The sequence below is a fragment of the Pieris napi genome, chromosome 14 (assembly GCF_905475465.1).
Source record: "Pieris napi chromosome 14, ilPieNapi1.2, whole genome shotgun sequence".
Classification (NCBI taxonomy): Eukaryota; Metazoa; Arthropoda; class Insecta; order Lepidoptera; family Pieridae; genus Pieris; species Pieris napi.
In genome coordinates this window covers 10,218,335-10,290,423 of record NC_062247.1, presented here as the reverse complement: position 1 = coordinate 10,290,423, position 72,089 = coordinate 10,218,335, and the positions used below count along the sequence as shown (strand labels likewise).

General features: G+C 33.5%; 1 protein-coding gene across 1 annotated transcript; it reads right to left on the bottom strand.

Moving 5' to 3' along the window:
• Window positions 1-12,218: 12,218 nt before the first annotated feature.
• Window positions 12,219-71,555, bottom strand: LOC125056149. The gene is made up of 7 exons (XM_047659114.1): window positions 71,341-71,555; window positions 57,186-57,380; window positions 32,335-32,543; window positions 28,387-28,522; window positions 18,976-19,109; window positions 13,836-14,232; window positions 12,219-12,410 (listed from the first exon to the last, which is right to left on the bottom strand). Exons 2-7 carry the CDS (start codon window positions 57,250-57,252, stop codon window positions 12,349-12,351), a joined length of 1,005 nt encoding a protein of 334 aa, XP_047515070.1. The 5' UTR covers window positions 57,253-57,380; window positions 71,341-71,555; the 3' UTR covers window positions 12,219-12,348.
• Between the last annotated feature and the right edge of the window lie 534 nt (window positions 71,556-72,089).

The window sequence follows — 72,089 nt, the reverse complement described above, 5'->3', positions numbered from 1 at the left end:
CGAGATTATAAGCTGTCGAAAGATTGTGAACCTCAGCTTACTGCTTACAATTTAACGTATTATTATTCGGTAGATTGTACTACACTAACTTAGTTATCATTCAAACGTCTTTGGTCAATTACAGATTAATTTTACTTTCCAACAATTTCATATAACTACCGAATAATAATACGTTAAATTGTAAGCAGTTCGTTGAGGTTCATAATCTTTCGACAGTTTATAATTACGCGAGATAGATTACAATCTAACGGTGTTTACAATTTTACGGTGACATATACATATAATTTTTTCTTATTTATGAAACAAGAACCCCGGTGTGGGTAAAGGCCTCCTCCAAAGATGCCCATTTTTGTCGGTCTTGTGCTATGGAGTACCAGTTTATGCCAGTTGATCTTTTCAGATCTTGTTTTTCAGCCACTTCTGTATTATGAATGTAGTGTACATCGAATGTAGCAAAGTATAAAGGAGTTCTGTTCTTCTATTTTGTTGCCCTGTCGTCTAACTTCCGAAATTTCCCATAATATCATAGTATCATAACAATAATCATGAAGATAATGAGATGCTATGAAGAGTAATAAGCATAATATTTTAATAAAACAAACCGCATATAAAAATATAGTATTCGTTTGTAACAGAAAGTACAACTTTATTTCAAAGTTAAATCATTTGGCTTCGCTTATAAAACTAAATATTTAAAAAGATAAAACCATAAATCGAGCAGTTTAAAGTGAATTTATTTTCACTGTGCTACAAAATAAGGCTTTCATTGTAGGATACAAATGGAAACACGACTGTAGGTTTCTGTATAATCCGCAAAAGCCTTTCTGGTGAGAAGAATTTTAAAAATCCCGGCTGAAGTTTACGAGTTAAAAGGCATGGTTTATGTCGTGGATTATTGTTATTTTCGTTATTATTGCGCTTTAATTAATTTTAATGAAGAAAACTTCGTTCATTAAAAAATAAGTAAATTATTCATTTATTTTTATTCTCATTAATTTTGAGAAAAGTTTTTACATATAAGAACTCAGTAGTTTATCTCCATCAATAATTAATATGTGCAGGTATGTTGGCCTAGTGGCTTCAGCGTACGACTCTCATACCAGAGGTTTTAGGTTCGATCCCTGGCTATGCACACATTCGCTCGAACGGTGAAGGAAAACATCGTGAAGAAATCGCCTTAGACTCAAAAAGTTGACGGTGTCAGGCACATGAGGCAGATCACCAACTTGCCTATTAGATTGACAAATGATTATGAAACAAATACAAAAGTCTGAGACCCAGAACTAAAAAAGGTTGTAGTGCCACAAATTTTTTATTTTATATTAAGAGGGAATGTTTCCGGTTTAAAATTGTTAACTATGAAGATGGTGATTCGTGTTACAACACAATCTGACCACATACATAAAATACAGCTAGGTCACCTATGAGGTTGACCGACCAAATTAAGAATGCATTAAGCAATTCTATGAATACACCAGAGAGGAGATCCGTGGAGATAACAAAGAACAAAATAGTTGCTCGCTTGCAGTTGCTTGATTGTGATTGGTCAAACGGAACGACAGATGCATTTTCTTTGCCTATCTTTTTACCACAATTCAAGGTTTCATTAAAGACAATATAAATCTTATCAGTGCAATAAAGCTAACAAGCTGCTTTTCAGTGAAAATGAGGGCACAGTTGACAATGGCAGGGTTTTACGAGAATGTTGTTTGTATGATGGAATTGCGTTTGCGATACGCGATGATTAACTTCGCGCCGTCACTGCCTGTCGCGGGCGTCCCTCGGGCGCGAATCCAATTTAGCAACTTGTACCTGTTATTGTGTCACCGTTCCCGCAAGTCGCAATATTACAAGCGAAATGTCGATAATTGTGTGCTCTTGTTGTGAACATATTTAATTGGATGCATTAAAAATTGGTATATAGATAGACGATTTTTTATTAATTATTTCTTATATACATGATCTTAAATAGAAAAAAAGGATTGTGTGGTTTTATGAAACCACGGTAAAAGTGAAACATTTTTTCACATTATAGACATTTAACTAAATTTTTTAGGAATAATATTCCATTAAGGGTATAAAAATCGCTTTATTAATCTTAATTTTATACTTGGAAAATTGGAAATAATAAAAGTAGACTAAGTCTCCAACTAATATTTTATTGAACTCTGTGTCTTACAGAGTACGACATACATAATATTTAACAATTATTTAGATTATATACACATATTAAATAATAGTCTATACACTACACGGTCAGCTGCTGCGAACTATAGGCGCCGCCATATTGGCCTTGGCTGATATGATTAAAAGGAGGCTCTTCAGGACATGTCTATTTAATATAAATGTTGGTAAAATACGTATCTATATTAAAATATCAATAAATTTATAGTAGTGATGTACCTAGTGTATAACCGACTGTAAATATAAGTTCTCTAACCAATATTAGTAAAACATTTATGCGTACTTTCAACTAATGGGATTGCTATGTCACTTATCAATAAGCTAGATATAACGTTTTAATTATTTAAATAAATCAGTGGTGCTACAACCTCTTTAGGTCTGTGCTTCAGAATTTTGAATCTGTTTCATGATATTTTTCAATCTAATAGGCAAGTAGCTGATCAGCCTCCTGTGCCTGACACACGCCGTTGACTTTTTGGGTCGGCCATGTCGGTTTCCTCACGATGTTTTCCTTCACCGTTCGAGCGAATGTTAAATGCGCACATAGAAAGAAAGTCCATTGGTGCACAGCCGGGGATCGATCTTACGACCTCAGGGAAGAGAGTCGCACGCTGAAGCCACTAGGACAACGCTCACGTTTTAATTATTTAATCAGTAGAAATATACTTTTAAGACAGATATTATGTATGTGGCGTGTTTTTTTATATGTTAATTCTATGTAAATGAAATACACAAGCATAGTATTTTTGTTTTATCTATTTTCATGTGATGAACCTTTCAATTGCTCGGAAAGGACAAGGGTTGACATCTCATATTTTTGCCAATAACGAAAATATTTTGTTACAGATGTTATCAATTGTATATTAATGAACTCTGGTTTTATGTCACAGATGAAAGACAGGTTTTTAGGAATATGGTGATATGGTATCACGGTTTAATATTACGTTTTGAATAACTGTAACCGAAAAACCGTATACTGTGTTTTCGAACACGTTCTACGCAACTACAAAAAATATGAGCTCCTTCAACTAATCATACAAGGCAAAGTGGCAGGTAGAAGGAGAACTGGCCGCAGACGCACGTCCTGGTTGAAAAACATGAGACAATGGTTTGGTCAAAGCACCAAGTCATTGTTTAGAAGCGCGGCATCCAAAATTATAATAGCCATGATGATCGCCAACCTTCGCAAGTAGATGGCACTATAAGAAGAAGATACTGTGTTAACTCTTTATAACGAAATTCGCTATAACGAAAATCTCTCTATAACATAAACAAGATATAGTTTGGTTGGTTTAACACAAAACGCATATTTCAATTCATTCTTTTCCAAATTTAAATATTTTCATATTTAGACATCGACAACATCTAAAAAGGCACCGTGGTTCTCGCCTTTGTTATTGTAAATTGCATAAACACGTGTGCCAATATTCTTAGATAACATTGCCTGCATTTTACATCACCTATCTATTATATATAGCTTATTGTAAATGGTTAAATTTGGTGTTTTTTCTGTGCTCTCCCTATAGCGCAAACTCTCTATAACGAATAATATGCTGGGTCCCTTGAAATTCGTTATAAAAAGTTTACACTTAAGTAATAATCTAGTTTTGTATCACATATCGGAAAACTTTATTAGGTTAGTGTATATATAAAAAAATTGTAATGAAATTGTTGATTACATTCCAATAATAGCAATTTGTATTATTTTACATTCTGTTGAGTAAGGTTGGTATGGCAATTAATTTTTGTATATAAATAAACTACAGTGTTTATTATTATAAAATTCAATGTTTATTTAATTATAAATATAAATTCAGCATCAAACGCTAAAACCATAATAAGAAAGTATTACCTCTCACCATTGATATTTACGGTGACTGTTATTATTAAATTCGTTTGAAGTTTGCTTTTAGCCAAAACCAATTTTCCATACAAATTATCGTAAATGATTGACAGTTTATATTAAACATCTGCAAGGAAATACTATTTTGGTAGAGTTTTGTACACGATGGAAAACGCGCTCGATAGAGAAAATTTTTTTTTATAGATGAATTTAATTATTTTAAATTCATCTATAAGTACGACTCATTGGTCTAGTGGTTAGTACCCCTGACTGCGAATCCATGGGTCCCGGGTTCGAACCCCGGCTGAGACGGAGCATTTGGTGTTGTGCTTAGGTCTTGGGTGTTTAATTATGTATTTATATGTCTATCTATCTATAATATGTATGTATATCCGTTGCCTAGTACCCATAACACAAGCTTCACGAGCTTAGCATGGGACTAGGTCAATTGGTGTGAATGGTCTTTAAAAAAAAATAAAAATTACTTCATCGATTTCAATTAGATTGTAGACTAGCGCCACCTTTGTTTATAAATTTAATATTACGATCTAGCTAACTTTAGACGCATAAGTAATTTAATACAATTTACTAAAAGGATATTTAACATAAGAAAGTTTCCAATAACACTATTAGCCTTGAATAAGAGGAGCATACCTTGAAGAAGGAATCAGTCGAACGTCTGATGTCAAAACTTGACGGCGTCTGTCAGGAACAGCAGGTCATAATATGGCAATTAAATCCAAGATAATGATTGGTAGCGTCTGAATGATAGTAGAATGCGAGTGACACTCTAAAAAATAATAAAGGTCTCACTCAAAAAGATTTTATTCATAATTCTTTCTCGTGTGCACAAATTAAAGAATGTTTAGTAAGTTTTTATTAACTACTTAAATAAATATACGAGACAAATAGTATTAAAACTATTGAGGCGAACTGTATCAATTTTTCCCGTTTATTATATGTACTATATTAATGTTAAGATAAGAGAAATTATACAACACATAAACAATTTTAAATGAAGTAGTTTCTTAGATTGCGTTCCGCCAAAACCCAAACGTATTAATGTCAAGTGTGATGTGATGTGCGCGAGTTCCATAACAAGTGAATACTATAATACATATGAACACCAACTGTACATGGTTGATGTTGTGTGCTGGGACTTTTGCTTGGGACTACAGCTGTAGATGAGGAATCCGGAAAGATTTAGCGAGAATCAAGGCTTTTCGATAATAAAAATTGGCATTTAAATTTACAATTCGTCATTTGAGATTTCAATAAATTATTATGCATAAAATATAAAATACTAATATTTCATAAATTTTACGAAATTTTAATTTTAAAAATAGAATTTCTATAAGGTTCGCCCTTCTCACTCTCTCTCAATCGCTCTCTCCCTTTTCTTCGACAAACACGCTGCACATCTTCGTGACGCTAATATTATTACTATTGCGTTTCATCCGTAATAAAATTACCCTAAAGAAGGTTCACTTCAATAAAACAATACTATATATTTCTCGGAGATTTAATATATTTCTTAAAACTATGGAAATAAAAAGTTTGTATACAAAGTGTTTTAAACAGAATTATTTGAAATGGAAACCAAGTTTTCGACAATTCATTACACTCCTTGAGATCTTCAAACGAGCGCTGTATTTGATTAAAATTTCCGAAGCGTGAAGTTAGCTTTAGAAGCTTCCAGCCGCGATTACGCATTCAAAATAATCTTGTATTTTATTATGGGGTGTATAATTAAAGATCTCAGCTTGTTAATAATAGGTTAGCGGGGATAAAATCTTGGAATGTCTGTTATTATTTGTAATATGTATTCTTTAGCTATTTCATTTTCTTTTTAAAGTAAGACCCAGTTTCATTCTGTACGAGTCTTAAATGCTTCTAGATATTATATTTTCGGCCAAAATAATTTTCGTCTGGTCCAGAAGGCCTACTTACCTGCTTACTTTAACAATGTCAATCATTACTGATTCAAAGAATTACAATGCTAGTGGGAGTGACTACTACATAATAGCAACTATCTCCAATATTGTATAAATGTTAAACTATATCGGCGGATATAACGAACCACGACTAAAACACAACAACAAAAATATCAACGCATTTGCGAGCTTTCTGGCATGGACAGTGGACACTCTGGGTGGCGGCGGTATCACAAAACATCAGGTGAGTCTACGGCCGCGCCAGCCCGTGTGTTGTTTTAAAAAAAAACATTCAATTTTTTGTTCTCTAATTCTCTGTCTTTGTATTTGTGATGTTTGAGAGGATAGCGAAAATAAATCTATGACATATAGTTAGTTATACAGTTAAACAATTAACTAAGGACGGAAATAGTACTATTTCTATAATCGATGAAGCGTTAAGAGATTTAGCAGATTTGCTTAATCAAAGAGAGAGTTTAATTGTGGAGTTCTGAACTAACGAACGATATACTCAGCCTATAGCCTTCAGTGGGATGTGATTATTCGTGTTTTGAAATTTACTTTTTCCAAATATACATTATGAACTTTAAGAGTAATTTAAAGTAAAAGCCTTAAATTTTATATATAATATAATTTGCAATATTATAAAATATATAATAGTATTGATCTCTGCTTCGTTGCTATTGCATTGTATCTAAATCAAGAAAATTCCAAAAATATGTCAAAATAAGGTTCAAGGTTCCAGTTATTAATAAGGTAATAATAATTATTATAACAATGTTGACAGATATTTGACCGCCAACTTCAACACAAAATAATTAAAAGAAATAATAAAACAATTGTTATAAAAATACAATAAAAGGATTATGTGGTTTTATGAAACCACGGTAAAAGTGAAACTTTTTTTCACATTATAGACATTTAACTAAATTTTTTTGAAATAATATTCTATTAAGGGTATAAAAATCGCTTTATTAATCTTAATTGTGTACTTGGAATTAATAATGGGAAATAATAAAAGTAGACTAAGTCTCCAACTAATACTTTTATTGAACTCTGTGTCTTAGAGTGTACGACATACATAATACTTAACAATTATTTAGATTATATAACCCCCTATAATAACAATTATTTAGATTATATACACATTTTAAATAATAGTCTATACACTACACGTCAGCTGCTGCGAACTATAGGCGCCGCCATATTGGCCTTGGCTGCTATGACGAGCGCCTTTCACTTAATCCCTACTCCGCGGCCGACCGTCACGCAACATGCGACACACAGACGAAAAAGTTTGAGACGATGTAATAAAAGTTTCACTTTAAAAATCTACAAAGTATTATTTTTGCCGTCGCAGTTTTCATTCACTTCCATAAGGATCAAAGCAAGACAGTATGTAAAGATGTACAGCTCACACAAAGCAAAAATATGCATAAAATAATAATCAATCTTGCTAATTGAATTCTGAATATATTTTAGTATATTGATCATCCATTTAGGTTATAAAATATATCTTATAATATCCCTTAATGTAATATAAACCACTTATAGTGATAAATTCGATATTAATTTCATATACCGTCGTTCTCTATGATGTTTTTCCTAAGACGTCGGCTTATCTTTTAATATGATTGATGACTGCTTTCCCAGACTGTATCAATAGGAAATTATTTTTGTTTGCAAATATTCTTTTGTGTACATTATTTTTCTTTTGATTTTGTTTATTTAATTTCTAGTTTTTGTTAGAAACTGAACGACGTAACGACTCGACTTGAGACCATCAAGAAAAATGGTAAACCGTCACCATATTTTTTTAAATAATTTCTTGAAAGTCTATTATTTGCACTTTATTAGTTTTGGTTGAGAGGTTAATTATTATATTATTACTAGCTGATCCGGCAAACGTCGTTTTGCCATGTTTATCATTTATAATAAAAAATCGATGATCGTAGAGGGTTGAAAATTAGGGGTTTGTATGTATTTTTAATGCTATATCGTAAAAAAATAAGAATTTGTCTAAAATTTAAAAAAAAAATTAGGGGTTGACTACCCTTAACATTTAGGGGGAAGAAAAATAGATGTCCGATTCTCAGACATACCCAATATGCACACAAAATTTCATGAGAATCGATCAAGCCGTTTCGAAGGAGTTTAACCACAAACACCGCGACACGAGAATTTTATATATATTAGATTACTAGCGACCCGCCCCGGCTTCGCACGGGTGCAATGCTGATACTAAATACACTACAGAAAATCTGTGCGGCCGGCCGGTACCGCCGCAAACGCTACGTCCCGCAATTTTTAAATCTGTAATATCTTCGAAAATATTCACTTAAATCATACGGTGTAAAGGGCCATATAGATCTATATTAAATGAAAAATGTATTCAAGGTATTTAATTGGTTAAGGATTAATGCTGTATTGGTTAAAATCGCTTCGAAAATTAGCCATTATTTGTCCTAAAAAGTAAATGACAAAAAAAAGTTATTGTGGGTTATCCATAAGAGATAGATATATACCATCACGGACTTTTCTGTAGACCTTTTCAATGTGTACAATACTTAGTACATTATTTTGATAAAACTCGTAGGGTTCAGCCTGCGTTTGCAATGTAAGCGGAAAAAATGTAATTATTTACGACATTACATTAGAAACCTCAAATATAACAGTACTTCTCCACTATTTAATGGATGTTATTATACATATAAACCTTTTTCTTGAATCACTCTATCTATTAAAAAAAACCGCATCAAAATCCGTTGTGTAGTTTCAAAGATTTAAGCATACAAAGGGAAATAGGGACAGAGAAAGCGACTTTGTTTTATACTATGTAGTGATAGAGAGGCCTGTTATTGGAAAAGCTTACATTGTTGAATGTGTACTTTTAGCGCCTAATCATGTTGCACGTTGCACACAATTGGTATGAGACTCGCTTGGATATTTCACGAATAAGTGAGTTCTGTTTTAATTAAATGCAATTTAATATTTTCTTTTTCTTTGGCTCCTATGTTGTAGTCTGTTGGTACTATCAATAAAGTAGGTATTGTTATTTATTTAATCAACGTAAATGAAATCTGGTATATTGTGTGACAGTGACGTCAGTTTAATAAGAATAATATAATAATCTTTATTTCTTCTCTCACATATACATTCAATGTTATTATTTAATTATACAAGGCTATATTAAACTAAGATGATAACATTTGGAAGTGTATGAGAGACTGGTCTCTGGAACAGGAGACCTGAGTGACAGATAGCCAGCCTCTCCACCACCGGACCGGAACACGTTTGTACTATTCTTTCCTATAAAATTTTAGCAGTTTCATTTTCTTAACTTGTGAGGTTAATATAATATTGTCTTAGGTTTACGCAACTACTACTTCCAAATAAAAACATTTAAATTAACCTCATTGTTTTAGGTTTGTAAATAATTTAATAAAATATGAAGCTTGAAAATATACTAACTGCTGCATTAAAAAAAAGTTGATAATTTCTACTTGTATTTTTTCTATGGCAATAAAAGCGAATTTGAATCTTTGAGTGTATGTTGCATTGTTCCAGAAACAAACTGATTTTATTTATTTTAGATAGATTTCATAAAAAATATTGTATACGAGATTAGAATCTCTATTATCAGGTCAGTAGTTTTAATTATGTCGAGTAATAAAAATGGGTTTAATTATGAATTTAAAATTAAACATGACTGCATGCTTTTGTATAGTAAAAGCTTTTTAAACGTAGAATTAGCAAATAAATAAAACACGGGTGTCCTTTCAACAAATTTTATTTTCTTTCTCTTAATTATAAATATTTACAATCTTAAACACTTGAAAATAACTTTCTTTAAAAGTAACACAACAAAGAGAACATACTTTTTATATTGTCATAAATACATAATTTTTTTAGCGCCAACGTATTTTACAAAGACCGCGGATAAAGAATTTTATTTAGCAAAGTGGATTTCCGCGGGCGTAATCCGTTTCAAGAAACAAATTTGTTTGACAAAACTTAATTAACCCATGACAGGGCAGTATACCTTCTTTATACCTACAGTAGCCTTAGCACAAACAATAATATCGGATAGTTAATTGATTTAAATACATTTTTGTATTGATAACTTAACAAACCATTTAAAATTAGATTATTGTTAGACCTATTTAAATTAATACACGCTTTCGTGTAGTATTAATGAGAAAAAAATCGGTTATCTTTTAAGTCGGTTTACTGACGATAGTTGAACGTGACAACGTCTTAAGAAAATACTGATACTGATATAATGATGTTACATTTTTCAAAAAAAATTAATTTTTGTTTGATAGATATTTTGACAGACTGCCCTGCGATTCTGTAACTCACTTTTCGAACTCACACAGCGGTTTTCGCATCGGCGGTCGCTCTCAAATCAGTCGTGAAGCAGTCATTTTATGATTTGGCATTCTAATAAACAATAAACAACAAGCTCCCACCTTTTCAGAATGCCAAATCATAAAATGACTGCTTCACGACTGATTTGAGAGCGACCGCCGATGCGAAAACCGCTGTGTGAGTTCGAAAAGTGAGTTACAGAATCGCAGGGCAGATGTCGAACGCTGCCGAACGCGGAGGACGATTGTGCCTCTTTGTCGCTCGTTCCGCGCTCTCGCTTGCACTTTAAGCCTTAAATGGAACTCTTCAGAGCGAGGTAACGCCGCATGAGTCATGTTTTTTCGTGCGTGCAGCCGGCACCATCGAATTATAAGACGTTGTCTCGTCAAAAAGAAGTTTGTGTAAAAGGCACTAGCAATCGTCAACAACCAATCACATTCCGAGAGGCCTGATCCCTTTGCATATCGTAGAAATGTGGGGTCTATCTATTTCTTCTACCGCATTTACCATGGAGAGTGTTCAGAGGAGTTGTTCGGATTAATACCTGCAGCTGAGTATCATCATCGGACGTCCAGGCAGAATAAGAAATTCCGCGCACCATCATTATGTGGAACCAGCTGCCCACTGAACTATTTCCGAACCAATTCGACTTAGATTTTCAAACAAAATACAGAAATACAGCAATTGTCTCTTGCAAGGATAGATATTTCAAGACAGCATTACATCCGCCTTTTGATTTGAATACTTTAAATGTAATTTTTATACAAATTATAAATTGGCAGTATATATGTCTATCTCTATGGAAAAATTAACTAAAGTTGATATCGCGAACCATAAAACTAATTGAAATTTCATATAATATTTTGGTTTAAGCATATTCTAGCATTTGATTATTTACATTCATATATATCGATGTACATTTACATATTCTATTTAAGAAACAAATATCTAAGACAACATCTAAACATAACCTCAAAATTAATACTAAAAGTCAGTCTTTAATATTACTTTTCTAACCGATATTTTGAAAGATATTTTACATAAAAATTTTGGTTAGTCAGTATACTTATAAGATATATTGGATCTACTTAATCTAGGCCTAAATAGTGGGTTGGATTTAAAATCGAGACAATAATAAAATAAAAATAAAATATGTTTCTTATGGAACATGTATCACTTATTCCACGTCATTAAATTTGAATCTGTAGGCATCCCTACTCATCGGCAAAGAAGACAAAGGGTGTAGGCCGAGAGAAAAAGCCGGCGTAAAAAACTCTCGGTACTCTTTTAAAATAGCAAATCATCAAACAACACTTATTTTAAAACAAATATCGAAAATTAATTAGAAGTAGCCTGTCTAGCACTAGTCCCAGGTCTAATCAGCAAGATATCCTCTAAAAAATAATCAATAAAAATAATTTTTAAACAAATTTTACAATAAATTATAGTTCCGAAGCGTTGAACAGAACATCGTCTCATTCCAACTGAAAACGTGTTAATTCCTTAAGGATGACATTCCTTTTATTAACAATTTGATAATCCCAAGTCTCGCACAATTCCTAGTCTTTCGAAATAAAATGGGAGAATATTACATTTGAAATTACTATACAACACCACCAAAAGGCATCTATAATATTTCATAATCATTAATATATAAAGATGGTGTTATTGGAGTAGCTAAAGGCCAATAAATTTTATCGACTAAGTCAATATGTGAATAAAATTGGAGGATGAGTGTAAAACAAAAGCAGGCGCGTTTCGTTTGATTGTGATTGGTCAAACGGAAAAACGGAGCACTGTCATTGGTTGCTTGCGGTTCATTTTACATTTTTCTCTATTTTTATTTCATTGAAAATTTCATAGATAATGCTGTTAAACCAAAAAATATTTCATATTATATCCAAATAAAAATCATAAAAGTTTTATATAATTTGGCCATTTGGTACTATTTCTAATTTAAATTATCTCCACGTTCGATATGTAAATTGTACATGAAGATTAAATAGCCTTACCCAACTACCGAGTGTTGTAGAGCAAAATCAGTATCGATAAGAGAACAATGCGCGAGATTGATGACTCTGAAACAAAGGAGTTTTCATTAAAAATAGTTCTTATAGCGTCGTTAAAACTATGGCTCATACAGGCATTAAGTGAAACAATAAATATATCTAATAACTGTCCATACTCTGTGGTAGTACAGAGTGGTAGACTACGCGAAGTGTCTAAGATCTTGTATATGAAATTACTTTATATTTTTTAAAACTATTAAACAGCTGATATCCCAATTGTACCATTCTCTATACATAAATTTTATTTTGTAGGTTTCTTCATGATACAGTGATTCACATTTATACTTGAGAAGTAGCTTTTCGTGGAATTCTCAATACTTTAATTAACAATTACAAAACACTTTGGAAAGTTTAAAACACATTTCCAAGACTTCGAAGCCGAAACAATTTCAGTGAAATGCGTTTCAACACTTAATTATTTCAAACGTAAAACGTAATATAATAGTTTAATAATTAATTATGTGAGATATGGAATAAAACATTAAACTATTATTACCATTCAATTATTTATCTATATAAATAAAAATAAATCGCAAAGTATGTAGTATTTTTTAAAAATTTAATCATGAAAACCAAGAAGAGTTATTATAACTCTGAGGAAGGTTTTTATGTAGATAAAAGTTGGATATATTGCACAGAAAAAACTATTTTTTTTAACGCGATATCATACCAAAATGTTCCAAATGTTAGGTATGTAGCTACTAAAAACGAATTCTGAAACTAATTCCGCGGTGACATGTGGTGATTAATAGTAACGAGTATTAGTTAAATCAATATCGATTTCAATAAGCAATTGTTCGAATTGAGTGAATAATTTATCATGGCTGGTAATGGCACTCCGAAAAGCAGGCAGGTAAAGAACTCAAATTACATGATCTAAGTAGTTAGGTTGTTCTTTCAAAGTTCGTAGCGCAGATATCAGAAAGAAGACTTATTTATTAAAACTAGCTGACCCGGCAAACTTTGTTTTGCTAACTACCTACTCGTATATTATTTCTAGGAAACATTGTTTTAGTTCAATAAAAATAACTATCTACAATAATAAAAAATTGGGCTTGATCGTAGATGGGTGAAAATTAGGGGTTGTATATATTTTTATATGCTGTGTCATAAAAAAATGAAAACAAAAAAGAAATTGTAAAAACATTAAAAAAAATTTGGCGTGGACAATTCTTATCACTTAGGGGTTTGAATGATACATATCAATTCTCAGACTTACTGAATATGCATAAAAAAATTCATAAGAATCGGTCGAGCCGTTTCGGAGGAGTATAGTATATTCTGCGAGCCCTCTGGCATTGAGAATGTCCATGGGCGGCGGTATCACTTAACATCAGATGAGCCTCCTGCCCGTTTGCCCCCTGTTCTATAAAAAAAAATAGGAACGAACATTATGACACGAGAATTTTATATATTAGACAAACATGCTCTCACCTTTAGCATTATTCCGAACGCCCAACACAGACGCAACTTCTGGCTGTTCCATATCGAAGATGAGTTCCGCCCTCGACGCATACAGGTTGTATATACTCGCTATACACGTCAGTCGAAGACTGCCACCTTCAAACGCTGCATGTCGAACTACGAACAAAACTTCCCCAACAGACGGCATTCTGTTATCCGGGCCCGACCTTTCAAACTTGGTCTCCTTGGGAGGCCTTCGAATTTCCTCTTTATGTAAGTTTATGTACGATTCATCTAAATATTGCACGTTCTCGTCGTTTATGTTAAAATCTTCGTCTGGGAGTTGAGTTGTTGTCGTGTCAGCTTTTGTCGGCGGGTCCCATTTGAACCATTCTGGTAGTTCGTGGACGAAAGATTCCATGTCGATCTGATAAGGAAAACAGTTATCAAAACATGAAGGTAATAAAACAAATGTTCAAATAGTTGTTAAACAATATTATTTTTATTACATTAATTAAAAAAGTATAGAATTTTTATGTTAAGTTTCTTGTGCGTTTTGTATAGTCCTATTTATCTATATTCCTTTGCAAAGCTATCTTTGCCTCTCACCCTACCAGAATACTTTAGCCAGGACTCGAACCCTATGTTAAGCCTAAGCCTAAGCTAAGTTTACATTCGACGTTTTAAGTTCGGAGTAGTCAAATTTAAATTAAATACTATACACAGTAGCATTTGATAAACTACTTAGACGACTTAATTGAAGTGAAGCCTGGATAATTTATTACCTTTTTTCTGCCTAATATTAAGACGTCTATTTCGAGATTGCTAATACACATTAGATAACGCCCCTAAAAGCTAATGGGGGAGTTGCTCCATGATTAATGATTTTAAGGCACAAAAACTATAGTGCCGTCAAAGTGAAATAGGTTCATTGATATAAAGGCGAGCTGCCTTTTGAAAGGTTTTCAATTTTATTGCGAATAAAATGCAACGCTTGGAATGACAATATTCCAATTGTTATTAAACGGTTTTATTTAGCTCACCCCGTTTGTTTTATTTATTCTTGGGTCAAATTTAGTAATGCAAATTTCACCCTCTTCCTGTCAACCGATTAATCTGAAATTTTGTATACACTTTGGATTTTGGTGACAATACAATAAACTAAATAAATAAAATAAAAATAAATAAATATTATATAATATATAAATATATATAGGGGAAGATCGTTACCCTTCGTACGCGGGGCACATTCATACAGTCAAAATAAAACTTGAACGAAACAAAGTACAGTCTTGCTTTTGTATGTGTGCATGAGTCGAGGTACCAACTTTACATCAACAAAGTTTCGCGAAAATCGCACCAATAAGAGTGAAGTTACAGGCATGGACGTGTTTTCGCGCTAGGTAAGTAATTTTTTGATCAATGTTTTTGTCTCTTGTTACCGTAGATAAAATAAGTTTTTGTGAAGAGTATTCTATCAGTAACTAGCAAAATATACTTAAGATACGTCTCCAATACTTAATTTATGACGTTTTTCTGTTAATATTAAAATAATTTATATTTTGTTGTTATTCAGTTAGTGGGGTACATTCGGACAGCAGTAGATGGGGCACATTTGAACGAATTGTACAACTAAATTTGTATGAAAATTTGTCGACGCGAACTGTAATTTTCATACAAATTAAGTTTTCGACTTTCTACATACACTACTGTTAAGGCATCTTGACTAAACCCTCTGATAGGTAAGATTGTGTTAGTGTGCTGATTGCTAATTTTTGCATTAACTTTGTCCTGTGTTGCTATCATTGCTATCGTCGATGTAAATATATGTTTATATACCTATTTTTTATTATCTTTATTAAGGTTGATTTTGATGCTTGTGAACTAGATGCTGTGAATAATTTATCAATCCATCAAATAGTAGTTCCTTCGAAGTCAGTTTTGACACCAGAGGCATTTCGACCCTATCCGCATGTTGTAAGAAGTAATAAAACAAACAAAATGACGACGACGGCCAGGAAAACCACGAATTTATACTGCCACACCCGAAAATAAGAAGTGCTAATCCACACCAAAGCGTAAAAAATGTGATTCTAAATTTAAGATACCTAACTAATTAAATTTTGTTTTACATAAGAAAAGCTATGTAATTTTTTTTCACTATAAGAAAAGTATTTTATTTTTGTTTAATAGAAGTTAAATCTTTATTTTTGTGTTTAATTTCATTGCTAATAAATGAATTTTGAACTACCCCACAGCGTAAGAAGGTACCCCCAACACTGTACGAAGGTGCCCCGTTGATGGGGCAGATTCGTACGTATTCCAGATTTAGTTTAAATCATAATTATGGTTGAAACATTGGATGAAATCATTTGTAATTTTTTTATATGAATCTCAGATAGTTAGACTATAAATTTAAGCTATCAGGTGATTGATTCGTGGAAAAAGAAAAAAATTAAAAAAATAAAATGTGAAAACCGTACGAAGGGTCCCCACCTTCCCCTATATATATATATAACATTATATTAAAAACTGTATCTATTTTATTAATTAAATCTATATTATATTTATATTATAGAATTGATTTATTTATATAAACTAACGGGCAAGGAACCTTGCAATAACGAAGCACTAAATGAATTAAACAGAATGCGAAATAAAAACTAAAAACTAGAAAATAAAAATAGGTAAAAAAACTTTTTAAGTTAAACGGTTTTATGTTAAACATACGTTGCAATGATTAAGATAAATGTACTAAAAACCAAAAAATAATAAAATAGATACAGTCGTGGGAATTATAAACATATGCATAGACTAGACTAAAATAAAACCGTAGGGCACGTCAATTGTCTACAAATTATCGACTTAATGTGCGATAGAAGAATCGTTTAATTCGTCGTTAAAATAGGCAGTTGGCCCGCAGACGGTCAGGAAATTACTTACTATTTTCTTATTGACGTGCCCCACGGTTTTATTTTAGTCTAGTCTATGCATATGTTTATAATTCCCACGACTGTATCTATTTTATTATTTTTTGGTTTTTAGTACATTTATCTTAATCATTGCAACGTATGTTTAACATAAAACCGTTTAACTTAAAAAGTTTTTTTACCTATTTTTATTTTACGATGTATAAACATGGAGGAATGTTCTTCCCTGACTTATTTATAAAATGATAATTTATATTATTAATAGTACTTTACTCCCCTGCCATTGTGTCCAGGGACTTTTTCTATCTCTTAAATTTTTACTAAAATGATACAATATATTAATTACAATAAACTAGTACATAATTTATTGCTTTACAATCTGTTTATTTTACTGTTTACACTTAAAAGTTAACGAAAGTTATTAGGTCAGGTTAATGCTCCTTAGTATAGGCATCCTTAAACTGCTTTCAGTGCTTCCTATCAGGCGTGATTCTGGTCCAATATGGCTTCCATGTGGTAAAAATTTCGTCTCCCCAAGTTATCGATATTAATATTGACAATATACGAGCATAACTCAGCGGCTAAGCGTGCGTATATACACCCTAAAGTCGTGCGTTCTAACCTTGACTAAGCACGAATAGATTTTCGTTCTGCGCAAATAATACTCGCTCAAAACAGTAATGAAACTAGCACTCAATGAAAATCAAGTCAGCCTTGCGATTCTGTAACTCACTTTTCGAACTCACTCAGCGGTCAGAATGCCACATCATAAAATGACTGCTTCACGACTGATTTGAGAGCGACCGCCGATGCGAAAACCGCTGTGTGAGTTCGAAAAGTGAGTTACAGAATAGCAAGGCAGGCCCAAAACTTGCTTAAATTCAGCGGGCAAAGGCCCAAAAAGTGAGGTGACACTTGTCGATTTTAATACTATTTTGATGAAAGTACAACATATTCTTGTTTGTTTAATTAAATTTGTATATGACGTGTGGTTTTGGAACTAATTAATATGCACTAATTAAGTGACAATTACCATTTGTGTATATTGTTACTTCAGAGTAACTGTCGATGCTAATTAGCCACAAAAAATGCCCGTCACTTGCGAGCGACCGCAATACATAGCTAAAATACAAAGCTTTGATAGTTGGTACCCTAAACCAAAATATATTAACACAATTTGTATGTACAATCAATATATTGTTTATATATGCTAGACCTACATTTGAATATTAAAGTTTTAATACACACGAATTGATTAATTCTGTATTGGTCGAAACGTCGAGTAAATAAAATAATAAATCGCAATTTAATTGATATTAAAATACACTTCATGCTATGAAATACAACTGAAATACTTTATAAAGTTGATGCCTTAACGCTGACAGAACTTTGGCAGAGCAGCGCCAGCTCTGAGGTTTACGTATACCTACCTACTTAATTTTTATATTTATCCGCAGAAAGCATCAGTTTCTTTGATAAATTTATATAGACAAGTATATTATCAGCCTTCTGTCCTTAACGCGTTGTTATTATTAGATTTATGCGTTTCCTTATTAGATTATATGATTATAATACCCTTACAATGTGCATTGCACGAGAAGAAAACTCATCAAACACTAGGCTAAAAATAACAGGAATATTATTATTTAAAAATAATTAAACAATTACATTTTGTACTTAAATTCTAAAGGTTATAAACATAACAATAGGCAACGAATCGTTGAGTTACTATTCATTTTGGTTAATTGTACATAATATAATTCTATGAGCGTTTAAACTAGGCCTAGCCTGTATCTTAAACGCTAGTTCCTTCCAGTGTCTTTAATAAATTGGTTAAGTTGTTTGTCATTAGATGTTTATTCGGGTTAAATGTTTATTAAACTAAATGAGGGTAGAATCTAAATAAGTGGTTGCAATTGGTTAGACTTCGACAAAGATTTATAAGTCCTGTGGAGAAACTTGAATTTGAGATATGAATTTAGTGTCGTTATAATTTATCTAATTATGGAAACTTATATTTGGAATTAAGATTTTATCGTTAAATTAAATTTTGAACACTCTTAGGTCTGAAATTAGATATTTTGAATAGGACAATTTAATTATATTTTTTTTAAAACTTTAGTTAAATAAATGACAGACACTTAAGTATCATACAACGAATCTAGACTTATCATTAGACTCCCTTATGTCAATTGCATATTGGATGCGTAACGCCTCTGAACTCTAATTCGTACCCTTACCTCACGCCCATTCAGTGCGAATGTCAGGTTAGCGGGTGGATGCGCTGGTGGTGACGCACATGTCGCACGCAACGTTGATCCCACGCCGTACCACGACCGATCCGACACCAGTTTGGGACCCCATTCTGGGGTTTCTGTAAACATTTGCATATTTAATATCAATGAACATGTCATTTTACAAGTTTTATTGTTTGAATACAAGCTTGAAAAGTAAACACGCTTTCGTGGTTATCTTACTAACACTGGATTCTATTATAAATCACGCGATTTATTTTTCAGCCTCATAATATTAAACCCTAGACCTCATGTTGTCAAACCAGCTAACCAATGAAGCATTTAAACTATCCAATGCTGGGATAAAGGCATCCTATACAAAAACACGTCATATTATTAACAGAAACTGTATTGAAATACCTAGCATATAAAAACCGATGTTATAAATACAGAATAGTGTTAGCACTCTATATGAGAGCAATTCTATATTCCGGTAGCTGAGCAATCTAATCCGTTATCGATTTGCTGGCTTTTTTAGATACCAACTGGTACCTATATCTCCGTCCTATATATAGACAAATATAAAGCGTGGACTGAATTCAGTAGTGATTAATAAAAATAATTATTAACCTTAGTAAATATATATAGTATACAAGTTACTCTATCAGACATAAACGCGAATATAAAACGACGTTTAGATGCAGTGATTATGATCAGTGAGAGACAGCTCGGATGTTATTTCGAATAATAAATTTAATATTTTGCTATTGAATTAAAAACTTATAAATGACTAATTAAAAGAGACATTATGTGAATATTAGGTCTTTACATATGAAATTGGCGTATTTCGTACTGGCCACTCTAATCACGATGTTCTCCTCTTTGGTAAGGAATTCCAAATTCAAATTTGTACAGCTATTTACTCATGTATTTGTGCTTCGATGACCTTCATTCATTTGTTTTTTTCTGTTTGCGTCACTCATTTTACAAAATGGAAAACTTAAAGTATCGCATTATTTACGAGTAGGTACGAGTTCCGCCGTGGCACTAGTGCTGCGGAAACGACTCGAAGGGTGAATGATGTGTATGGCGGTCATGTTGCAAAAGAAAACACAGTTCGTTTTTGGTTCCAACGTTTTCGTTCTGGAAATTTCGACCTGCAGAACAAGTCCCGTGGACGGCCTGAGACCCAAGTTGATAATGAAGTATTGAAGGCTATTGTGGAAGCGGATCCATCGCAAACCACGTCCGAGTTAGCTGCAGGTTGCGGTGTTAGTGGTAAAACTGTTTTAATTCACTTGAAGCAAATTGGGAAGATTAAAAAGCTTGAAAGATACCTCACGAATTGACTGAAGCAAACCGGCAAACGCGCGTCGACTGCTGCATTACATTACTGAACCGGCACAATAATGAAGGTATTTTAAACCGAATCATTACCTGTGATGAAAAATGGATTCTTTACGATAATCGGAAGCGCTCAGTGCAATGGTTGGATCCTGGCCAGCCAGCCAAATCCTGCCCCAAGCGAAAATTAACCCCAAAAAAGTTACTTGTAAGCGTTTGGTGGACTTGTGCCGGTATTGTTCATTGCAGTTTACTCAAATCTGGCCAGACTATTACGGCTGATGTCTATTGTCAGCAATTGCAAACCATGATGGAAAAGCTAGCGGCTAAACAACCTAGGCTGGTCAATCGCTCCACGCCACTGCTACTTCACGACAACGCTAGACCACACACTGCACAACAGACGGCTACCAAATTAGAAGAGCTTCAATTGGAATGTCTAAGACATCCTCCGCACTCCCCGGACCTTGCTCCAACAGATTACCATTTCTTTCGAAATTTTGACAATTTCTTGCAAGGGAAAAAATTGGAACCTATGAGATGACAAAAGTGCATAGAAAATAATAGTTCGTACTTTGATTAATTAAATATACCTATTATATTTAAAAATATTCGACTTTTTGTTCCTCCCATACAAAACGCCAATTTCATATTATGTAAGAACCTAATATATTTAAACTAACCGATTGAACTAAATTACTCTTCCGTATCTTTCATCTAGCGTAAATAAAATATGTTAGAAAGAGAGGAAACACTACGTTAGTTTACAGTACATTAATTAGTTTTTCGACAAAACAGTTTTTTCTCTTAATCATATTTATCTAATGCTAGAAATTCTCGTCAGTCGTACGCCATATTCCAGCAGAACAATTATGATTAATATGTAATAATAAATATAAAGAGGAAAGATTAGATTTTTTGTTTGTTTGAAATGAATAGGCTCCGAAACTACTGGACCGATTTCAAAAATTCTTTCACCGTTGGCAAGCTACACTATTCCCGAGTGACATAAGCAATGTTTCATTTTCAAAAAAATAGGGATGCTTACTAAAACTTGAATAATCTAACCCAAGGTGTAAAAAATAAACAAAAAACTTCCTTCAATCGCGTGCGCTGCGAAAACTATTCATGATAGAACAAAATGATATATTAAAATTTTTCAGGACACATCACTATCTATAAAAAATGTCGCGACAGCATGTCTCTATCTTTTATAGTTACAATAAGCGTCCTTTTACTAATTTTTTTTATTAAAATACCACCGCTAGAACAGGCTCTTTATTCGTACCTAGGTTTTGATCCTTATCAAAATAAATACCAACGTTTCACATAAGCTACAATTTAATGGCATAACCACCAAAAAAGCATGGTGGATTGGTGTTCTCCTACCGTTTCCCTTGAATAGTTTACTTCTATGTAATATAACAAAAATCTTAGCCACAGCAACGCTTGGCCAAGTCTACTAGTATGTAATAAATTCGTAATAGTAATAAGCGAATCATTCCACCAATCACAATTAAACGAAACGTGACGTCGTTTTCGTAACTTTCACATTTTCCCTGCTCTAAAATATAAAAATCCCCCGAAATCAATTTACTGTATCCACTTTACAAGCCAGTGTTACCATAAATTTGCAAGTTCGTAAAACGAAGACAATTTTTATCGGCAGAAATGTATGAAACTTAATAAAAGTTAGTGCTAAATTGAAACTCCACCTGCGTCTTAACTTTCCCCGTACATTACTGCTGAGGACGTAAAAGCATTTTTCGTATTTTCAGGTCTTACACATTTACCACAATGGAAAATTCTATTTCTCTATATTTATATGACGCTAATGCTTTCAACATATTTTTCAAAAAGATGAATTCTCCTAGTCATATTATTGAAAATACGATCTAGTAAGTAAATTATATCTAACTTAATTCGCTAAAGAAAAATGTATAAAATTATAAGAGTGACCAATAACAGTTTTTGCAGTCTGTTTATGTATTCTTTGAAGTGGTTTATCTATATTGGCTCTAAGGTAATATTTATACACACTTTATTAACTAAAAAAAAACAGGTAAGAAAGACAAAGGATGGAAATGTAGGCTTACTGTTGTTACTTAAACTTGTCAGACACTTGCTTGTTTCTTGCAAGTTTGCTTGCAAAGTTTGTTACTCTTATGAACATGTTTTATACGTTTTAATCAAAATTCTGTGGCGCTACATCTTTTGTATCTAATCTTCCAATATTTATTTTTTTATCATTGTGAATTTATAATAACCAAATCGCTGCTACCTAATATAATTTTCGAAGCTCATAATGTTTTTCTTCACCGTACGAAAACATCGATAGTGCCCAGGTTGAATGTACGACCCCTGGATTCATAATTTAGCTAAACTAACACCGCTTTTAATAAAATACCGAGATCTAACGCTTAGAAAATCATATCAAGAGAATCATATGTTGATACGATAAATATTGAGGTAAGATTCCAGAATTTACGGTTAGATAGGGCGAAGTAACTTATGGGTAATTGGGTACACATAACTAGATACCAGAGTCTTAAGAGGATTACTTTCAAACAAACATGAATTATCTTGGAGGCTAATGCATGATTGTATATAAATTTTATATATATGGATTATTTATTTTCAAAACTGTTGCATGCCATAGTCGTAAATTATGATTCCTTTTTAAAAACACATAACTTCAAATAAACGGCATATCGGCAAAGGTGGTGTTTGTTTACTTGTTTTATTGTGATTCTGCAACCTCAGCCAAAGCTGTCACGTAACCCCACAATAGACACATGTGCCTAACACTATTTCATCGGAAATGCCTTGCATATACCGAGAGATTTTTTAATAGAATACTGTAAAAACACCTCTTACTTTATTATCTACGAAAATATTTTAATAAACGAACAATGCTGCAATTTTTATTGGCAGGTGAATTTTTATAGCAACAATTGAAGTAATACATATCCAAGTTGTGTTTGGCACGTACGCTTTCGTTGCCATTTGGTTTATTGTTCAAGTATCGAAAATACTGCACGCCAAAGCTTAATGTACGACTTTTCAACAAATATACAACCAGACAATTTGTTTTACTGCAAATATATATATTTAATAAAATCTTTTTAACGTTTTTTAATTAATGTCTTATATGTCAGAGTGTCATTTCGTCATGATCGTAGAACAATGTCGGATTTGAAAAAAATCCAAAATCCACTTTTTATCATATTTGGATACTACATTGACTAAATATTACGGCTACATTAAAAAAAAGGGTGCGTGTACTTATGTACGCGCGTAGGAAGTTATACTTCTTTGGCTTTGTTTATTTTTTTTAAATATTAAATAATTAATAATAAATATTTAACGTCAATAATTTAATAATATTTAATATTTAGTATATTATTCAATTATTAATTAATATTATTAATAATTATTATTAATAATAAAAAAATAGAGTTTTCTTTCAATACTCGCTGACATCGAGGTATGTTGATAGTAAATTTAAGAAGGTTTAAGTGGAACTTTAAAGTCGCAATATTACCGTGTAAGACTTATTTAATTAAACGGTGAAGTTATTAAGTTTATAAGCGCATATACTTCTCCTTTTATTGGAACTTTAAATGCGCACTCTATCGCCACTTAGTTAAACCGATAGAATGAAAGGGCCAAACTATATAACAAATTTATGCTTCGGGTTTGAAGTCCACTCAATACCATCAAAACTTTGATTGAGTTTATAGATCTTGTTTTGTTTTCGCCTAATACGATTCCTCTTTGAATTAGATAAAACTTTCTTCCCCAAAAAGGTTTATCTGAGCACTTCCGTGATAGAGTTGAGAATGGGTTCACAAACATTCGGTTTTTAAATTATAAGTTTGAACTGCACTTTTCGCGCGAATTTCTAACAGAAGAATAACCATACAATTGTATTCATGTAGTAAGCAATATATACAAAAAATCAAATTGTCAAAAATCGATTTGTCATAAACTGGCACTGTCGTATTCGTATAAGTATACGAATTCTAACAATTTAAAATAAAGTATTAAACAACATAGCGTTTGCAAGTGCTGTCAACAGTCAACTCGATTACGCTACGAGTCTCTGACTCATCATCATTAATTTCATTGGGTTCCAGTACGCTACATCACGCTGAAAGCGTATACATAAAAGATATTAAACAATCACATAAATAAAAAACGTATTAATTTAGAGTGGCTAATGAAAGAAGATATCGAAAAAGCTCGGCAAATTAAAAAAAAAATAGTATGGTGTCCCTAAAAGTTTGATATATTTTGTGGATTAAACTTACTTGATACTTGATTTATTTTATTATTTTTACATTGATAGTTACTGTATTTCTATGAAATGAAATACTATACGTATTTAATCTTTTACTATTGATACTTAAAATTACTAGCATTGCATGGAAAACTAAAACTATATTTTTTATGAAACACAACTTTATTCGGAATAATCAAATCCTGCGAAAGAAACGAAATATTCTATCAAATCAAGCAAAGTTTAGGCTATGATACCTGTTAACTATTCGGAAAAAATATATAATAGAAATAAAAATGAGTAATTGCATGAAGTATGACAATAAATCATACTAACCTAAGAAATTCAATGACATTCTGTGTTGCCATCCGAAAGTTTTCAAATAATTCAATTATCTTCTTTCATTAGCCAGACTACCTTGTTACACAACAAAAGAACATCACAGCAACACAATACATTAATGCACTAGACTAGACTACCTAAACCTGTCACGGTAATCTAACACAAGATTAATTGTGGTGGCATTATTTATTATTCAATTTCACTACGATATCATGTTTAGCTTTATTCAAAATCATATTACAAGATGGCGGACGAATATCTTTCGGTGCTTAGTATTGACAATTAGCAAATGTCAAATGTCAATATCACTTAACAAGTAATATTGACATTTGACATTTGACACATGACATGTACGATGTACCAACGTTCAAATGTAAAATATCAAACAATAGCTTTATCACAATTGCATTATCGAGATACCTGGATCCTTAAAATAAAAGGATCGGTAATTTACAAGATAGTACAATCAATGGCATTGTGATGTAACTGCAAAGGTAGCGAGATTTACGTTAGAATGAACAATGCCTTGTACAGTTTACCTCAAATTTGGGTGAATTGTTGATTCAGGAGATGCCCGTAATCGGGGTTTGGATGCCGTAAGAATGAGAGATGATCCCAACAGTTATACAACATTGTTGGCTTTGTATTGAATGGATGTGGTTTTAAGGTTTATGATTTCTTTTGTATTCATGTTGTTTATAGTAACTGAGAAATGTTTGAAAAATATTTGTTATATAAGTTGGTAAAATGTTGAAAGCTTGATTACATCTCATAAAAATTTACATTTACAAATATATACTTTAAATATCACATATTGTAGCAAAAGTCCTTTAGCTAACAAGTGTTACGATAAATTTCAATAGATAAAACTGCATAGATTCATTAAAAAAAAGAGAAACGCCACGTTTGACGTATTATAGTTTCAATAGGTATTTTAGTTTGATAAACACTTATGATGATATTAATATTTTCTCTTTATGGGAAAGGCATGATAAACACTTAACCTGATAGTGGCCTGTCATGAATATTTTTTTAATATCGTGCAGTCAAAACAGTTTTTGTTCTTCTGCGATTAAACCAATATGTTGTTGTTACAATCACTAAGATTAAACCATGTACTGCATTTAAATCAATTTCATCATCTTGTGAGTAGAAATATACAATATATACTACAACAAACATATACGGGCAAAATATGTGAACAGCTAGATAATTAATTTACCTACGTATATTTGGCATTTGCATCATGCAAGTAAACAACTCCATTATATACGAATAAATGTACAATTTCGTCGCATTTAAGAGCGAAATTATATTTATTAGAGCTTTGAAATGACACATTTATAAGCAAAATAGGGTTTCGGAGAGTGTAATTTACATAATTTCCGTAATGCGTTTAGTGTGCTATTTCATGTTTGTCATAGTTAAATATTTGTTCTAATTATTGCAATAACAGGGATTTAGCAATCGAATGAATTTATTATCATAAGTGGATAAAATGTGTATTCGAATAAAGGATTATCAACAGTATGAAGTGTTTTCGATAAATCTCTCGTCAAGAAGTCAACCATTGACATTTTTTTTACCATTCCCTAAAAGGTCGGCAACACACCCACTACGTTGCAGGTGACCATGGGCGGCGGTTGTCACTTTATTCAAAGTGACCCGCATACTCAATTGCCTCCTGTCCCATAAAAAAAAAGGGTGCGTGTACTTATGTACGCGCGTAAGAAGTTATACTTATTTGGCATTATTAAAAATAGTTTTTGATTGCATGCAAAGAATTAATTACAATTAAATAATCAAAGACTGGGAAAGGAGTTATTATAGTCAATAAAGTTCAGTTTACATTTGATAAATTAAATAAATAAATATTTATTATTATTTACTTACATTAAGTGTAACATAAATTATATTATTATTCGAATGTTGTTTTTAAATTATGTCCAATGCCTGTTAATTTTGTGTCACGGTTCGCGCGCATCGTAAAATTTCACTCTCATCAATTTTTCATAACGCGCCTAAAGAAGTATAACTTCAAAAAGGTTTTCCTTTGATACGAATAAACCTCAGCAGTTTACTGTTAATACTGGCTGTGACATTGGAACGCAGAAGTGGTCAAAGTGGTAGTTGTCAGTACTGTCTCCTGGTGACTGGTACATCTACTGCACCGGTACTGACAAAAATTCAATATGACAAGCACGGACCTTTACCACTATTTCTTGGTCATAGACATTCTTTAAGTGCCTCAATCAGAAATAACTATTATTTGAACAGAAACCTTTTTGCACCGTTTTTTTGAGTAAATATTCAAATTTCACCATTGATTCAGTCGGGAGCTGCTCTGTGCATCCTTAGATCAGTTGTAAAACTTTATTATAATTTGTTTAAAACATTACGTAATTTGATGTACTACTCTGATCAGCGTAAATCCAGTTTACACGAGAATAAGCACTTTGATAAAAATCTTTTTAACCTGTTATTTTTCTGAACATTTAGATCGATGTTCAATATTTTCCACTAGTTTTATTATTAGACCGTTATAACTTCTTTGTACCCTCATATTTATTTATAACACAGAAATCATTCAACTATACAACGACAATATGAAGAGAATATTATTTTAAAAATTCATAGCTTACAAACAAGAATGTTCCTTTTGTTTTTATAACTTATGTTTTTTCTATTCGTGTTATGTTTGCCTATAAGTCCTTGTCACTGTATTTTTCTTAAGTACCAATGTATCAGTGTGCCGAGCGTTGGCGAGATTTTGTAAATAAATAAATCTAACGTATCTACAAAAAAATGTCCAATGCCGTAGCATCTTCCGTGGGCAACTTAATTCTGTTAATTTTGTGTCACGGTGCGCGCGCATCGTAAAATTTCACTCTCATCAATTTTTCTTAACGCGCCTTAAGAAGTATAACTTCAAAAAATTAATTAAGTAATTTATTGTTAGTTTGTATTAGTCAGGAACTGTTCATCTACCAACCTTAAATATAGCCAGTACAGACGTAAAATATGTCTCCTTATACTACGAATATAAATTTTAGGAACTAAATATGCTAAGACCAACGCCTCTATGACTTCTAGCAGCGATACCGATCCCAACATTTTTGTATGTAATTTGAGATTGTATGATATTTATCTCAAATCATGCTTGGGATGGGGTAGTCCAAACTTAGAATTGGTACAGCAATTCCAACAAATCGATAAATGATGCGACCAAAACTGAAACTAAAAAGATAAAAAATAACAATAACAGTAATAAACAAAACTTAAATCACATTAACAGGCTGCAAAACAAAGTTACGGTAAGTTGGTAGACTGTTGTAAAATACATCAATATTTTCATCAATATTTCTAATTAAGTTGTAAGAGCGAGATAGCCTATTCACTGTACGATTAAAAGTAGCATATAAATGTACTAAGTTTAGTCTAATATTTACCAACAACTTCCAGTGGTGCGGAACGTATTTCCGTGTGAAAGGTGGGCGCGTCGGCGGATACCTCGCAGCGGAAACGGCCGGCCATTGCCGGCGTCGCTTCTTGGAGCACCACGCGCCGGGCACCAGACCGGGATATCTGATAAACAAAATTTATTGTACACCAAGTCCGCAAGCCTTAAAGCGAGATCTAGAAGACTTGTTTGTGGATAATATTCGGAAACTTATTATTCTTGTGAAATAAAACTAATTAAGTAGTTGAACTCAAACTCAAACTTAAAATAACTTTATTGATATAGGTAACCAAGCTTAAAATTTTAATCGAACAGATCAGAATTTTAAACATTTGTATTTAAATTTTATCTTAATCCAACATCGAGGTCGCAAACTTTTTTCCTTATAAGAACTAAACAAAATTTACACTGTTATATCGTAATTTAATCTTTAAATCATAGATTATGGATCAAAATTTCATATATTAATGTAAAATTATAAAAAAAATGTATTAAATTTTTCTTGAACGTCAACAGAAAAGATGTTAAATTGATTCTAAATTTACACTTACTATCAGTTCGCAAGTCAAGGGCGTAAAGTGGTCAAGAAGAATTGGCAAGAAACCCTCCGCCACTCTTTTTAATTGTCATACAAATTATTTAATCTGGAGCAAAAAATCCCAAGAATTAGGATCGTTTAAATAGTGTCAAATTTATAAAAAGCTTTATTGATAGTATAAAGTATAACTTAAGTTAGTGCTTAAACAATAACATCTCAGCTGTAAGAAGTTGTATTGTGTTTAAGCAAAAAAGTTATGTAAGAATATTACTTATGCCTTCCACCCTTATTACATATACATATTTAGAAACAACTGTTACCTCATAACCCCATTCCTCACTATATTATTTACAATTTTTTTAACCCTCTACAGTTCCTTAAGTAAAAAAACCAATCAATTGAACTTCAACTGGCATGAATTGACATTAATTAGCAGTAAAATCTATATCAAAATAATTATTGCATCTGTGATTGAATGGTTTACACACATGTCGATAGACACAGAAACGAGAGTATGTCTGCCTCAATCTCTAATGAGCTACAGGACTCGAAAACTCAGTATCATAAAAACCATACCGCATCTAATTCCTAATTGTAACACAAATATTTAACGACGGACTATGAAAGCCTTTAGAATGAATGAATCATTAATTTATTTACGAGGAAACAATTGCGTGATTAGTACTGAAACGCTATTAAAACAACGCTTTGTTTCATGTTCAAATGGTTTTAAATTGATTACATAGTGATAGTACAGGTATTATCATCAGTTCGCTGAGCGAGATTATGAAAGACTGATGCATTTGGGCTACTAAAACTTTATAGTAATTATATCCATGGTAACAGTTTTTATAACTAATAATAATAATTTATTTGCAAAAATATGGTACAAAAATGTTATGGTGGTACAAACTAAAGTTCGCATATTCTGTCACACAAATGGCGTGCAAATTTGTCTTAAAAGGTACAATAGAAGTAACAATTACATTATAGTCAATTCATATATTATTTTATCACTACACCATCACTATAACGTTTCACGCAAATAATCATTAATATAATAATACATTTTTCAAAATTAGTGCATTAAGTCGATTTTTAAAAACTGTTACTTGTAGGAAAATATTTTTTTTTGGTAAATTATTATAAACCTTGATGGCCATACAAAAGGTGTTTTTTCTATACAATTCCAGATTAATTTGTAGCACAGCCAATTTTTCCCCATGTCTACTTTGACAGTGGTCTATTACCGTTGACTTAAAAATATTTATGTTTTTGTGAACGAATAAGCTATTAAATCAATTTAAATAGTTTAAAGTTCTTCTCTTCAGTACTTCTTACTTATCTAAAGGATACAAACGTAGGAATGTTTTTCTCTGGTTTAAATATTTTTATAATAATTTAAACAAGATCAAAGAAGGTTCATATGATTCGCCGTTTCCTCAGTAGTACTGAATATATTTGCGACAGGTTTAAAGAGATTCAATGTACGATGTTTTATTTTCAAACTGTTATATAGTTTGTTAGTTGTTTATGTATGTAAATTAGTCTACATATTATTTGAAATTGGTTCGCTGTAAATAACTAAATGTTAACGAACAAATTATATTTTGATTTGAGTAAGGTTTGTTGGTTTAGGTTTAAGTTATGCCAGGAGAAGTTATGTATATAAAATGTTTCACTATGAAGTTTTAATCAATAAAAACTAATCAAAACTTTGGTAATAATAATAATCTAAAACCCTAAAACAACTCAGACCAGTGTTAATATAATATAAGAATCATATTCCATATAGTTTTTTTTTTACATCATCATTATAATTTTTATGTATGCACACTAACAATGGCGTTAAAAAATTATACCATACCCAGAGCCTTTCCTCCAACTTCGATTTTGTACCCTTTGGAGTACAGACTCTTGTGCCTTGTGGAGTATAAGTGTACAGCTATTTAAAGATTTAAGCTTGCGCCTGATAGATAGTACCGATCACCCCACAGCTGGCACTGACTTCGCTTAACGAATAAGTATCGCAATACAGCGAGGAAATGCTGCCAGCGTTAATGGTACACTGCCACGGGGACCAAATTTTTTTTAATTTGTTATAATTTTCTATTTATTATTTTTATTTGATTATTATTATACTATGTAGGTTAAGAATATACTTAAATACTAAATACGGAAATACTCAGTTATATTAAGTTTTAATTATATTTATCACAATAACATTTACAGAATCTTAGCCTGAATTTTAGACGAATAAATGCCAAGTAATATAGAAAAACAACACACTACCAAGTAAAATAAATAAACTAAAATATTCAGAAACTTCATGAGAAATCAATTTCAACAGAATAAACAGTGTACAATATTTTTTTAGTTATTGTTTGTACATCTTTTGTTTGGCTGTTAATAAAAATTCTTAATAAGTTTTTGCTGGTTTATTTTAACAAAAAAGATAAAGAATGTCTAGGTATATTGTTCTAAAAGCATCGTTAGTTGGATTAGTAAAATGTTTGTACATTTTATGAATTCCCCACAAAGTTTCGCAAATCATTTTCAATTGTTTGTTGTACTATTGGAAGTTATATAACCGCTTTCACTATTCAGTTTTTACCGTCGGGAAAACACTTTTATGCTAGAACCATTCATCAACATAATCGAGCAAAAACCAAATAAAAAGTTACAATGGGAAAATAATATTGGTGTTACAAAAACTATTCAATTCTTTTCAAATCTTTATTAAATTAAACATTTATGTTTTGTAACGGCAATTTGAATTTAGAATTTTTGTAATTGGTCCACAGATTATGGTACCATATAGACAACATACATAGACTATAATGTACCTATTCTTTTTATGCTATTTTAATCTACACAGAAAAAGATGCGGCCTCTATTTTAAAGTTTAAAGGCAACATATATAGGGGCCTCAAAGCCTATCAGTCTTATTAAGTGGCAGCTAGGTGAGGGGTACCGGGTTCGATTCCCGGTTCGAGGGCAAGTTTTAATTTAATTTAAATTTGTTCTCGGCCTTTGGGAGGGTTGTGCGGTACCGGGCGAGTGCCTAAACCGTACATAGAGGACACGGTCGAAGTTCTAAGGCAAGCACGAATTATAAAGAAATCTTATACTTGACGCTGGCTAATGCACAAACCGTGCCAGAGCCATAAAAAAAAGGCAACATAATATCTACAGCCTCCTAGACACCGAAACAATAGTAATCCTGGGAATAATATTCAAGACTCCAACTGCCTTAACAACACAATTAGTTTAACCTCTAACCAATTAGCATATTATCACGAGCTTATTAGTGCACAGTGAAATCAGTTAACATCATGAGTGAAGAAACTTGGGAGTTCTCAAGATAAGTAAACTCAAACTGCAAAGTTCAGTACTTACATCAACTTCGATACCCGGTAATGGAAATACTCTTGTGTGTGGAAGCTCTTTGGGTATATATCTATAGAATTCTTCTCTTCCCCGATACCATTTGACACTGTACAGAGCTTCTTCATCTTCTAATTGCCAGGTACATTCAAGCGTCACCGTTTCACCAACGAGTACTGCATTTGGCACGTTTATATCTAGGTTGTGGAGGCCTCGGACACCTGAAAAATAGATTTGTGTTTTAAAGTGTGCTACAAGCCTTGGTGGTGACCTCGGATAGGTACAGTGCCCGGCGATTAATATTGATAGGAAAGAGACAATCGGATGATTATTATATATTATCTCTGTCGCACACTACCATGACCATTAGTTTAAATAGGAACATAGCTTTACAGTTAGTCCACGATAAATCATCAAAATCTATTAATTGATAGATGAAAAATTGAGGACGATGAGGATAAAAAAGCATTCCTTTGTATTTGATAACGTATATGTGTCTTTTGAATGTATAAGTTGTATAACCTGATATGTGCTACACGCCGTCAATTTGTGAATTTAAGACATGCAGAATATCTTACTTGTATTAAATAATTTTGCACAAAGATAGAAAAATCTATTGACTTTAACGAAAGAGTCGTGTTCTACTAGGATAACACTGCTCAGCCTGAATAAAATAAATGAACTTTTTAAAGTAGTATCTGTATTTTACGATCTCGGCATTAATGTTACGTAGTCTTGAATATACTGGAAATAATATGTCTTAAATCATTTGTCATCCTGTTATACTAAAATTTTCCTTCTATTAATACGTTGCTAGGCAACCAGCACCCCATTATTTTTATATCGTCAGTGGTCGCTCGCCATTGTTTTTTCTCGGAAGTGATTGATTGGTACGAGATCTTTTTAACATCTATGATAAAGATGATTAATAAAAAAATATATAAGGGAGATTCCTTTATTATTATACTAGCTAAGAAGCTACATTGTCTATCTTTACAAATGTCTTTATTAGTTAAATTAAGAATCAATTAATTATTTAACTGTTTGATGGTATGATAAATGCTATTTCTTTTGATTTGAAATTTCAAACAGATCCCATTGATGCAGCCTTGGGTCGAACAACTTTAGCATTAAGAATTACACGCTTATGCACGTACGCATAGCTCACTGCAACATTAGCAAGGTTTCTATACTTAAAAATCTATCAAATATTCTATTATTATCATCAACATAACAACGCGCATATAAAGCTTACAAAAAGCACGGCTCACTACGCCAGCTACGGGCTACGCCGTAGCACTGGCAAAGACTAAATAATTCCTAACATTTATTGTTTGGTACATTGCGGTTCTCATAAGAGAATTCAAGACATCACGAACCAATTGATTGAAGTCGCCTTTAAGTGCTATTGTTACGTGTCAGGATTCTATTTAGCTGAAGGAAACGTGTCTTATCTACACTCTGTCATGACTGCCTAATTGAGAAACCATTTCTACTGAGCAAACATACCTTAGTACTTGATTTTGACAACATATAATTAACAATAGCAACACAGTCATGTTTTTGATCAATTAACTAAATTGATAAAGGCTGTCTAGATAAACTAGGTGTGTTTATAAACGCTACGTTATTTATACAGATATAATGATGTGATTGCCTAGTGTGGAGCAGTGTTGGCCTAGGGGCTTCAGCGTGCGACTCTCATCCCTGCGGTCGTAGGTTCGATCCCCTGCTGTGCACCATTGCACTTTCTTTCTATGTGCGCATTTAACGATCGCTCTAACGGTGAAGGAAAACATCGTGAGGAAACCGGCTTGCCTTAGACCCAAAAAGTCGACGGCGTGTGTCAGGCACCGTGATCACCTACTTGCCTATTAGATTGAAAAATGATTATGAAAAGATTCAGAAATCTGAGGCCCAGTAAAGAGGTTGTAGCGCCACTGATTTTTTAAAATGATTTGTGATTTGTAATATTTTGAATATACTGTTTAAATTATCAGTCTTATCTGTGACGTGTTCTTATATATTATTTGGTCAGCGATACATGGATGCTTATGTAGTTATCTGCAGAGTAATAGGTGAGAAGGCACCAATCAGCCACCACTGTGACGGAGACAGTCTGGACGACACCCTGCATATGCTGAGGGACTGAAGAATGGTAGGCAGAAAGGTCTCTGCTGCATGTACTCTAGGGCGAGGAGCCCACCAAATGTAGTAAAATCGATATTAGGTGCGGACAGCGAGGCGGTTATGAACAAAAAAGAAGAGGGGGAAAAGGCCAGGAAACTTTGCCCCGAAGTCCCCTGGGACGGTCAAAGAAACAGCAGCCCAGTCGCATAAATGCGCGAAACCACCTAAAAAGTCACCAAATCCTCGTCACCTAAAAACCCAAGGGGGGAAGCAGTTTCATGCGTCCATGCGCAATGTAAAATACCGCCGCCCATGGACACTCACATTGCCAACGGGCTCGCGAGTGCATTGCTTGCCTTTCAAGAATTGGCTTTAAACAATTTGTACCGAATATCGCGTACATCGTACGTGTTACAATGCCGTTTCCACTTCAGCTATTTATGATAAGAAAGATCTAGGAAAAAGAACTTATTGGAAGGAATAACTGGTAGGTATTTTGTACTTTTTCTTCACATGGTATGGAGAAGGCTACCATGCTTTTTGATACATTTAAAATGGAGGCGCATTATTATTATTTTTTTCGTATTATAGTGTCTACATAAATTATCATATAAAAACGAACCATGTCTGGTGAAACGTATTTTATCGCTAGTCTGTTACAAGCTTTTAGATTATTTACTATTGTTTTGATTTTAAAATACATAGATTAATAATGTTATAACTTATAACGACTGAGGAGTGGCAGAGATTGACAACTCAACATCACTGAAAGTTAAAAGAAAAAGTCTAGCCATAATAGAAACGTATTTTATTAATCAGGGTTATGGGTTTTTCATAAACATTATTATTTTATTCTTCTGTAATTTTTACACAGTCGTAAAAATCAGTTATAAAATAAACGATATTCTTTTTCTGTAAAGGTTATTTATAAAATCTTACGTTAACGAGGTTTCCGCGCTGTGTATATAAATTAAACAAAATTCTAAATTCTAAAGCGGGTATAAAGATTTCCAACGTTTTAATCTTTTTCTGAGCAATAAAAGATGTTTAATTACTTTGTCCCTTTTTCCTTTTTAAGTTGAGTTTCATCTAATTGAAATGTTCCTTAGCAAGGGTATCGAAAAATGTTTATAAAAGTTAAATTATAAAATTAATGAGGCAGCCTCCGACTTAAAGCCGAGTAACAATTAATTACAAACGAGGTCATCCGCAACACTTCATGTCACGACTGATTAAATAATAAGTCAACGCTTAATGAAATATGTTAATCCATTTGCATTTTTAAGTTTTTATTGTGATTGTGTGTGAATTTACAGTTATTTTACAGCTAGGTTCAGTTTCGCGGTCATTTGGAAGGGAAGGCTAGATTAGTCTAAGAAGCTTGGTGTGTTCAGCAAGCAGCTGAACTTCATCATCGGACGTCAAGGTACAAAATACCATCCGTATCACCTCGACGTCCGTCATTCAGCTGCCCACTGAAGTTTTTCTGGACTAATTGACTTAGGGTAATTCAAGAATAGAGCGAACCAATTCAGAGGCCGGCAACGCACTTGCAAGCCTTCAGTGAGTGTCCATGGGCCCGTTTGCCTAACATTGCAAAAAATAAACCGCTCCGGTTTCGAAGTTTTCGTCGTCGAAGTGCACTTATTATTTTTTCCTTACTACGCTATATTTACAATAGCAAGCCTTAATTTTAAGTTTTTGTACCCCTGATTGCAACCTAAGGGTTACGAATATTGAAAAATCTATTTTTAAATTGCATACAAGAACGTCGAGAGCGATGCACTGTAACATCCAATGCGCTGCTCGTACAGTAAAAGAAAAAAATTGTGAAGAACCTTTTAAACCCAAAAATGAACTACGCGACGTCTGATAGACGACATCCATACTTTTACGTACTGGTTTATAGAGAGAATAGAAACTGAAACAAGATTAATAGGCATTGTAGTGTATATTGCTTGGAGCTCGTTCATCTGGAATGTAGCTATCTAGCGAGAGTTCTAACACGAATGTAGGAGCATGCATGTTGTACCACGTTGTATTTAAAAATTGTTACGCTATGGCTATCAACTATTTAATCACTTTCTTAGAAGTTATAGATCACTGTGTAATACTTATTATAGCGTAGGAGAGTAATTAGATCATACGTTTTGACAAAAATTATAAAATAACTGTTCTTATGACATAATGATATTTAATATGACATGTCTATTTTTATATGGCTGATTGTGCGGCTTTTTTATAATTGATAAATCTCAACCACTTTCTTTGCAAATAAACGAGTTCAATATTTACCGTTTTTTAAGTAATGGAAGTACAATAATAGCATTATCTTTCTTAATAAACACATTTATGCAACAAATTTGGGTATTTTGTATTTTTGTATTTTATTTTAATTATAATTTTTTTGGTTTAACAAAAAAAAATATTTACTTATAAAGATAATAAAAAACTTAATTGCACTACGAAAAACACGACAACGTCCGTAGTTTCACATCTGGACATTTGAAAGGCAGTTTTTGCCGCGCACCACTATGTGGAACCAGCTACTGAAGTATTTCCGAACAAATTTGACTTAGGCTGCCTACGCACTGGCGACCATGGTCGCCGCGACCTGGCCGCGGCGGCCAGTGAATTCTGGACTTTATATGGCCATCGCTATAGCCCCTACGCACTTTGCGGCCAGCGACCAGCGGCCACCGTTGGCCGCGGCGTCTAATTTGATGCCACGCGATTTTCACATTTGATGTCCGCATGTCGCGCTTGCCTACGCACCAGCGACCATGGTCGCGGCGGCCTGGCCGCGTCTATGGTCGCCAGTGCGTAGGCTGCCTTAGGGTTCTTCAAGAAAAAGAGTACCAATCATTAAGAGCCTACGCACTCCCAAGTCCTCTTAGCAATGAGTGTCCATGGGACAGAAGAGAGAGATGAGCTGAGCCCGTCTGCTTATACTTAAAAAAAAACAAAAGAAACTCGGTCCATTCGAATATTTCAAAATTCAATATCATTAGGTACTAAAAGTAATAACGACAAAGGAAGGTTTTTATGAAATATTCTCGTATACAAAATGATAAATAGCAAATATGCCTAGAACTTCAGCGTCATCGATCAATCACTCTAGCTAAATATCGATGAGTTTCGGCTCAAAGCACGTGAGCTTACATGACCCAATGTTTACCTAATATATATATACTATATAGTCTGTTTATTGCTTAGGGGCGCCCTACCTTCTTAGATAACATAATACAAGCGTTATTGGGTAGCTGATATCGAAACTATGTTATCATAACATAGCTATTCCTGTATACCGGAAGCAATTTGAACTAAGAATAATTTACAATATGGGACAAGGAATATTTAAGACATAATTATGGAGTTTTTGCAATGCAGTAGTGGAGGACATAATTAAAGAATTAGTTCTAAACATTCGGGCCTCAGAATTCTGTATTTGTTTCATTTGTCAATTTAATAAGCAAGTCGGTGACCAGCCTATTGTTCCTGACACACGCTGTTGACTTTTTGGGTCAAAGCAAACCGGTTTCCTCACGATGTTTTCCTTCACCGTTCGAGAGAATGTTAAATGTGCACATATAAAGAAAGCTTTCCTTTTCTTTGGAACAGCCGGGATCGAACCTACGACCTCAGGGGTGAGAGTCGCACGCTGGAGCCTCTAGGCCACTAGGTAAATATATCAATATAAGGTATTGGCTCCTATGCTTATTATTGTCATCTATATGTATATGTAAACTAATTACCAAGCGTCAGACAATACTATTCTTAATGACGTACTCATTTTACAAGCGCAAGTAAGATACAAACTTAGGAACATACAGATTAAACCAATTATTAATATAAAGTCAGTACATGGGCGATATCACTTAAGATCAGGTAAGCCTACTCGCTGTTATAAACATAATATATATATATATATATATATATATATATATATATATGTGTACTAGTAGACTCGGCCAAGCGTTGCTGTGGCTAAGGTTTTTGTTACAGATGTTAAATAGTATCTTATGTGAAACGTTGGTACTTTCAACACAGCGCGGCGCCATCTGTTAGAATTGCGATTTGTGACTGTCAAATAATAACAGACAAATAATTAGCAATAAATTAAAATTGCTACTATAATTTGAGATTTAAACTATCCTATCTCTCAAGTTGGATCGAACTGCACATGGTGTGCAAATTTGATTGATATCGGTTCGGTAGTTTAGAAGTCCATTGAGGACAAACATTGTGACACGAGATTTATATATATTAAGATGTGTATGTATATGTATAAATTTTAATAGCGACACAAATTATATGGAGACATCTAAGCTCTAATAGAGGACAAATCTTTTTTTTTATTTATTTTAATATTATTTATTATTTAAGATGTCATGTGGAACATGGTGTAATGGTTGCAACTCCTTACAAACTTTGTGTAAAACAAAAAACTTGGCGATTAAAATGAGTGGCGAAGAGTTTATTGCCAGTTCTTCTCTTCCGTTCTACGCCCTTGATTTGAGAACTGGCTGTAAATGTAAAATTAGAAGAATTTATTGTATATTTCTTTTTTGACGTTCATAAGTGTCCATATGAACCTATATGAATAAATGATATTTGACTTTTGACTAAGTGTCTATTTTCTTAGTTTATTATTTAAGCGTGCACTAACTCTAAGGTCGTGTATTTGAACCCCACCTGTGCCATACTATCTACGTTAACACTGTACAAGTACAATGAAGAAAAAAATTGTGAGTTTTTTTTTAAATCTGTGTTTTAAGCGCAGAAGACTTGCTTTTGAAGAAATAATACTATTGAAAAACAGCATCAAGAAGCATAAAAGTATAAACAAAAAATTCCACTCCACAACAGAACGTTAGAACAGAATTTAAGGCAGCCAGTATTTCCGAACAAATTCAACTTAGGGTCCTTCCTTCCGGGTCCTACAAGAAAAGTGAAAAATTCTTACATTACTTCTTACTCTTAAAAGAATGACAATGCACTCGCGAGCCCTCTGACATTGACAGTTTCCAAGTCAACATCAGATGAGCCCCCTACCCGTTTGGCCTACTCTAATAAAAAATTCACACCAATTAAAACATTGTTTTAACGCCTAAAGACAACGCTATTTATACTACGTTTTAATAAGACTTTTCAATTATTAATTAGACTTTCTCCGTCAAAGAAAAACAATTATTTGCGAGCTGCGATCGAAAAACGTTAGTTTTTAATTAATTCGGAAAACCTACTTCTGCACGACACGACTTCAAACAGTTTTTATATCTTAAACACGATACTTCGACTTTAATTTTCGAATATCAGGTCAGTTTATTTTAAGAAAATATTCGAAAGAAAAAATATTTAGATTATACTCTACTGCGTTGTTCGATATATTTTTTCATTAGTGATATTTAAGATATCAAAATTAATGGTTCTTTTATGTAAAGCACATATAGACTTATACTAAGAGCGTAGCAATTCTTAAAAGGTCGGCAACGCACTTGCGATCCTTCTGACAATGTGAGTGTCCATGGGCGGCGGTATCACTTTGCAACGACTTAACTCAAAACGTACAAGACGGATTTCTATCACTATTGAAAAAAACAGTGGCGCTACAAACTTTTTAGGTCAGACCTAGATTTTTGTGTCTATTTCAATGTCATTTATCAAAGATAGACCGCCGAAACCACCCGTGGGGTTCCCACCAGGAAAAAGAAACGGGAAGACCACAAAAGCGAAGGGCTGACGACATCATAAAGGTTTCTGGGGAGAAATGGATGGAGGTAGCAAGGAACAGATCCAAATGAAAAGTTCAGAAGGAGGCATTTACCTAAAAGAGGTCTTTACTGCAGAACACATAGTAATGGAAATAATAACTAACGTAGATGAAGTGAATAAGAAAACTAGCACCCATCTGATTTGTATTTTTATAATATGTAATTAAAGTGGCTTTATTGTTATTATAAGCATAGTACATTGTAATGAAAACATTAAAATAAAAGTTGTAGTAACATTTCAGTTGATGTACAAACAAATCAGTGGCGCTTCAACCTTTTTTTTAGGTCTGATTTCTGTATCTGTTTCATGATCATTTGTTAATCTAATCGGCAAGTAAGTGATCAGTCTCCTGTGCCTGACACTCGCTGTTAACTTTTTGGGTCTAAGGCAAACCAGGTTTCCTACCGATGTTTTCCTTCACCGTTCGAGCGAATGTTAAATGCGCACATAGAAAGAAAATCCATTGGTGCACAGCCGGGGTTCGAACGTACGACCTCAGCCCTGCGATTCTGTAACTCACTTCACGAACTCACACAGCGGTTTTCGCATCGGCGGTCGCTCTCAAATCAGTCGTGAAGCAGTCATTTTATGATTTGGCATTCTGATAAACAATAAACTACAAGTTCCCACCGTTTCAGAATGCCAAATCATAAAATGACTGCTTCACGACTGATTTGAGAGCGACCGCCGATGCGAAAACCGCTGTGTGAGTTCGTGAAGTGAGTTACAGAATCGCAGGGCAGGTATGAGAGTCACACGCTAAAGCCACTTGGCCAACTCTGCTCTCAGTTGATGTAAAACGGATGCTATATACTTTAAAATGCGAAATTAATATTAAAAGAAAATATATTTAAAATTCGAATGATTTGCTTTTTATGAGAGCTATCGCTCTGTTAGCAGACGTTACCGCATTAATTAACAAAACAAACTGAGTAATCGGATTCCATTTTCAAATTAAAATATGTTGGGTTTTATTATCTGTGATATCTGTAACAGATTATATAAAATTGGTAAGAGCAGATGTTATGGATACAGCACACAACGATTTAACCACATGAAATGTGTAATAAGTGTACGTAAACAAATGTATGATTTTAAAAGAAGGTATTTTTTGCATGCCGCGTCTGTAAGAAATCGCTTGTTAGCGATAAGACCGCCCGTTGCCTATTAATTTATGTAACCTTTTTTTATATGATTAAGGTAAGCTAAGTGGTTTTGGCACTAAATATTAAATTTACTTAAAAGAGCAGTGTTAAAAGTCGTATTTGTGTACATTGTTTGAGAAGTACCCAAATCCCAATTACCAAATTCACGCCTTTTATAGTAAGCCATGATTTAACAATAAACATTATTTTTAGTTCAAATTCCAGAATTAAATTGCTTACGTAAGCAATGACGTAAGCCGGAAAGCTAGTGGCGCGGGGTGAGCTTTGAAAAAAGTTCAAATCAAAGTACCATATGTTCGAGATTTATTCTCTTTACAATTTGTTTGCTTTTTTATACAATTAAATCACGTCACGTTCGAACGGTTTTTTTTAAACGGACATCGACAAAGCTAGAAGTCCCGCAGTTGCGTTGCCCGCCTTTTAGGGATAGATTGACAACAATCATATTTAAAATGTGATTTTGGTCAGAAGTTTAACCCCGTCACGAAATAGACACATTTCTGCATCTGTTTCTATGTTGTTTTAAGTATATGCTGTTAACGACATATGTGTTAACTACTTAACACACCTCATAGAAGGGACCTGGAAGTTTATTTTAATCATACATTTTGATGTTTTAACTAAAATAAATATTGTGTCTATTTCTATCGACGTACATTAACTAATAGTATGTTCAAACATGTTTAATATGAATAAATAAGGAGCATTTATTGTCACAATTCTGTATGTTTTCAATAATATGTGTGTGTTGTTTAGGTCGAAACATATTGTGTCGGATTTACAATAAAACTGTGATGAAAAATGAGTCGGTGGAAATTTTCAGCAACTCCAAAGAGACCTTTTACCGAATCGTTTTAGAAACCTTCTTGTGTTAATTATTTACTATTATTCTCTTTATTTCTACATAATAATGTATTTACAGTGTATATTCGTGGATGATGGCGGACCCATACGACTTCTTCAACACAAAGAGTCCCGTCTTGAGTGGTGTGATTCGGGCTACTCGAATGTGAGGAAGTTACATGGATCGTTACCGCTGCGTCATCTTAAGTTGTCATGTCATTTTTACACATGTGCATCCTTTCTCTAACATATTTTCTTAAGTATCTGCTTGTCCTTGAGCAGTGTTGGCCTAGTGGCTTCAGCGTGCGACTCTCATACTTGAGGTCGTGGGTTCGATCCCCGGCTGTGCACAATTGACTTTCTTTTTATGTGCGCATTTAACATTTGCTCGATCGATGAAGGAAAACATCGTGAGGAAACCGACATGTCTTAGACCCAAAAAGTCGGCGGCGTGTGTCAGGCACTGGAGGCTGATCACCAACTAGCCTATTAGATTTAAAAATGATCATGAAACAGATGTGATGTTAGAGAGCAAAAATAAAATCAAGTATAGCCTAAATCTTTTCACTGGAGATAATTCGTATATAAACCGTTTTCAGCTATACAGGCGTTAAATTCAATAAAAGAAAAATATCGAATCCCTTTCAATACTGTCGAATGATATAGACCATTATTTGAGACAAGGGTCACTTGTCATAGACAAAGGAGTGACGTCACTTCCGATCCATCAGTGACGTCACGAGATTGCAAAGGCAGTGTTAATTCTGCGCTTCAATTTAGTATCAGTTAGCTGGGATATTCTGAACGTTCCACTCTTAAATTGGTATTTACCTGGCAAATTGCAAAAATTTAATTTGAACTGGATAATCTATTCCTTAGAACAAATCTATTTTAGGCGTTTGTAAAACATTCGAAACAACTTAATTAATAAAATTGTTCTTTCTAAAACAGGTGTTTTTTTTATTCCCGACGCCAAAACGAAGGATTGTGTTTGGCCAACGCTTTTCTGCCCCTTAATATAAAAATCTCCCAATCTATAGATTCTGAGATACTCAAACTTACCAGATATCACAAAACGCATATTGCTTATGCTATCCAAATTGGATTTAGATTCTACAGAGGCCTACGTATGCATGACTTCCAAAAACTAACACAGACACAGCGCATGCTTATACCAACGCAAATACACACATTCACGTATAAGGTCTTATACGATTTGTGTGTGATTAGATGGAACACTAAGGGTCTGTTTCATAATATACGGATAAGTTCTACATAAGTTCCAAATTAGCTATTTATTACTTATTGGTAGGATAAACACTATTGTTGCGTTTCACGACAGATAGCGCTATTCGTCACATAAAGTCCATCATAAGTTATGAGTCCGATGAAGTGTCAAATAGCACAATTTATCCTCCAAATAATGTATGTGTTGCATAGCTATTTAGTACGTTATCCATACATTGTAAAACAGACCCTAAGACTACTTTTTTCGTACCACGGAATAATTGTAATCTAGTTACCTACAACTCAGATTTTGGGAGATTAGCGTTAGATCAATTTTGTCACAACCCTATTTCTGTCATGAATTTTATTTATTATTACAACAATGGCGCTACAACCCTTGATCTTGTTCTAGATTTCAGTATCGTTATCATTTGTTTTTTCTATTAGGCAATTAAGTGATAAGTATTCTGTCGCTACATCGCTACGCAGCTTTACTTTACATATGTATCGTATAAATAAATAAATACATAGTAAGGAAATCGTAAACAAAACTCCAATTATATCATTATCGGAAATACTATCTCCGGGCAATTAGGCAGCGCCAGGTAACAACTGTCTACCTGTGTCCCATTGCTCTGAAGTGCGGAAATATTTTTTAATACATATGTATTTACTGAGACAACTAGGAAAATTATGATCTAGCCTAACTTAAGCCTAATAAGTAATTAATTCTAACCTAATTTACTGATAAGGATATTTAACATAAGAAAGTGTCCAATAACACTACTTACAGTCTCTAATAAATGGAAGACAGTCTGTCCTTGTGTTCTAATTTTCTACACTTACCACAATTTTTTTTTAAAGACAATTCACACCAATTGACCGAGTCCCATGCTAAGCTGGTGAAGCTTGTGTTATGGGTATACATACATATTATAGATAGATAGACATATAAATACATATTTAAACACCCAAGACCTAAGCACAACACCAAATGCTCATCACATCGATGTTCGTCTCTGCCGGGGATCGAACCCGGGACCCATGGATTCGCAGTCAGGGGTACTAACCACTAGACCAATGAGCCGTCAATTAATACAAATTTATAAAGTTTGGTCCCTGTGGCAGTGTAGCTTTAATGCTGGCAGCATTTCCTCGCTGTATTTGAGCAAGGAAAGCACCAGCGACCCGAGCAGCTCTGGGGTCACCGGTACTTTCTACTAGGCGGTTTATTATTTTCCGCCTGCTCTGCGGCCGCGCCAGCTTTTTTGCTTGTCCGAGGGAGGTAAGACAAGATCACATTAACATTTGTAACAGAGTTAGTTTAAAACATTCAATAAAGAACAAATTACTATTATACAATCTATGATGATGACCTTTTGCACCTGACCAAACAACCCTCTTTAAATATTTCCTCACACCTGTGAGGAAATATTTTAGGAAGAGGGAAAACTTTGACTTTATATAGCAGAATAACAATTTATTTTTCCTTTGAAGTATTAAGTTGTAGTTTGTTTTATGTTTACTTTCAGTTTTATTTTTATCTATTCATACTTATTTGACTTATGTTTTCTGTTTCGTATATTTTGTTTATCAATGTAATCTGAATTGGCTATGTACATTGTCTAAGTGTTTTTTTATATATATGGATATCTAGCTGTATTATTACATATAAATAAATAATTTTTTTTAATGGAAAAAACATAACTTGAATTTGATATCAATACACAATAATCCAACATCTCTGGTGTGAAATACTCGCGTAAATACATTATTTATAAACGAATAAACCCAAAATCTAACAGTGGAAATGATATGTTCGATGATTTTAATAAACCTTATTAAACGAGCCGAGGGATCCCGATTTCTCTCCATCTTTTGATCCTCAGCCCTTTTCAGCCTTCGGTCTCCAAGGATTAGCAAATTCAATGAACCGCCATATTTGATTTGAAACATTCTATAACATCTATACTAAACATTATATTCAAGTTATTCATATCAATACATATTTATATTTAAATTCCATATCACCATTATTTAATTAAGTACCAACTAAATTTTATTTTTTATACTCTAAATATAATAACTAAAACATATTGTTAAAAGGAGTCCCTTTAGGCAAGGTTCCGAAGATACTGGCCGCGTTCCCCCATTGAATAGCTAGACTAATTCTTCGCTAATACGAGGTAGCGGTAGCTCTTTGGTCTCCTGTGACGTCGACTAACCTTTTTGCTATTTCCTTAAAAAGCATTATAGTGCTAGGACCCCACGGACCAAGGATCTCGACACCGAATGGGACAAAATCATATTCGAAGCCTAGACCTCTGTATTTGCATGCTTTTGCTTTTTCAGCCACTTCACAAGCCGCACCATGTAGCATGTAGATGGAAAGGGGCCAGCGTGTCTGAACAGCAGCACATATGCTGTTATGATTATATGTCGCTTCTATGTCGATGATTTATCAATCTAACTATATATTTTTTATGAACACCCTTAAGGTAGTTTAGTACGGCCTTCCGATCTCTCTGGCTAGCAAGCGCGAAGTCCAGCCTCACATTCCTGCGTTAAGCGCGCGTCAAAAATACTTTTTTAATTAAATAAAGTTGACAAATGTCAAATGTCAAAATCATAGCTTGAAACTTGAACATTTTTGATGTTTTTAATAACGCTTCGAGGAAGACGTTCCCACTCTTCTGCAAGATTTTTTAGCTCCTATGCTTTGTTGAGCTGGTTGCATTGATCTTACTCTTCGCTTTAGAACACCCCAGACATGCTCAATTAGATTGAGGTCAGGACTTCTGATCAATCAAAACCGCTCCCAACTTCTTTTATGAACGCTTCCACGTCGACAGAACGGCGAGCATTGTCATCCATAGAAATTGAGTATTAAAACAAAACAGTTCCGAAATCACACAGAAGTCAGAGAGCATCAACAAAGCTTTCGAAAACAATACGACATTACAGAGAGTTGACGTATTTCTGGGACCATTTTATTTTACTAATTGATTAGTCTCCATTCATTGGAATGGTTGGCATATGACAAACGTAATATGAATTCATACATGACATACCAATATTATTTGTCGGTAATATTATTTGCATCAGGCTTATATTTTATTTTTTCATTTATATTTTGTAGTCTTTGACCTGAAAATAAATGAATACTGGTGATAAAACTATCAGAGCTACAATTATACAGTACAGTACTTAAAAATACATGTATTTTTTTATACACAGAGTCCTACTACTTAGTTATACAGTACATAAAAATACATGTATTTTTTATACACAGAGTACTACTACAGAGTTATACAGTACTTAAAAATACATGTATTTTTTATACACAGAGTATTACTACAGAGTTATACAGTACTTAAAAAATGTATTTTTTATACACAGAGTCCTACTACTTAGTTATACAGTACATAAAAATACATGTATTTTTTATACACAGAGTACTACTACAGAGTTATACAGTACTTAAAAATACATGTATTTTTTATACACAGAGTATTACTACAGAGTTATACAGTACTTAAAAAATGTATTTTTTATACACAGAGTACTACTACAGAGTTACACAGTACTTAAAAATACATGTCTTTTTTTATACACAGAGTACTACTACAGAGTTATACAGTACTTAAAAAAATACATGTATTTTTTTATACACAGAGTACTACTATTGAGTTATACAGTACTTAAAAAATGTATTTTTTATACACAGAGTACTACTACAGAGTTACACAGTACTTAAAAATACATGTATTTTTTATACACAGAGTATTACTACAGAGTTACACAGTACTTAAAAATACATGTATTTTTTATACACAGAGTACTACTACAGAGTTATACAGTACTTTAAAATACATGTATTTTTTTTATACACAGAGTCCTACTACTGAGTTATACAGTACCTACTTAAAAAATACAGTAATTTGTTTCTAGAAATCATAACCAGGAAGTCCTTAAGCGATACCGGTATCATAAATGCAAAATTAAGCACCATTTTCTCATAGCTGTAATCGTAAACAAGTCGCAAAAGGTTTCATACGATGTAATAATGTTTTTTGGTAACACATAAATGAGTTTCAATTGGCACTTAAGCGGAGAAATTGCTAGTTTCCTGCCCATGAGTTGGACAATACAAAGACAAATATTGTTATTAACACTGCTATTTCTGTAGTAATGTTTATTTATTTATTCACAAAAATAGATACACTATCTTTACAATACACCAATACAAAAATGGCGAAAAAAAATGAAACAAAATAAAATGTATATGTCACCGCAAAATTGTTAACACCGTTAGATTGTAATCCGTTTCACAATTTTACGGTTTCACTTCGATAGATTGCAATCTGACGACTCATTGGTCTAGTGGTTAGTAACCCTGACTGCAAATTCATGGGTCCCGGGTTCGATCCCCGGCTGAGACGAACATCAATGTGATGAGCATTTGGTGTTGTGCTTAGGTCTTGGGTGTTTAAATATGTATTTATATGTCTATCTATCTATAATATGTATTTATACCCATAACACAAGCTTCACCAGCTTAGCATGCGACTCGGTCAATTGGTGTGAATTGTCTGAAAAAAAAACTCTGCCGAATAATAATACGTTAAATTGTAAGCATTTCGTTGAGGTTCACAATCTTTCGACAGTTTACAATCTCGCGGTATAGACTACAATCTAACAGTGTTTACAATTTTACGGTGACATATATTATTACACACATACACAACATCGCTACTGTGAACACACTTTGGTGTCATAAGAAAATGTCGATGTGTCGGAGACAGCATTCAGTAAGCGGAACGTCTTTGTTAACGGGGCCCTGTGCAGACTGGTTCTGGCCCTTTGCAAACAACTTTGGCCTTATCCGTCGCACATGGGATGTGTGGAACTAGGAACAAAGTTCCCGAGTTCTTGGAGAACACTTGATGATCGAATCAGTGATTAGACTGGTCAAGGATCCGCGCTTTATGTGGGAGAAAGTACAATTTCTTCTCCAAAACGGATGGCAGAGTGAAATATTTTAGAAGATTTTGTGATTCTAAAATAAGACTGGCCCCTATGTTTATGTCGCAATTAAATTTTGAATCGAACTTGGACTTATACAAAAGTTACACTAACACCAAAAAACCTTTTCACATACATTTAATTACCTTAAATTTGTTGTGATGCGCGGCAAAAACTGCCTTAAGTTTGTATTTTTCCACTAATAGGCAATTTATCAATATCCTGTTCTTGCCATCAATTATTAGTTCTACGAAATGCTGGTTCAATCGCGATGTTAAACTTTATTGGTGAAATGTCAAAGAACTAATAAGTGTATCTAAACATAACAATTAAATATACAGTATTTACAATTTTCTTAATAAAAATAATTAAAAATTGATGTAAAGAAAAACTAAAACAAATTTTAAAAGTTTGGTCCCTGTGGCAGTCTAACCTTAACACTGGCACTTCCTCACTGTATTGCGATACTAAAGCGGGCCATAGACGGACCGCATGTTGCAGTCAAGACCGACTGCAATATGCGGTTTGCTCTGGAACTGCTCGAGCGGTCCGTGTATTGCGAATATGAATTTAATATGAAAAGTGCAGATCGCCGTGCGACCGCATATTGCAGTCGGTCTTGACTGCAACATGCGGTCCGTCTATGGCTCGCTTTATTCTTTGAGTGAGGAAAGCACCACCTCTGGGGTCACCAGTACTATCTACCAGGCGCCAATTTAAATCTTAAATTAACGCCTGTGCACTTGAATCCCACGGCCCAAGAGTCTCTACATCTATTAGCTCTGATTGTGACAACCATTGTGACACGCACGCTTAACCACTCTTAAACAATACTGCTCTTAAGTATAAGTTATAAAAAATCGTTTTATAAATTGGTGGCTAAAATATTGTTATTTGAAAAATGTTATAATATCCGTTAGCGGTATGAAAACTTATTTTGCTTTCAATATATCAAAGTCGCATATTTTACCACAAAGTTATTTGTTTATGATTAAATATTTGCGATAATATGTAAAACTTCCAACGCTAAATTAAACTGGATAAATCTGGTTTTAGCTAACAGGTTAACTAATAACCTGGCACGGTTTTGCTCTAAGCCATTTTGCAAACAAAACTAATAACCGAAATCCCTAAGGAAATATATGAAATGAGTTTCTTACAAATACATATTTTTTCAGGCATGTGTGTTTCGTTAATTGTTTTGAAAGTAAAAGTAATTTCGACGTCTTTTACTTTTAGCTGTTTCGTTTCAGCCATTTTTGGGATACGAATACACACGCATTTTTAGAGGGAAAATGTATGTACATAGATAAATAATCAATTATTATTTTTTGTCCTTTTCAGTTAAGAGGTATTGGAGGTCCGTTGTTTATGGACATGGGGTAAATGAACTAGCGGCTCTCTTAGAAAGAAGTGTTTACCCTCGCCCTTGGATACCTGTAACTCCGAGAGGCTTACGGACGTGTTGCCGACCTTTAAGTGCACATACTTTATCTTGAAGGCTCCCAAGTCGTATCGGTTTATAAATATCTGTACTGGCTCCACAATGAAGTGTTTTTTAATTATTTTTGCCTTAAGGATATTAGTCCTGTCGTATTTTATTAATTATCCGTGTAAACTTCCAACAAAATGATAATTATAACATTACACCCTAATTAACTAATTACAAGTTTAATTAAAATAAGTAGAATGTTAAAAGTTAAACATTTGGCCTGCTATAATTTCGTTTAACTTTCTTTAATTAATACGCGAAACATAAACAAGATGTAAAGGAAATTAAATGGCAATTACGATAAAGTAACGTTCAAAGTAAGTACTTGTAATAAATGTCTGATGGATATCGTGAGCTATCGCCATGCTTCGTCTATGCTGGCTCGGAGCATTGATTTCCAGTGAATAGGCGATGATACACATTAATACCTTTTTTATATTAGAAAGAAGAAGAAGAAAGAAGTCGTGGCTCCGCAATATTCGAGAATGGACGGGAGTGGCCAGCGTAGAACAGCTGATGCGCTTGGCGAAAAATAAGAAGGAATTTGACGAGCTGACCGCCAACCTCCAGTAGTGGAGAGGCACTTTAAGAAGAAGAGAAGATATTAGAATAGGAAATATCAACGCTCTCACGAATATATTGGAGTTAGCCAATCTTAGAAAGCCTTGTTCAAAGCCCTCTTCGGGTGCATCATGCATATTTAGGAATTAACTCATACCAGGCAATCTCTTTGGATTCTCGGGAGTATTACATTGAGAAGCAGTCTCCCGTGGGGTATGTAATTATATGTAGTCCAATAATAGGCGCACGATCGCAACCATTTTACCGTGTGAATCTTATGTTTGTTTTTGAAGTGAAACTTCTTTCGGCGCATGAGCGTAAAATTGTTACGGATGAAACGCAATAATAATATTAGCGTCACGAAGTTTTTGTCGAATAAAAGGGAGAGAGCGATTGAGAGAGAGTGAGAAGGGCAAATAATTATAGAAATTCTATTTTTAAAATTAAAATTTCGTAAAGAGAATTTATGAGATATTAGTAGGTATTATATATTTTATGCAAAATAATTTATTGAAATCTCAATTGACGAATATTATATGTTTATATTATCGAAGAAATAAATTAAATTAATAATTTTTATTAATTTTCGAAACTTTTAATATTTTAATGACATTTAAATTCATTAATTTCTTAACATATCTTCCTTTTTTCCTCCCTCTAAGTCTCGGAAATCTAAAGTTTTTGATTTGTATAAATATGAACGAAACTTAAAAATTAGTTTGCCAAAGAAGTTTCACTTCTAACATGTGTACTTTGTACGCACGCACTTTTTTGTTGACTTAAAATTAGATGTTGACATGGGTAATTTAATAAAATAAATGTTGCATTTTTTATCGTAATCAAACAAATAGCCACTGTTATTTCTTTTGTTTTACAATTTGACACCAAGGAGATCGTTTACCCAATTGAAAGCTAAAGAGATTCTAAAATAGTCTCAGTGCACATTATATGTTACATTACAATCGTAAAGTCGAGAGCTCAGACGGTATTTAATCTTTGTTTCATTATACAGTCCCCTGTCTTGCATGTCAACGTCTGGAAAATGAGATCTTTCGTCCAATTGTGAGTGTATTTCGTTTTATATTATTTTGGATGAGATTTTCTCATCTACATTTCGAGGAATTTAAGTGTAGCTTACACGTTTTAATTTAGTTAAACTTTAATTACTTGTTTTTTCACTATGAATTTACTCATTACGAATTATTATGTAAAATTTATTTTTATTTGAGCAGTGTTGGCCAAGTGGCTTCAGCCTGCGTCTCTCATACCGGAGGTCGTAGGTTCGTTCCCCCGCTGTGCAGCAATGGAATTTCTATAAGCGCATTTAATATATGCTCGAACGGTGAAGGAAAACATCGTGAGGAAACCGACATGTCTTAGACCCAAAAAGTCGGCGGCGTGTGTCAGGCACTGGAGGCTGATCACCTACTTGCCTATAAATATGATCATGAAACAGATTCAGAAATCTGAGGCCAAGACCTAAAGAGATTGTAGCGGCACTGATTTATTTTTATTTAATTCCTTTTATTCTGAAGTTTCTTGTACTTATAGATCCATGTGTCAGAATGTTGGACAGTTGAAGTATTGGTTTGCACTTTAATCTGAAGATTTCGTTTGTAAACATAAAATTTGCAAGACAAATTACAATAGATACAGTTCACCATTTTTTATTTTACCGCGGGGTATACGATGACAGCTGTCATTGCAGTGACAGCCATTAGTGTTGCTAGCTAATAAATTATCGCAATTCATTTGTTGATTAGTATTTACTGTAGATATACAGTATTTAAAATTTTCTGAAGATACATAGTAATAATGAGAATAATTAAAAATTAATAAAAAGAAAATTAAAACAAATTTAAAAAGTTTTGTCCCTGTGGCAGTGTACCTTTAACGCTGGCTGCATTAAAGATACACTAAAGGTATACATATAGGTTAATTTATCATTAATTATGAAGTAGTCTAAATTTATAGTTAATCTGGTAAATTTTCTTTTAAATATTAGATGCATTTTAACACGTTCACTGCGTAACAGGCCGATATCAGCCTGCCGCGGTATTTCCGCTGGTGCGGACGAAGAAATCTATGTCCCTCTCTCTGGTGCGTAACGATTATCTCAGGTGTTTGTAAAAATTCGACAGGGACAAATATATATTTCATCTTGCGGTCAAAATTGTAGGTTTTCCCCATCAAAACATAACGGCAGGCTTTTATCGACCTACCACGCACTGACGCTGCTTTGCATCCGCTGAGTGCGGCAGTGGGCCTATTTCAGCCCGCCCACCCAACAGGCAGCTGGCGACCCGATACCGCACAGAGCGCGCGCCCGACCAGTTAGTGTTGTGCTATCTAACTGATCTAACATAGCGTTCGATATTATCGACGATGGCAAGCAATACAAGAAAAATACAAATTTAGGAAAATAGAGTAATTCGCCTTGCAGTTATTGACAGTGATAGTGACAGCAGTGAAGAAATATTTTCCACTAAGAAAAATAAAAAGTATTTCTGTTTCCAAGACAGGCATACATAAGTAAATAAATAAATTTTTCAGTTCCTTTAGTAGTAAATGTAAATTTACGATTAATTTAACTTGACGATTCAAAAGTGTACTTGGTTACCCACTTGAATAAAGATATTTTGAGTTTGAGTTTGAGTTGAGTTTACGATAATTCTGTTTTATTTTCGATATTTCTCTGTCCCATCACTACTAAAAATATATTCTAGTGCGGTTCAGGTCGATATCGGCCTGCCGCTTTTCCTGCTTTATTTCTCATTTCCTGTTTGCCAGATCCCGGGGCGAATCAAACCTAAGGAAGGTGGGTTCAAGGTCATTCTAACAATATAAAAAAAAAAAGTAAACATTATGTTTCCACAAAGTTATAGCAATTTAATCTATCCTAGTGCTGTTGGGTCTAGAAAGACCTGCCACGCACCGGCGGAAATATCATTGGGGGCGCATTTTGGCCCGCCGCCGCACCTGATGAAACATTATTATTTTACTTGCCGCAGTGAACGTGTTAAAATCAGTCCACAAAACAAACCTTAACATAAATTTTGCATTCGTTTGTTGTATTTACGTCATTTTCAACACGGATTTATGCAAAAATATGCAGAACACACACCACTTTAGCAATTTAAATTCCTGGTTAATACATTCTTGGCTTAAATTTATACTTTTTAGTGTATTTGCTATGAAGATTACGCAAATTTTTATTTATAATAATAATTTTAATTCTTTTAGTTTTCAAAGCGTGCATTATAGAAATACATTGTAATACAATATATATATAATAAGAATACTTTGTACGTGAGTTAAACTTTGCAATGCAGAAGATTCATTATATTCTTACTCCCTGCCTGCGTTATACGTATATTTGGAAGTTGTTTTCATACATTAAATACAATATTTCCCGCGACACTCTTTCAGCAAACGTCTTTGGGATTTTCTCGACTGTAAACTAACTTTCATCTTGATTAATAAATCCAACTTTTGCAAAAATAATACTAAGGAAAGTTTAACAGTCTATTATAATTACAAGAATCAGGTGAACTACGCCTGATTTAGCAACACATTTAGATGGACACACGAACTATATTTTTCTATACACACAAGCCTTTTTAAATATTTACATGTTTCTTTCCTATGTAATAAAAAGAACATCCAAATGTCTTTGCTGTTGTAAGACCTGGGCGCATTCTTGAACTCGACTTTACCAATACTGAGTGTATTAATAAAAACTTAATAATATTGTCATTGGTTTACGAGTTCTAGGATATTCAAATAAGTTTTCTAACATTATTTTAGTTTTGCTTTCAAACATCACACATCTTTATTTTTTTTATGTTACAGGAGGCAGACGGGCAGGAGGCTTACCTGATGTTAAGTGATACCGCCGCCCATGGACACTCACACTCCCAGAAGGCTCGCAAGCGCGCTGCCGGCCTTTTAAGAATTGGTACTTACGCTCTTTTCTTGAAGGACCCTCGAAGTCGAATTGGTTACAATGAAGACAATCAGATCCGTATAAAAATATGTTAAAAGTCGGCGGCGTGTGGATATACAAGTGTGAAAATGACATGAGAACTTATTAGATGGCGCAGCGCTAACCAGATCCATGCAACTTCCTCACAATCGAGTAGACCGCAATATCGCAGCACACAACACACGAGGGGACTTGTATTGAAGAAGTCGCGTGGGTCCGCCAATTATCCACGAATATACATTGTAAATACATAAATATGTAGGAATAAAGAAAATAATAATAATAGCAAATATATCACACAGCAAGGTTTCTAAAACGACTCCACGAAAGATGTCCATGGAGTTACTGAAAATGTCTGCAGAGTAATTTTTCATCACAGTTTTTTTCTTGTTAAATGTTTGGTTTTATGTTAAAAATCTGTTTATGAATAGAGTGTTTAGAACCGTAGTTAAGACATAGATAATAGAACTGATTAATTTTTTATAATTAAAATTATGTAACTGAATTCGTTTGACATAAATTTATCTCAATAATACACAGAAATATCGCTTAAAATGGAATAACAAAGATAATGATAATTTAAAAACTCTGTCGATAGAAAATTAAAACATGATTTCTGAAACAAAGGCGTGGTAATTAATATTTAAAACAGCGCCTCCCATCTCCATTTGTGGCTTTATTTGTTGAATATAAAGCACTCAATTTTCAATCGAACAAATAAGTTCTAAACACAGATTAATTGTGCTATTATTGTGCAATTATAAGTTCAATATGAGGCCAAACTAATAATTATATAAATCAGTTTAAAATATAAAACATGTTCATAGACATAACATTTATTACAAACAAAAACACACACACAAACATACAAAATAACAATAATCAAAGAAAAAATAAATAAAATAAGAGACATCAAAAACAATAAAAAAAAATCCCTTTCCCATTTGGTTCGTTCCAAGTGTGTATTGCGTGTGTGCTGTGGCTGTAATTGGCCCTGGCTCAGCATTAGGCTGAGGAGCAGAATGTAGTTTTGTAACTCTACGTAATTTATCCGGAGTAGACAGTTCAAAAATAAAATTTAAACAACTGTTTGGGCTGATCCCTACTGCCTCGTTTCATTATCCCATGAGGTTAAACAAAAAAGTTTCACCGCCACCCTGATGGCTTAAGTCATTCACTTTCTTTTCCGAACCGGCGAGCTGTGGAATCGATTTCCAGAGGAAGACTTTTATGAAGATTCATCTTTACTCCAAACTTAAAAATAAGAGCCTTCTTCTCTTTTGTTTTTTTTATGAAAAAGGAGGCAAACAGGCAGGAGGCTCACCCGATGTTAAGTGATACCGCCGCCCATGGACACTCACACTGCCAGAAGGCTCGCAAGTGCGTTGCCAGCCTTTCAAGAATTGGTACGCTCTTTTCTTGAAGGACCCTCTTAAAGGCAACGCACCCACTTACACAGGTGACTACGAGTTGCAGTAGCTGCCTTTTATGGCTGCTCCATAGCGTGATTTTCCCACTTTATATAAAAAAGCATTGTGTCCTAAGGGATAATGGTGAGTACTGTTATTTGCATTTATTATTATTTAGTAATAAAATCATATAGATCATTTGTTCATTTTATTCATTAATTTATTATATGGTTGCCTTTCTTCCATGTAAAAATAAAGTTAACTATAGCAACAGACACGGTACTAACTTCCATGTCTTAAAATAAATCTAATTATGTTCTATCTTTATCGTGGAAAAGTAATTTTTAAAGAACTTTATTTCTCATTACAAAAAATGTATTTTTTACATGAGAACCTTAATACAGACGAACGTGTATCTGACACGTCGCCATCAGCCGTCCCAATTTTAGTCTACTAGGCTCACTCTGATATTTATCTTTAATGCCCTTTTGAATTGGTAAAACGCACTAAAATTACGAATTTTAAACGGTAATTGATTAAATAATTGCACACCCTCATTCTTAATAGACTTCTTCAAATTTGTACGCGGCTTCGGCAAGATAAGCAAACTCGCTTGACGAGTATTGCGTGTAGTGGTGTGTATACTTTTTTTAAATGAAAAGCTACTATGGAGAGAGTTTTTTTTTAATTAAGATACAGGTGCTATAAACATATAGGTGTTTGGTAGATTTAATAAGGCTGTGGTAAAAAATTGTATCTAAATAGTGCTTTTATTAATTTATTTTGTAGTGTTTGTATGTTAGAAATTTTGTTTTTAAAAGTGCGGTGCACTTTATAAAATTCAAATTCATTTGTCATTCATTCATCTAGGTAAAATTTGTACGCATGTAAATTTACGCCATCTCACTATCTTAAAGCGGCATTAGTGCCCACACATTAATATCGTCTATGTATTCTTGAACTGTGTAATATCCTTTTTTTAATTAGGGTGTCCTTGATGTAAAGTTAAAAGATTTTTCAATTTATAACTATACATGTCCCCATAAATGAGTGAGCATTTTTATGAAATCTGAAAGCTGGAATAGCAAGTCTACTCCTACTTCTTGTGTTTAAATTGTGACAGTCACTGCGCTTTAGAAATGTATTAATCTTTTATAATGTATAAGAAACTCTCCTCATTCACGTTCAACAATTTGACGTCTCCAATGCGAGAAACATTAAAAGAAACATTATACGAAGGTATTACTTACCAATTCCCCAAAACACGATCGCGAAGAAGGCCACAAAAACGCGGCCCCCTCTTGGCAAGGACTCCATTCCAATGTTATGTGATACACACTAAACGTCTCATATAGCACTCACTTTAATCCCACACTTTAAGCACTTTAACTATAGTTCGCCACTCACACACGCACATCCTATTAAGCTAATCCCCAGATTGGTACCTGTAAAGAGAAATCAAATAAATGCACAATTTATTGACCAAGTAAGTCGATAGATAGATAGAAGTTTCTAGATATCTCTACTGATTTCAAATTTCACAAAACCGCTATTTCTGTCTTTATGTAGGGCATATTTTTTAATTTGTGTCAGTATTCTTGAAGTAGTGGGTTCGATCCCTGGCTCTGCACGTGCAGCATTGATGGTTGCCCGCTCACGCTACCTAGGCCTTAACTGCAAAATAACTAAATTGTTCGTATTACATTCATATTTATAAGTTGATTTAAATATTGTTAGGAGTACGTAGAAAATAATGTTGGCCTAGTGGCTTCAGCATGCGACTCTCATACCTGAGGTGCTTCGATCACCAATAGACTTTCTGTCTAAATGTGCATTTAACATTCGCTCGAACGATGAAGGAAAACATCGTGACGAAACCGGCTTGCCATAGCTCAAAAAGTCGACGGCGCGGCGCGTGTGTAGCACAGGCTGATCACCTACTTGCTTATTAGATTGACAAATTATCATAAAACCGATACAGAAATCTGAGGCCCAGATCTAAAAAGTTGTAGCGCTGGTTCTTTTTTTTATTTAGCCGATTTTATTTATTATCATAAGTTTTAGTCAGAAGTTAAGAAATATAGTCAATATTTTTCCTTATCGTAACTTTAATTTAACGAGCGCGCATTCAACTATTACTCCATAGTAATAAGGATCTAATTGGTCATAATTTACTCAATATGAAATTGCCTGAATTAATCGTTAAATTATGCATGATTATAACTTCCGGAATGGAAAGTGGTTAATTTGGTCACAATTGTGGCGAGGCAAGGTTTGCTACTGTCGATAGTAAACCGAAATTGATTAGTGAATCTATGATATCATAAATTAGAAGTGATCGTAGTCTGTGATTTTTAATTGCTGTCTTTACATACAATATGCGATATTGCAAACAAGTCTTTTGTTACATTATGGACATTTAAAAAACGAATACTGTAGTTGGATTTCGAATCTACAGACGCCTCACTACATATTTTGTCATGCCTCTGAGGTTCCAAAACTAACACTGACGCAGCGCACGCTTGACAACTCTCAGCCACACTCTCAAATACAGAGTGTATTTTACGCACACACACCCATCCTCATACTCAAACATTCACGCATACTTTATTATTGTTTTAATCATGCACCACCGAATATTTGTTATCTTGTTACCCACAACACATGGGCTCCCTTGCATGACAAGATGAATTTTGTCACAACCGTATTTCTGCCATTAAAAAAAAGAAATATCAGTGGCGCTACAACCTCTTCAGGTCTAGGCCTCAGATTTCTGAATCTGTTTCATGATTATTTTACAATCTAATAGGCAAGTAGATGATCAGCCTCCTGTGCTTGTTTTGAAGGCATGCCGGTTTCCTCACGATGTTTTCCTTCACCGTTCGAGCGAATGTTAAATTCGCACATAGAATATCAATTGGTGCACAGCCGGGGATAAAACCTACGGCCAACACTGCTCTGGAAGTAATATAAACATAAAAATACATCGCAATTGAACCTCCTTTGTATAATTGAAGGTGGTTTTAATCAACACAGATGTTGAATTTCTTATAACGTTTATCGAAATACTTTTGAGTTGTGAAAGAAAAATTGTTGCTAAAAATGATATTCCTTTGTGCAGGCCGGGTATTTTAAGTATTCCGACAAGAAAAGTTTATGTTGCCGCAATTGAAGTTTTTCCGAAAGTTATCTGAGGTTTTTTGCTATTGTTGTTTCAAATAAATAATTCTATAGTATTGGAAGCTTTTGCGATTTAATGGTGTTTTCGTGTCAGGTTTTTTAGTTTATTACGCACCAGCATTGTTGAAGTGTTATTTTTGTCATTATCAATGAGGTAGTGCACGTTTTCTGTACACACTTTCACACGGTGAACATCTTGAGGAAATTATCATTTATGATCGAGAAATTGCGCTTATAAACTTATTAGAATAATGATAGACAGAAACTGAGAAATGTGAAACGATTACGGGACTACCTTAAAAAAGCTAATAAATGTCTTAGACAAATACTAGTATTGAAAAGAAAACAAAACAACAAAAAAGCTCAACCAGCCCAAACAAATCGATCACCAAAACCGCTACAAGATAAACAGAATCTAATTCCTAACACAACAAAAAACATAACAAAATAATGAAATAAAGAAACGCAAAAAGGTGCATACAAGGACTACTTTAAAAAGCTAATAAATGTCTTAGACAAATACTAGTATTGAAAAGAAAACAAAACAACAAAAAAGCTCACCCAGCCCTAACAAATCTATCACTAAAACCGCTACAAGATAATATTAACAGAATTTGACTCATACACAACATAAAGGCATGATAAAATAATAAAAAAAACAAACGCAAAAATGTGTAAAGATTACGGGACTACTTTAAAAAAGCTAATAAATGTCTTAGACAAATACTAGTATTTAAAAGAAAACAAAACAACAAAATAGCTTAACCAGCCCAAACAAATCGATCACTAATACCGCTACAAGATAATATTAACAGAATCTGACTCATACACAACATAAAGGCATGATAAAATAATGAAAAAATCCAACGCAAAAATGTGTAAAGATTACGGGACTACTTTAAAAAAGCTAATAAATGTCTTAGACAAATACTAGTATTGAAAAGAAAACAAAACAACAAAAAAGCTCACCCAGCCCTAACAAATCTATCACTAAAACCGCTACAAGATAATATTAACAGAATCTGACTCATACACAACATAAAGGCATGATAAAATAATAAAAAAAACAAACGCAAAAATGTTGAAAGATTACGGGACTAATTTAAAAAAGCTAATAAATGTCTTAGACAAATTGTATTCAAAAGAAAACAAAACAACAAAATAGCTTAACCAGCCCTAACAAATCGATCACTAATACCGCTACAAGATAATATTAACAGAATCTGACTCATACACAACATAAAGGCATGATAAAATAATGAAAAAATCAAACGCAAAAATGTGTAAAGATTACGGGACTAATTTAAAAAAGCTAATAATTAATGTCTTAGACAAATTGTATTCAAAAGAAAACAAAACAACAAAATAGCTTAACCAGCCCTAACAAATCGATTACTAATACCGCTACAAGATAATATTAACAGAATTTGACTCATACACAACATAAAGGCATGATAAAATAATGAAAGAATGAAACGCAAAAACGTGCATACAAGGACTACTTTTAAAAAGCAAATAAATGTCTTACATAAATACTAGTATTTAATAGAAAACCAAAAAAAATTAAAAATCTTAACCAACCCTAAAAAATTGATCACCAATACCGCTACAAGATAATATTAACAGAATTTGACTCAAACACAACATAAAGGCATGATAAAATAATGAAAAAATCAAACGCAAAAATGTGTAAAGATTACGGGACTAATTTAAACAAGCTAATAAATGTCTTAGACAAATACTAGTATTTAAAAGAAAACAAAAAAGCTTAACCAGCCCTAACAAATCGATCACTAATACAGCTACAAGATAAAATTAACAGAATCTGATTCCTAACACAAGATGCAAATTATTTCATGTTTATGTATATCTGTTCCTTTGGGTTATGCAAGACAAAAGCGGGAATCCAGATGTCGCCTGATCTCATCTGACCAATCTACAGACGCTTTGTTCTGTTTGCATTTTATGGAGACCCGGCCTTTCTCAGCTCTTATCATATTGACACAGTTACGTTTAATCCTTCGATTCAGCCCTCAATACTCAGTCTGTATTAGGGATAAAAATAAATTTCATACATTTTATGCAACTTTATATTTTTCCAAGCTCAGTTTGGAGCGTCAGAGTCTATGTAAAAACCATAATATTATGTATCGTTATATATATTTTTTTGACTCTTAAGTATTTGATCTAAATCTAAAAGCATCAGATTCAATTTTTTAAACATATGCAGTGTGTGCACCAAGGATTAACCCCAAGTGTTTATTTATTTATTTACACTTTACATAAAAAAAGCATGTAAGTTATAAGGCAATGGGCGGCCTTATTGCTAAAAAGCGATTTCTTCCAGGCAACCCTAATATGGAATAATAAAAAAGACACACCTACAGAGGGTAAAGTACAAGTGCATAAATAATAAACAAAAAAAACTCAATTAGCACATAACTATAACTGTAATAATATAAAGTACCTAAAATCTAAAGAAAAAATTAAAATAATAATAAACAAAAATGTATATATCTCGTAAATGAAACATTTATAAACAAAGTAGTGCTATAGTGTGGCACGTTATTGATCATGATTTGTACATATAATATTATCACTGATATATTTAAAAAAAAATAATTTATCGTAACATTCTTTTTTCTCCGAATATTCGCCTACTTACAACAAACGAAACAATCAATATCACACAATCATTTAAAGTTTATGGAGATGAAATTTATCATATAAAATCCCGCTGTAAAAATTGTCGCCGGATGTCATGGAGCAATCACACTTCATTGTCTTTCACGCGGGAACTAAAGGGCAAACAGTCAAGATTTTAAAGCAAGACCTTACAATATCCTGCTATCCTTATACCTATCTATATGTAGCTCTTTAATTTATACTAACATTTTTTTTTCTCCGAATATTTGCCTACTTTCAGCAAACGAAACAATCATTTAAAGTTCATGGAGATGAAATTTATCAGTTATAATACCACAAGAGCTTCAAAATTATCGGGTATTTCCCGATAGGTTCGTTGCAAACAATTAATATAGTCGTCATGACGACTATATTTGTTTGCAGGGAACCTTGAGGGAAATGCCCGATAATTTTGAAGCTCGTGTGGTATTCGGGGGATTATTTTTCCGACCCAAATGTCGGCCAATAGAATTGCACCATGAGACGAAATGTACAGTTAACAAATAAGAATTTCATAATGAATAAAACAACAACTTAATACTTTTCTTGAAGCAACGACCAGAGAAAATTTTCACAAAAAATTATCAGTATAATACCATGTAGGTTGTACCACGTGACGTCGAATGGTGCAATTCTATTGGCCGATATTTGGGTCGGAAAAATAATCATATAAAATCCCGCTGTAAAAATTGTCGCCGGATGTCATTGAGCAATCACACTTCATTGTCATTCACGCGGGAACTAAAGGGCAAAGAGTCAAGATTTTAATGCAAGACCAGAGCCCTTACAATATCCTGCTATCCTTATACCTATGTATATGTAGTACTATTTATTAAGTAGTTACGGACATAAAATGAGGACATGAAATATCCTTATTCGTTCTCTCCTCTGATCCTTGATCGCGTCCACAGATATTCCGCAAGATAAACGTGTTTTTATAGTTTATATAAAGCACATGAAAATAAGGTTTCTCTTATAGAAAAATCTTAGATGTAGCCATTAAAACGTCGTAACTCAGTCCTACGAAATTAGCTTAACGTTAGTTTAGCTTCGAAAGTTTGTACGTGATTTTCTGGTAAATATACAGATTAAAATATAACTTATGTTCTCTAATACTTACCTCATTTAGTTGGTCAGTTGTGGCAGAGTACCTTTAACGCTCTCTGTATTGCCATACTTATTTGAAATAAATAAATAAACTGTAAATACTGTATACTTGATTGTTAATTATAACTACGTATAAAATATTTATTAATTATTGATAAATAATGTTATCACTTTGCGAACTTACACGAGGTTTGAGAATAACAGATATAATAGCCATTAAGTCTGACATTTATGAATAGACACAGAAGTTCATCACATCAAATAGCACAAATATAAAATAGCTATATCTTCCTAAATTATATTCATTTTGTGCCGTCGCTAATCAAGGAAAAAATGGATTCATTATAATGATTAACTCATTATTCAATTTCCGTTTAGCCTACATTTTCCTAAATTAAATTGAAATTATGTATACGCTGATATTGCTATTTTAATAACATTGAAAGGTACCCTTTGTATTAAATTATTTAATGGTCTAGAATTGCTGTCTCATTATTTTCACGCCGTTTTAAGCAAATTGCTAAAACTTGAGTCGTAACCGCCTTTAAATCAATCTCTTTTATTAAACAGATCTTTTCACACAACCAATTTGTATGGTAATTTATTGGAATAAATTTATCGTTTTAGTGAACATGAAAGCGAACATAGATTCGATCAAGTTTTTTTAGACGCGGGATATTTTTACAGAAACAATGCAAGAATAATATTTTGCTTTGGGGATGAAACTATGGAAGCGTAAAATAAGCTTAAGAAATAAGATAAACAATAACCAAACTATTCTATAAATAATTACAAGGTTTAATAAAATATAAATATATTACTTTTTAGGTCGTGGCCTCAGATTTCTGTATCTGTTTCATGATCATTTGTCAATCTAAAGGCAATTAAGTGATCAGCCTGTCTGACACACGCCGTCGCCTTTTTGGGCAAGCCGGTTTCTTCAAGATCTTTTATTTCATTGTTTGACGGAATGTTAAATGCGCACGTAGAAAGAAAGTCCATTGGTGCACAGCCTGGGAGTGTACCTACGACCTCAGGGATGAGAGTCGCTCGCTGAAGCCACTAGGCAAACACTACTATTGATTTTATAATAAATTTGATTCTCGTATCAGATTTTACCCTACACCGTTAAAATTTAATTACTTAAGTTGGTATTAAAATCATATTCAAATGAAGCCCGTTGCCTCTTACAATATAGGTGAAGGAAAACATCTTGAGGAAACCCGCTTGCCTTAGACCCAAAGTCGACGGCGTGTGACAGCCCTGCGATTCTGTAACTCACTTTTCGAACTCACACAGCGGTTTTCGCATCGGCCGCGGCGGTCGCTCTCAAATAAGTCGTGAAGCAGTCATTTTATGATTTGGCATTCTGATAAGGAGGGACCTTGTAGTTTATTGTTTGCAGAATGCCAAATCATAAAATGACTGCTTCACGACTTATTTGAGAGCGACCGCCGCGGCCGATGCGAAAACCGCTGTGTGAGTTCGAAAAGTGAGTTACAGAATCGCAAGGCTGGACTGATCATCTACTTGCAAAACAATTGAGAAATGATCATGATGATACAGAAATCTGAGGCCCAGACCTAAAAAGGTAGCGCTAGTTATTTATTTTGACGTAAACGGAAGTTTTGTGTCAAGTCTGAGGACATTTTGTTTTTCGTTCTCGTGCGGAAAGGCATATCATCTCATTAGAAAATATGGGACACGGTGCGAAGCGCTCAGTGAAATGTGTTCCATTGCTCTTTGTGTAGACATCTTTTGTTCTGTGATCTATCTGAGCAAGAAATATTTACATTCGCAATACTTATAGCCCTTAACAACGACTTATGTCAACACAGCGCTGAGAAAAATGAGCTTCGAGATTTATATTATTTTCTTATACAGCGCGTGTAATGAAACTGTAGGTTCACACGATAGCTATGAATTATTTATTTAGTTCAGAAATAATAGACAATACAAATACAGTGCATTTCGCGTATAACGACGAAGAAGGGACCCCTCTCATTTCTAAGACGTTACAGCAAGGTACGTACATCTAATATATAAAATTCTCGTGCCACAATGTTCGTTTCCAAACTCCTCCGAAACAGCCTTGCGATTCTGTAACTCAATCGTAAAATGACTGCTTCACGACTGATTTGAGCGCGACCGCCGCTGCGAAAACCGCTGTGCAAGTTCGAAAAGTGAGTTACAGAATCGCAAGGCAGCTCGACCGAAAGGAATTTTTTATACATAATCAGTAATTCTGAGAATCAGCTATTATCTATCTTTTAAACCCCTAAATGTTAAGGGTGTACCACCCTAAATTTTTTGTTATTTAAATAAAATTATATTTTTCATTTTTTATGATACAACATACAAAAATACATACAACCCTTAATTTTCACCCCGCTACGATCGTATGACTTGAACTCTGAGGTTTATATAGAGAAAATTTTTCGTTCCAGAAAACCGAACAGTTTCCGGGGTAGCATATCAAAGTGTTCCATGTTAGATGTACTAAAAAGGTAGGCTAAGTAAAATCACATTAACGAGAAACAAAGTTCGCGGGGGCAGCTAGTATTTTATATTAATTTATTATTGATAACATTTTCACCAAAATTTTACTTTACCGTGTTGCTACTAAGAATATCACATTGAAATTGACCCATAAATTTAACTCCCAAACCTAAACCCTTACCTACATACTTAGCTGATATCTATAAACAAAAGGTAAAAGGTTTCCACAATTGCTGACTATCTGTTTGTGGAAGAAATAAGTCCTTTTATCTTTTACGAATGATTCCGGTCGCAATATCTGCTTGGTATTTCTAGAAATTTGTTATAAATGATTAATTAAAATCAGTTGCTACACACAAACTCGGCGTTACATCCAATGTCGCCATTGCCACATGTACTGTATGCTTTAAATTCAAGGGACCACAAATCACAATCAGGGAAATCCACTGTAATTTTTTTTCGATTTCTGGGTTGACATATACCATGAATCGAGTGAATATTAACCCATCGCTTGCATCGCTAAATTGAGGTTTTTCACTTGGGTTTGGAAGGATAGAAAAAAGGAAGTTTGTCTGGTATTTTAATTAAAATAACGTCCTAGAATGCTGTTTTTAGAAAATAACTCACAAAAATGTACTTTTTAAAATTTCTAGAACATTGTATTCAGTTTTCTTTGATTTAACTTAGAGTCCTTCGTTAACCATTAACGTTAAAGGTATTGAGTTGAACTGGTTGTTTAGTTTTATGAGATATTTATTATTTATAACTATAGTCATTAATGAGAAATTCAATTTCGTAACACGTTTCACCATTACATCATGTCAAACAATACATAATGTAAAAGTCAAAAGTCAAAATCATTTATTAATTTAGGTAACACAATTTTCACTTATGAACGTCAATAAAGAAATACATATTTAATGCTAAATGCTTCTAATTTTACATTTACTGCCAGTTCTTAAATAAAGGACGGACGAGAAGAACTAGCAATATACTCTCCGCCACTCTTTTTAATCGCCATGTTTTTTGTTTTACACAATGTTTGTAAGGAGCTGCAACCATTTAACCATGTTCCACATGACATCTTAAGTCATTTATAATTAAAATAAAAACAAAGATTTGTCCTCTATCAGCAGTAGGCATGGTGAAATAGGAGCAATCACTTATATACGATTAATTATAATACACTAAGGCAGTTGACTCTTAAGTGTCTGTATGGACAAAAATGTGTAGTTGACGAAGAATGGTAAGGATAGGGTGCTCATTAGCAGAGGACAATTACAAAAGGCTTCATACAGCAACATCTTGAATAATGTACGAAATTCTCGAGCACTCAAACATGTGGTACTTTGTGAAACTAATTGTTGATAACGTTACTAGTATGTCTACTAGATATTATATATAATACCAACTATGCATAAGCTCAGCTTCTATTTAGGCCTTGACTTAAGCTATCGCGGAATAAAAGCAAGAAATACCCCACATACAAACCCTCACGTACATACCCTGACTTACACACCATCACACTAAATTACCGAATTAGGTATAGGAACATAAGATACATGTATCACTTATTCCACGTCATTAAATTTGAATTTGTAGGCATCCCTACTCATCGGCAAAGAAGACAGAGGGTGTAGGCCGAGAGAAAAAGCCGGCGTAAAAAGCCGTTACTTAGCCGAAGTTAATGTATCTTATTGAGTTTTTTTTATATAATTTAGATATATCGCAAAGGTAATTTTTTTACAAATTGTTTGTAAGCATCTGCAACCAGTACGATTTTTTTTATAGAACTGGGGGCAAACGAGCAGCAGGCCACCTGATGTTAAGTGGTACGGCGGTGGTGGTGGGCGGCGGCCCATAGACACTCTTAACGCATGAGGGCTCGCGAGGGCGTTGCCGGCCTTTTAGAATTAGTACGCTCTATTCTTGAAGGACCATACGTCGAATTGGTTTGGAAATACTTCTCTGGGCAGCTGATTCCACAATGGTGGTGTGCGGCAAAAACTGCCTTAAGAATTGCTTAGTTGTGGAACGACGGACGTCGAGGTGATACGGATGGCATTTTGTAATCTGCCTTGACGTCCGATGATGAAATAGTTGTGCCTTCCTCGTTTCGTAAATAAACCTTTTAGTTTATATTATGTTTTGCATCTTTCATAATTTTGTATAATTTAAGTTAATTGTACTAGTACGAAATAAATAAATAATTATTATTTATGTTTTTACATTGCGTCTCTGACATTGTTTTTATAATATACGCGTTATGTCGAGTTTTGGGTCCTAGATGCCGATTTCGTGACGATTACCATGTACCGTACAAGCAAATGCTTACGCACAGAAATATCCAATGATATATCCACACAATCTTAGGTTTGAATACTTACCACTGGGAAACTGGTGACAACCGAAAAAATTTCAAGAGTACTCTGCTCTTGTGTAAACGTCACTTATTTAATAAAGCAAAATTAATTGCGCTCAATGATCGTCGTAAATTCAATGTAAGTGGGAATATATGAGCGACGAAGCTCTCTGATACTCGAATCAATGAACGTAGGTCTCGAGTCTTTATAAAATAATTAAACCTTTAAGGCGACTCTCATCACTAGGATCGTACTCCGGCTGTGCACCAATTGACTTTCTGTCTACGTGCTACACGGTCTTACGGTGAAGGAAAACATCGTGAGGAAACCGGCATGCAGTCAGCCGCAGAAGGTTGATCCCCTACCTATTAGAAATGATCAGGGAACAGGTACAGATATCTGAGACCCAGACCTAAATGTTTGTAGCGCCATTGATATATTTATATGTGCCCAACTTCCTTGATTTGTATATTAAGTTTTCAAACCATATAAAAAGAGATATACGCATAATGAAGTAAATATAATATCTAAATAGTTTCGTCGTTACATTGAAAGAACTTTTTAGGGTATGCCAATTCCAGTTAATTATTTAATTCGATACATCTGCCGATATAATGAGGTTACATCGACCATTCCACAATCAAACTGTGGACTATGTTTCTTAAAGACAATTTTGTTGATGTTCCAATGTACCAACTGGCCTTCACTTAGATAACAATACCACGTCACTCCTATTCCACGTAACCAAATAAAAAAAAATTGTGATTAAAGTTTTAAAGACGTTGTTTATTATATCTTACTTAGTAATACTTAAAAATTCATAAAACGTAACTTCTGAATTATACAAGGTTCTTTTAATGTCTGATAAGTTATAAAATAATACCGCCTTGAAGTTTTATCAAGAGTCAGAATAAAAAATTCAACAACTAATTCAGGTGAGCAAAAATTATTTTAGTTCTCCGCTTTCATTACGGTAATGGTCAGAAGAGCTTTTCATAGTGACTTTTTATATAGGTTTTTAAATCTATTTTTACTAAACTATATCGAAAATATTATGAGATCAGATACTCTCCTATAATATTGGTGCTCGGTTAGCGGAAGAGAGTAAATAGAATCATCGTATGTATCTTGGCGTAAAAAAGAAGAGAAGGTCGCAAGGACATATAGGTAACCAACATATGGATTCGATCCCCGGCTAAGACAAACATCGATGTGATGAGCATTTGGTGTTGTGCTTAGGTCTTGGGTGTTTAAATATGTATTTATATGTCTAACTATCTATAATATGTATGTATATCTGTTGCCTGGTACCCATAACACAAGCTTCACCAGCTTAGCAGCCTAGTCCCAGGTCAATTGGTGTGAATTGTCCAATCAAAAAAAAAAAGTACCAACGAGGTAACAGAAAATATGTTAAATTGATTCTAAATTTACATTTACTACCAGTTCGCAAGTCAAGGGCGTAGAGCGGGCAAGTATAACCGCAAGAAACTCTCCGCCACTCTTTTTAATCGCCAAGTTTTGAGTCATACAAATTATTTTTAAGCCAGAGCTGCCATAAATATTTGAACTGGAGCAAATAAATCCCAAGGATCATTTCAATAATCGTCAAATTTATAAAAAGCTTTATTGATTAATTTACGTTTAACGAGAGTTTTGAATTTATTCAGTGATAATCTAATTTCGATTCGCTTGTAAAAACGAATACAATTTCCATATAAGGAGTGGTTTATCTTCTGGAACCTGGTCGTCGCATGGTTTAATTCTGGTTCGATATAATACGGTTCTATAATCTTCAGTAAGCTACGACGCAGATATTTGACTTAATAAAAATGTTTTCGCGATTCAAATAGAGTAATAAATTGAATTTGATGGATGGACTTTCATATGTGGTTTCTTCTATATTGGATTCATATTAAGACTATTTGCTACATGTAATAATGGATATCAAAATGTCAAACATTTTAGTATACCCAGCTTGGTCAACGAGTACAAATATTTTTAATTTAAAATTTGTCTAAACATATTTCAATTGTTAATAATCGTTTCTTAGATTTTTTAGATATATGAGAGTCTTTTCTTCTATTTTAAATCTCTTTCTTTACGAAACTAAAGTCTGATTACTTTAGTTTAAACAAAAAACTGAGTAATTTGAAAAAATAGCTTAGAAGATTCTTTTTTTGTAATAGGAGGCAAACGGGCAAGATGCTCACCTGGTGTTTAGTTATACCGCCGCCCATGAACACTCACTTTACCAGAAGACTCGCATGTGCGTTGCCGTCCTTTTAGGAATGGGTTCGCTCTTTCCAACGATGTTGTTTTAAAGATCTATCGGTGTTCAATATCTCCATATTAACAAAACTAAAGTCTAAACGATGTCAACGCATTTGTTTAATGTTTAAGGCTTTAACTGATTTTATTTAAACAATTACAAGCTAAACCTTAAATATGCGTGATGCCGATAAAATTATTATAACCTATTGAATTAAAATCCATAATTATTGATAAACACTAATACGTATATCAATTTAACTTTCACACTATAAATAATTAAGCTTTAAACGATGGTTGTTCAACCAACTTTGCTGATAAGCCGAAATTGTTGTCCGCAGTACATTATAGTAATAATTAATTTGTAACATAAACATAATTGGGAAATTATTGGCACATTGTTTTCGGTTAAGTTTTATAAATCTTTTTTTTGTCTACCAATGAAACAAATTCATTAATTTTATGTTGTTAGCTCGGTAATTTGATGTGGTTTTTATAACATTCGATTATCTTTAAGTTAATATAGTGTGTATGAATTTCCTTGATATTTAGTTATTCTTTAAATTCCAATTTTTTTTTAAAATAAAACTGTGGAGTTTAATTGTAACTTTAATGTGAAATATTTTTTGATTGAACACCACCTGCTTTTCTCATTCACCTAATCAATGATTAAATATTAAGTCTTCTATAAAATCGTTTTTACGTGAAAGAAATACAGGAATAATTTTTCCCTGTTTTAAATTTTCATGTTATATCCAATATATTATATTTATAATTAGCACGCGATATACTTTTCCTAAAAGGATTACTATCTGTTAAATATACCAAAATACTCATCCAAACGAAGTTGCAAACTTAATTTTAAAAAGCTTGCACCACTCAATTCCCATGTTACTTCTGATACTCGAAACTAAAGCTAGAAGAAGCTTTCCAATTAACTTGGTTCATTCGGAGGCAATAAGCACACATCACCAAGTAACTTATGTACCCCTGTTTAGTAAATTATTATTTATCCCAAATTAATATTTTGCTATAATAATACTTCATTTGACGTTAATTTATTTAAACGTTAAAATTTGAAAAATTTCGACCTTGACTTGGACTTTTCCAAAAATAAAGCAACATTTTTATTTTCCCACAAATGACTATTTTGCTATCTTTTGTTGCATAATGAAACAGTGAAAGATTATACTTCACAAGTCGGGTGGCGAAAGTGACACGTCACAATAAATGAATGTTAGGCCGCATTCTGTTCTACGTTGATTAAACTTTTTTGCACTTAAAATAAAAATATACTCACTCAAATACAACACAAACAAAAACACCAAACACCAAAAGTTCATTAATGTCAATAAAAGTTTAAGTTTTGAATTGGTATTCCAAAGTTGACTAGCGCTTAATTAAATTCCCGCTTATTTATGTCATTGGCTTTTGACAGCCGATTGACAGAAACTCCGGAGACGCGACCGATCCGTTCGACTCACTCAGTCTCTGACACAGCACTGAATTTCGCCCGTCGCGCGCCGCGGTCACCTCCGGCCACAGTTTACAAACATGACACTTAAACTGAAATTACTCAAGCATTGAACTTTAATGTTTAATTTTTTAATTATAACGCCACAACTGGACCGTAACATAACACTCAGAAATAATAAATAAAAGTCCGTTTAAAGTGGGCCAAAATCGAGTCCGAAGGAGTCGGTTACATACATACATACATACAGGTGAAGCTAATATAAAGCGTGTAAAAAAATACTTTTAATGTGTCACAAGAGTTTGGACTTTTAACGTAGAATAAATTTATAGTGATTCCACTTTTATTATTTGCCGTACTGACAGAAGACATGTTTCTGATGGCAGGCTCAGCTATTACTAGTAGTATCAAAATTCTGAAACTTAAACGCTGATTCCTAAGTTTTTATGCTAGATTGGGATCCATGGCTTCTCCGTGCACAAGACCTAAACGAGGATATGCTGCGTCGACTCCGTGAGATGCACATCGAGGATCTAGAGACCCCATGGTGGAGCCTACCTCGGATACGGACAGCA

Excerpts from the sequence above, each read along its gene's own strand:
- LOC125056149 (XM_047659114.1), bottom strand. The coding sequence starts at position 57,252 with ATGGAGTCCTTGCCAAGAGGGGGCCGCGTTTTTGTGGCCTTCTTCGCG. Across the intron at positions 14,233-18,975 it reads TCGCACTGAATGGGCGTGAG|ATCGACATGGAATCTTTCGT; the intron begins GTAAGGGTACGA and ends TTTCCTTATCAG. Across the intron at positions 12,411-13,835 it reads CGTTCGGAATAATGCTAAAG|AGTCATCAATCTCGCGCATT; the intron begins GTGAGAGCATGT and ends CCTTTGTTTCAG.